A 53856-nucleotide genomic window follows, 5' to 3' on the forward strand; every position below is an offset into this window, starting at 1 on the left:
CCTGCTAATATCGAGCCCCATGAATTGACAAATTAACCCCTTGGGCTCTCAAGAAGAGACACAATGGATTTTCTGTTTATCTTTTCTTTTAAAACAGGAGACCATGGTTTTTGGGACAGCATGAGTGTTGATGGTGCAGGATCAGCGAGGGTAGTTGGTTAACATAAAGGTGGCTTCACAAAGTTACGGAACAACCTTTGCTGGAAAAGTGATGGTGCAGGAGGAGATCCAGTAGTGTTAAGAAATTAAGACCTTATCTGCAGACATCGGCCGATATGAAAGGTCACCAGATATCAATGTCACAGCGTGGTCATGATTTGGACTGAGACTTTGCCTCATTCAGGGTTATTTGTTTTCATCCAAGATAGAGTGCTCAAGGGGTGGGGCGTGGGGTGGAGGGGGATATGAGAGTTACATCCAAAAGTCATTGCAAGCATTTCTCTCTCTATTGTAAACCACCAAGCCTGAACATAATTTGTTTTTGAAATTGATATTGATAAGATAAATTGATATGAGTTGCTGTTCAAGAGCTCGCAAAGGGAAAATTTACCTGAAGTTTAAGGGGATAATTTAATTTCATTTTACAAAAAAGAGTCCGGTATAAATGGTCCCTGCTCAATGCTGTGTGTCAAGGAAGAAAGTTATTTGGGGGGAAATAAAATTGAACGTTGACAAGTCCTGTCAGTCCAATAATACTGCTCTCTGGAATTGGGATAATTTTGAAGTGATAAAATGGACTCATGCAAGATATAACGGGATATTTGGGGAAATTAAAGGTAAAATAAACAAAAATGGCTTGGTAACTTGGACCAAGCTGAGATGGTTTAGTCTATGTTTTAAGGGTTAATGATAATATTGTATTGGACAATAAGGTTCTTCCAGAGCTCATGAATGAGGTGAAATGATAATTAATGGGATGTGCAAAATTGTATGAGAGGAAGTGATTGAGGATGTACAGGATAGAAACAGAAAAAGGAGACCACCAAATGGGGTCGAAGGTCACTGCCCTAGGTGATTATGGGTGAATTTCAGGAACTGAACCAAAGGGGTTAGGGAAAGATGTGTGAGTACATCTACAAGTAACGTAAATCACCTGGGCATGATTCTCTTGGAGATGTTTGTGTCCTTGCCTATTCTGAACAATAAGAAAAACGCATTTGATAGCTTGGCCACTACCTGAGACACCGGGACCATGCAGGGGGAGATAAGGAAAGATAAGCAAAGACATCCAGATACCCTCCCTGATCTTTTGATAAGATAACCTGAAAGCCCAGGAATGGCTTGTATCTGATGTCAAGTGTGGCATGATCTTGGGATCACATGTGTGCAAATAACATGTGGAAATGCATGATGAAGATGCAGTGAAGAACGGGTCTCAGACATGATTTATTACTTGACAACAGCACGACATGAAATGGTTAATGTAGCTCAGGAGAGTGAGAAAACCTTTTAACATAATGCTGACATTAAAAAGGGGACATCTACCCTTGGGAATCATACATGGTGGGGGACGGTTTACAACATAGATCACCACCCATGGGCTAGACTATTATCAATGGGTTTTACCATAGCCCAGATAATTGTCCTCATAATTCTAATGGGTACAATCTGTTGGTTCGGACGATTAATTAAGAGACTGTCACAGAAAACCCAGAACTTGGAATTGGTTGCTATGATTTAAGAATGAGGGGTCAGGAACTAGTTCCTTCGGCATGTAAAACTTACGTTTAGATTAGGTGTTTTTAATATGTAAACTATATAAACCACTCACATTCAGGTTAGGCATCTTAATGCATAAACAGCACACACTTATAAACATAAGCTAGCTACTAATCGTAGCATAGCAGCTAAGGATCATGAAATGGCCAAGTTAAACTTTCCCAGAATATAGGACAGGCTGAGTGAGGTGATGCCGAAAGCTGCTTACATTGCTGGTTTCGAGCATCTTTCAGACAAGATAAAGGGAATGTGTTGAGAATATGTAGACCTTGGGTATGTCAAGATACGAGGAGCTTGTTTACACACAAGCCCTGAGCAGTTCTGATAAGGGGTTAAGTCATGTGAATAACAAATCCAGATAAGGGAGAGCTTGTGTGAGCAGAGGGCTTGAATTCTTTTCAAAAGCAAAATACTGCCATAGAAGGGGATATAGGACAGCTAGGAGAGCATAAATGGTGGGAAATGGTGTGTAACATAGGACAATATCCCTGGGCTAGAATCCTCTCACAGGTTTTAATCCTTACCAGTGGGTTTTTACTGGAATTGCTATTATAATGCTTTGCATAGTATCCTCAATCTATACAAAACTGAAAATGCAAATGGGTGTATTGTACTACTGAGTAATGAGCTAAGGTTAAGGTTGGTTTGGAAATATGAGCCTAACAGAGATACATCCTGTCGACTCAACAGATGGGATATGCAAGAAAAGCATTTTCACCGGCTTTCTATTGAATATTGTTAGCATCAGCTAAAGATTGCCTCAACATTGTTTCGTTAGTGCGCCCTTAATGAATAGAACGTCATGAGACACCCGATCTCCATTAGTATCTCATGTTCATAGGATGGTGGCGTGGGAAGCAATGCTATCAGGTGCTGTCTGTTTTTGTCTTGTTGTGGGATGCACAGGAGTCAGCAGATGACTGCTTGGCTTGGGAGACAGTGAAATTGATTGACATGCGGACTCAAAATCCAGAACTGATGTGTGATTGTGTTTATGTAAGTTAGGACATGAAGCATACTTGTTAGAATGTTCTTAGAGAGAGACTGGCCTGCTCAAGTATTATCACAAGGACCTTCGAGAGTGATTGCCTCAGAACCTTGTTGGTGTTAAGCTCTGCCAGGTTGTATCCCAACGTCTTATTTATTTAATATGTTATAATTGTACTCTTGTATTTTAACATCTTAACTACTTATACTGTAACTTCTTAATAAAACCTTTATACTTTGGACAAAACACCCTCTAGTCTCTGTGCAAGGGACCGAATCTTTAACAGATTACTCACACAGTTATTCCCATTCTTCTGTCCTTTCTTCATCTGAAATAGTTCATGGTGGCAACATTCCAAAGGAATTGCACCTGTAGACAGTGCTGTGAGCATAACGTTACGTGACAGGGATTCCTGAGCTTAAAATCAGGACCTCACTTACCATCCAGGTGGGACCGAAAAAAAATCAAAAAGGTTATTTAAAAAATGAAATGCATCTTAAAAAATGGCAAAATGATTGGCTTCAGAAAGAACTGGAAAAATTTGTCAGACACAATTTGTCTTTTACAAATCCTTGCTGGCTGTCCATAATTAACCCACATCTTATAAGTGAGCATTAATTTTATCTTGTATTATGGCCTCAAGGAGCACAGCCACTCCTGTTGTTAGGCTGACTGGTCAATAGTTACCTCGTTAATCCCTTTCTCCCTTGTTGAACAGAGGGGTGTTTGCACCAATTTGGTGCAATCACTGCGGGAGCAGCTTCAGCACACGGTCACTTCAGAGCACAGAGTGTGGACCCGCCCATACACTGAGAGTGAATACCACCTCCCACGGATGGTCTTTGAAGCCGCGGGTGGATCAGCTTCAGATCGAAGTGTTTCCCAGTCTCGATTCACCATGTTTGAGATCAGCTTCTTTTTGTGTTTGTTTCTGGGCTGCGCATCGACCAGATTTTCACCCCGACTGAAACTGGACCTGAGAGGTGAGCAGCGGGGGGTCGGGTCCCGGGTCCCGGTCTGGGGGGGGTCCCGGGTCCCAGTCCCCAGGCTGAGGGTCTTTAAGATGTAACTGTGTCGCTCAGAGCTTTCAATAAGGAGCAAGCGGGCGATGTTTAAATGGGAGACACGGGATTGCGGCATTTGCTGATTGATTTGTTTATATTTTCTCCTTGTAATTTGCGGGGCGATTGGACACCGAGCTTGTCTCACATTGCTGTTCACAAATTGTGGGTCTGGGTTGGGATTTAATTTATATATAATTCTCCATCATTATTCTCATCAATCTTTTTCTCAACCAATCCCTCTCTCTCAATCTTTCTCTCTCTCTCTCAATCCATCAATATCTCTCTCAATCTATGACTTGTTTGCAAAATTAAAGCCCATGGCATTAAAGGGACATTGACAATGTGGGTACAAAATTGGCTAAGGGACTGAAAGAAGAGAATATTGGTGAACAGTTGTTTTTCAGACTGGAGGGAAGTAAACAGTGGTGTTCCCCAGGGGTCAGTATTAGGATCACTGCTCTTTTTGATATATATTAATGACCTGGACTTGGGTATAGAGGGTAGAATTTCAAAGTTTCCAGATGACATAAAACTCTGATACAGAGTAAACAATGTGAAGGATAGTAACAGACTTCAGGAGGACATAGACAGACTGGTGAAATGGGCAGACACATGGCAGAAGAAATTTAATGCAGAGAAGTGTGAAATGATACATTTTGGTAGGAAAAATGAGGAGAGGCAATATAAACTGAGAGACTTGGGGGTGTATGGACACAAATCTTTGAAGCTGGCAGGACAAGTTGAGACGGCTGTTAAAAAGCATCTGGGATCCTGGGCTTTATTAATAGAGGCACAGAGTACAAAAGCAAGGAAGTTATGCAAAACCTTTATAAAACAATGGTCAGGCCTCAGCTGGAATATTGTGGAATGTCAAGGCGTTAGAGGGATTTATTAGAATGGTGTCAGGGATGAGGGACTTCAGTTATGTGGAGAAACTGGAGAAGCTGGGGTTGTTCTTAGAACAGAGAAGGTTAAGGGGAGATTTGATAGAGGTGTTCAAAATCATGAACAGTTTTGAGAGAGTAAATAAGGAGAAACTGTTTCCAGTGGCAGAAGGGTCGGTAATCAGAGGACACAGATTTAAGGTGATCGGCAAATGAGCCAGAGGCAACATGAGGAGGTGGTGAAAGCAGACTCAATAGTAACTTTCAAAAGGGAATTGGATAAATACTTGAAGAGAAAAAATTCACAGGGCTTTGGGGAAAAACCAGGGGAATAATAATAATTGGATAGCTCTTTCAAAGAGCTGGCACAGGCACGATGGGCCGAATGGCCTCCTTCTGTGCTGTACCTACTATGATACTATGATAAAGATTAAGGTCATACTATCTCTATCTCTCTATCTCCATCTATCTATCTATTGAAATAGTGACATTACATTTAGTATCTGAGTGTGTCAAACAACGGCTACAGTGTTAGCCGTAGATATTTATGGTAAACTTACAACTTGCGCTTTACATAAAATGTACAGCACAGAAACAGGCCATTCGGCCCCACTGGTCCATGCCCACTGGTCCATCCAGAACTGATGTGTGATTGTGTTTATGTAATTTAGGATGTAAAGCATACTTGTTAGAATGTTCTTAGAGCGAGACTGGCCTGCTCAAATATTATCACAAGGACCTTCGAGAGTGATTGCCTCAGAACCTTGTTGGTGTTAAGCTCTGCCAGGTTGTATCCCAACGTCTTATTTATTTAATATGTTATAATTGTACTCTTGTATTTTAACATCTTTACTACTTATACTGTAACTTCTTATGTTCTTATAGACAGTTTCCTAGAAGTAAAGGGAATTAGGGGTTATGGGGAGCGGGCAGGAAATTGGACATGAAGCTGAGTTCGGATCGGTCAATGCCCTGTGGGTGGCGGAGAGGGCCCAGGGGCTATGTGGCCGGGTCCTGCTCCGACTTCTTGTGTTCTTTAGATTTGTGGTTGGGATCAGATCAGCCATGATCTTATTGAATGGCGGAGCAGGCTCGAGGGGCCGATTGGCCTACTCCTGCTCCAATTTCTTATGTTCTTATGTTCTTATGTTCTTAAAACCTTTATTCTTTGGACAAAACACCCTCTAGTCTCTTTGTGCAAGGGACCGAATCTTTAACAGATTGCTCACACAGTTATTCCCATTCCTTTGTCCTTTCTTCATCTGAAATAGTTCATGGTGGCAACATTCCAAAGGAATTGCACCTGTAGACAGTGCTGTGAGCATAACGTTACGTGACAGGGATTCCTGAGCTTAAAATCAGGACCTCACCTACCATCCAGGTGGGACCGAAAAAAAACAAAAAGGTTATTTAAAAAATGAAATGCATCTTAACAAATGGCAAAATGATTGGCTGCAGAAAGAACTGGAAAAATTTGTCAGACACAATTTGTCTTTTACAAATCCATGCTGGCTGTCCATAATTAACCTGCATCTTATAAGTGAGCATTAATTTTATCTTGTATTATGGCCTCAAGGAGCACAGCCACTCCTGTTGTTAGGCTGACTGGTCAATAGTTACCTCGTTAATCCCTTTCTCCCTTGTTAAACAGAGGGGTGAACATTGGAAGCCCACCAGTCCTCTCGCACAGCTTCCATATCAAAGGAAGTTGGAATGACTATAATCATTGTCTCTGTTATTTCTCTGACTTACCTCAGCATTCTAGGATTCAGGCCATCGAAACTTGGTGCCTTTTCCACTTTGAGTTCCACCAAATGTTTCAGTACTACTCCCTTAGCCATAGTCATCCTATCTAACTTCTCCAACTCCTCCCCTTGCATCCTCTCATTCCTACTCTTCTACTATGTGTGTAAACAGGATTTCAAACTTCTGGTGAAGTTATGATGGTGGAGCGGGAGATTCCTGAGGAAATTCCTGGCACACACTGATCTGGGAAGTACTAGACTCATTGTAGATGACTCTCCCCTTCAATGCCACTTACATTACTTTTATCCCAGTCTACCTTTGGATAATTAAATTCCCCTATTACTACAGCCCTGTGGTTTCTGCATTTTTCTCTAATTTGTCTCCATATCTCTTCTGTCACCTCCTTTCCATTGTCCGACACTCTATAATATATTTCCTAACCAAATAGATCGGCTTTTGCACTATGTCCGATATCGATCCCTATCCTCTCATGTTTGATTAACACTCCCACACATCCTTTCTTTTTTCCTAATTGTATTCCTCCTGAATATTTTTTTAACCAGGAATGTTTGACTCCCAGTCCTGCCCTAGTTGAAGCCACATCTCTATTAATTATTATAACATATCCCTCAAAGAAATTTGAGTCTCTGCTTTGCCAATTTTATTCACACCATAGCCTTTGTGTATTTATATACAGCTTAAACCTCTCTCTGTCTGCTTTGCAACTTTACTGCACTCTGCTCCTGATTTGTTTTTCTCATATTTTTCCTACACTCCTTTCTGCTTCTTTGTCTCTTTTTTTCCTTTTCCCTGTTAAACCTTCCCTCACAATATTAGTTACTGTCCCACAAGGATATTGGTTCCAGTCCTGTGCAGATAAAGGCTTTTCATCCTGTACAGGCTATCCTGCCCCAGAACTCCTCCAAGTGTCTCAATCCTTCCCTCCTACTTTCCAGCCATGCATTTAACTCCCTTATCTTACTATTCCTACACTGACATGCATGTGGCACATAAACTTGAGCTCATCCACTCTGCTGCCTGTATCCTAACTTGCACAAAGTCCCGTTCACCTATCACCCCTGTGCTCGCTGACCTGTCTAGCAAGGTCTCGATTTTAAAATTTTCATCCTTGTTTTACAATCCCTCCATGGCCTCGCTCCTCCCTACCTCCGTAACCTTCTCCAGCCCTACAACCCTCCGAGATCTCTGCGCTCCTCCAATTCTGGCCGTTGGTGACCGTGCCTTCAGCTACCTGAGCCCTAAGCTCTGGAATTCCCTCCCTAAACCTCTCTACCTCTCTCTCCTCCTTTAAGTCACTCCTTAAAACCTACTTTAAAAAAAAAATCATTCATGGGACGTGGACGCCAGCGTTTATTGCCCATCCCTAATTGCCTTTGAAAAAGCTTTTGGTCACCTGTCCTAATATCTCCTTTTATGGCTTGGTGTCAAACTTTATTTGATAATCGCTCCTGTGAAGTGCCTGCGGACCTTTTACAATTCTATATCAATATAGTTGTTACTGCAGTGTACGATCTACAGGATGGACTGCAGCAACTTACCGAGGTTATTTTGTCTCCATCTCTCTCCCTCTGGTCTCTCCCATTGAGAAGGAAAAGAGCAGCAATATCATAATTACACCTCCACCTGCAGGGCACCACCATCCTCACTCGGTGATCACTCTCCACTCACTCCTAGTCCCTGAGTCAACAGACTGCAATTTGGTGACATCACTGTGGGAGCAGCTTCTGCATGAGGACACTTCAGAGAACTGGGTATTCTCACCCATTCACCACACGGTCACTTCAGAGCACAGAGTGTGGAGCAGCCCATTCACTGAGAGTGAATATCACGCACTCCCTCCCCCGGATGCTCTTTGAAGCCGCGGGTGGATCAGCTTCAGATCGAAGTGTTTCCCAGTCTCGATTCACCATGTTTGAGATCAGCTTCTTTTTGTGTTTGTTTCTGGGCTGCGCATCGACCAGATTTTCACCCCGACTGAAACTGGACCTGAGAGGTGAGCAGCGGGGGGTCGGGTCCCGGGTCCCGGTCTCGGGGTCCCGGGTCCCAGTCCCCAGGCTGAGGGTCTTTAAGATGTAACTGTGTCGCTCAGAGCTTTCAATAAGGAGCAAGCGGGCGATGTTTAAATGGGAGACACGGGATTGCGGCATTTGCTGATTGATTTGTTTATATTTTGTCCTTGTAATTTGCGGGGCGATTGGACACCGAGCTTGTCTCACATTGCTGTTCACAAATTGTGGGTCTGGGTTGGGATTTAATGTATATATAATTCTCCATCATTATTCTCATCAATCTTTTTCTCAACCAATCCCTCTCTATCAATCTTTCTCTCTCTCTCTCAATCCATCAATATCTCTCTCAATCTATGACTTGTTTGCAAAATTAAAGCCCATGGCATTAAAGGGACATTGACAATGTGGGTACAAAATTGGCTAAGGGACTGAAAGAAGAGAATATTGGTGAACAGTTGTTTTTCAGACTGGAGGGAAGTAAACAGTGGTGTTCCCCAGGGGTCAGTATTAGGATCACTGCTCTTTTTGATATATATTAATGACCTGGACTTGGGTATAGAGGGTAGAATTTCAAAGTTTCCAGATGACATAAAACTCTGATACAGAGTAAACAATGTGGAGGATAGTAACAGACTTCAGGAGGACATAGACAGACTGGTGAAATGGGCAGACACATGGCAGAAGAAATTTAATGCAGAGAAGTGTGAAATGATACATTTTGGTAGGAAAAATGAGGAGAGGCAATATAAACAGAGAGACCTGGGGGTGTATGGACACAAATCTTTGAAGCTGGCAGGACAAGTTGAGACGGCTGTTAAAAAGCATCTGGGATCCTGGGCTTTATTAATAGAGGCACAGAGTACAAAAGCAAGGAAGTTATGCAAAACCTTTATAAAACAATGGTCAGGCAACAGCTGGAATATTGTGGAATGTCAAGGCGTTAGAGGGATTTATTAGAATGGTGTCAGGGATGAGGGACTTCAGTTATGTGGAGAAACTGGAGAAGCTGGGGTAGTTCTTAGAACAGGGAAGGTTAAGGGGAGATTTGATAGACGTGTTCAAAATCATGAACAGTTTTGAGAGAGTAAATAAGGAGAAACTGTTTCCAGTGGCAGAAGGGTCGGTAATCAGAGGACACAGATTTAAGGTGATCGGCAAATGAGCCAGAGGCAACATGAGGAGGTGGTGAAAGCAGACTCAATAGTAACTTTCAAAAGGGAATTGGATAAATACTTGAAGAGAAAAAATTCACAGGGCTTTGGGGAAAGACCAGGGGACTAAGACTAATTGGATAGCTCTTTCAAAGAGCTGGCACAGGCACGATGGGCCGAATGGCCTCCTTCTGTGCTGTACCTACTATGATACCATGATAAAGATTAAGGTCATACTATCTCTATCTCTCTCTCTATCTCCATCTATCTATCTATTGAAATAGCGACATTACATTTAGTATCCGAGTGTGTCAAACAACAGCTACAGTGTTAGCCGTAGATATTTATGGTAAACTTACAACTTGCGCTTTACATAAAATGTACAGCACAGAAACAGGCCATTCGGCCCCACTGGTCCATGCCGGTGTTTATGCTCCACACGAGCCTCCTCCCTCCCTATCTCATCTAACCCTATCACCATATCCTTCTGTTTCTTTCTCCCGCGAGTTTATCTAGCTTCCCCTTAAAGGCATCTACGCTGTTCACCTCAACTACTCTCCCTGTGATGGAGAGTTCCACATTCTCTCTACTCTCTGTAATATAACAGTGTGCAGTTGGAGACAAGTGTAGCAGTGATAACCATCTCATGCTTTGACCCTTTGTAGGACTGGAATTAATGCTCCCGATTGCAATGATAATGGTAAAAAAGAAGACAGATTGTTCTATCTCCAATATAGCACCTTTAATGACCTCAGGATCTCCTAAATCGCTTTACAGCCAATGAAGTATTTTTGAAGTGTTGTAGTGTAGGAATCGCGGCAGCCAATTTGCACACAGCAAGATCCCACAAACAGAAATGTGATAATGACCAGATAATTGGTTTTAGTGACGTTGGTTGAGGAATAAATATTATCCAGGACACTGGGGAGTGCTCCCTGCTCATCTTCGAAATAGTGCCATGGGATCTTTTATGTCCACCTGAGAGGGCAGACAAAGCCTCGGTTTAATGTCTCACCCGAAAGACGGCACCTCCGACAGTGCAGCACCCCCTCAGTGCTGCACTGGAGCGTCAGCCTAGATTATGTGCTCAAGTCTCTGGGGTGGGACTTGAACCCACAACCTTCTGATTCAGAGGTACCCCACTGAGCCAAGTCTGACACCTTAAGTTACGGTATAACTTATAGTGCTACCATTGTTTAATGGCGTTACAAAATGCTATACAATCCTGGCCTGTTTTGGGGAAAAGTCACAGGTATAAAGGGTTGTAAAAATCCTAAATGACTTTCTTCAAATTCTCCTGGCTGATTTCCCCACAGCGGTACTGAACTCAGTCAGTGATAGTTAGTTAGATTTTACTTCATTATGGATAAGCTGCGGTGTCCTGGAAACATAATTAGTGTGTAATGGAGATATAGCAGAATGGAGCATCAGGTGGAGACTCGTTTCAGATATCTAGAAAAATGTGTTGACCCTGTTCTGGTCTCTATTGTTATTCAAATGCCCTTAAGGTAATTGGCAGAAGAACCAGAGGGGAGATGAGGAGAATTGTTTTTACGCAGTGAGTTGTTATGATCTTGAATACACTGCCTGAAAGGGCGGTGGAAGCAGATTCAATAGTAACTTTCAAAAGGGAATTGGATAAATACTTGAAAATAAAAAATCTACAGGGCTATGGGGAAAGAGCAGGGGAGTGGGACTAATTGGATAGCTCTTTCAAAGAGCCGGCACAGGCACGATGGGCTGAATGGCCTCCTCCTGTGCAGTATGATTCTATATTCATTACCAGGTAGGGGAAGGTGTAACAGTTCATATGAATAGTAACTGAAGGAGAAGAAACTTCCATTTTTAAATTGTGAAATTCCTACTCTCTAATTTTGCCAATCATTAAGTATGAGTTAAAAATAGGATTTCACCCAACAGAAGGTGTTTCACCCCCAAAGGTCCAGGTTCGTAGAAATTAATAAAATTCTGAATTAATATTGATTCATGTTGGCACACTGTCCTTTAATGTTACCTGAGATCAGCCAATGCAGCACATGCTGGGGAGAGAACCTGTGACCTGCAGCATTGGCTTTTCAAGTACTGGATAAATTGGCTGATTATCCAGGCAGCCATAGTCTATGTTTAAGTATAAATGAACATTATAACTTCTTTTATTTGTAGGAGTGCGGGTGTCAATTTGAGGATAGTTCAGTGAATGCCGTAATTGTGTGAAATACTCCCACAAATAATTGCTGCTTACCTCTTTGACCAAGCTTTTGGTCACCTGTCCTAATATCTCCTTATGTAGCTCGGTGTTAAATTTTGTTTGATAATCGCTCCTGTGAAGCGCCTTGGGATGTTTTACTACGTTAAAGGCACTGTATAAATGCAAGTTGTTGTTGTGTGCCCCCTTGCCTCGTGGAAGTGTCCCAACCAGGGCTTCTCAAAAGATAGTGAGTTGATCTACAATAGTGTGCTGGCTCCAGTCACAGGCAGTTGCTCGACCATCGCTTGCTATCCCAGTGAAGAAATTATAATAGCTGTAGCTGTACAGGGAATAATCTTATTCTTCTGTGCTTGCACATTCTCTTTACATAATATCAGTCATGAGAAATTGGGCCAGTTCAGTGAATCTTGGTCCTGAATTTCCAATCACCATGATTGTCATTTCTTTCAAATGACATTTTGTTCCTTTCCATGTCTATTGTGTTATCATTAATCAGTAAAGCCCTTTATATCTTTACAGATGAAATTAAAGATCGAGTCATATTTATGTCGAGTGAAGAATACATGACCACCCTTCATGAAGGAAACACCGTTTATGTTGGTGGAAAAGCAATTCTTTATCAGATAAACTTTGAACAAACTCCCCTGACAATAAAGGTACAGTAAAATCAACCTGCTCCTGATACATTAATGGGAAGCAACATCCTGACCAGTACCAGATATTAGTAGAATTACAAATGGACAACAGATGTAATTTTTGGGGATTTTCTGACCATTTTATCGTCGAAAGAACTTTCAAAAAAAGTTACATTTAATGCTAGAGGTTTAAAGCAAACTGTATTCACACAAGTTTAAAAACAAAGGCACTGAGACGAAAGGTGATTAATATTCAAATTTGACCCAAAGCCTGTAAACAATAAACAATTCCTGAGCTAACAATGCATATTTTGTTGGGAGGTCTCTGGTCGTGGGTGTTTGGCAGAAGTTGCCTGGGAAAGCCTTCCTTTCTGGCTGTGAACACAGGGAGGTAAAAGGACAGACAGAAGGTCAGAAGCTGTAGCCCAACTGGGAACACAGAAAAGAGTTGGGGAAACTATAACAGTGGTAAGTCAGAACTGCCTGTCTCTAATCTCTGAGGTTCCTGGTTTAATTTTGAATTACAAATACATAGGGTAAATAAGGAGAAATTGTTTCCAGTGGTAGAAGGGTCAGTAACCAGAGGACACAGATTTAAGGTGATCGGCAAAAGAACTAAAGGCAACATGAGGAAACATTTTTTTACACAGCGAGTTGTTATGATCTGGAATGCACTGCCTGAAAGGGCAGTGGAAGCAGATTTAATAGTAACTTTCAAAAGGGAATTGGATAAATACTTTAAAGGAAAAATTTACAGGGCGATGGGGAAAGAGCAGGGGAGTGGGACTAATTGGATAGAATCATAGAATCATAGAAGTTACAACATGGAAACAGGCCCTTCGGCCCAACATGTCCATGTCGCCCAGTTTATACCACTAAGCTAGTCCCAATTGCCTGCACTTGGCCCATATCCCTCTATACCCATCTTACCCATGTAACTGTCCAAATGCTTTTTAAAAGACAAAATTGTACCCGCCTCCACTACTGCCTCTGGCAGCTCGTTCCAGACACTCACCACCCTTTGAGTGAAAAAATTGCCCCTCTGGACCCTTTTGTATCTCTCCCCTCTCACCTTAAATCTATGCCCCCTCGTTATAGACTCCCCTACTTTTGGGAAAAGATTTTGACTATCTACCTTATCTATGCCCCTCATTATTTTATAGACTTCTATAAGATCACCCCTTAACCTCCTACTCTCCAGGGAAAAAAGTCTCAGTCTATCTAACCTCTCCCTATAAGTCAAACCATCAAGTCCTGGTAGCATCCTAGTAAATCTTTTCTGCACTCTTTCTAGTTTAATAATATCCTTTCTATAATAGGGTGACCAGAACTGTACACAGTACTCCAAGTGTGGCCTTACTAATGTCTTGTACAACTTCAACAAGACATCCCAACTCCTGTATTCAATGTTCTGACCAATGAAACCAAGCATGTCGAATGCCTTCTTCACCACCCTATCCACCTGTGACTCCACTTTCAAGGAGCTATGAACCTGTACTCCTAGATCTCTTTGTTCTATAACTCTCCCCAACGCCCTACCATTAACGGAGTAGGTCCTGGCCCGATTCGATCTACCAAAATGCATCACCTCACATTTATCTAAATTAAACTCCATCTGCCATTCATCGGCCCACTGGCCCAATTTATCAAGATCCCGTTGCAATCCTGGATAACCTTCTTCACTGTCCACAATGCCACCAATCTTGGTGTCATCTGCAAACTTACTAACCATGCCTCCTAAATTCTCATCCAAATCATTAATATAAGTAACAAATAACAGCGGACCCAGCACCGATCCCTGAGGCACACCGCTGGTCACAGGCCTCCAGTTTGAAAAACAACCCTCTACAACCACCCTCTGTCTTCTGTCGTCAATCCAATTTTGTATCCAATTGGCTACCTCACCTTGGATCCCGTGAGATTTAACCTTATGTAACAACCTACCATGCGGTACCTTGTCAAAGGCTTTGCTAAAGTCCATGTAGACCACGTCTACTGCACAGCCCTCATCTATCTTCTTGGTTACCCCTTCAAAAAACTCAATCAAATTCGTGAGACATGATTTTCCTCTCACAAAACCATGCTGACTGTTCCTAATCAGTCCCTGCCTCTCCAAATGCCTGTAGATCCTGTCCCTCAGAATACCCTCCAACAACTTACCCACTACAGATGTCAGGCTCACCGGTCTGTAGTTCCCAGGCTTTTCCCTGCCGCCCTTCTTAAACAAAGGCACAACATTTGCTACCCTCCAATCTTCAGGCACCTCACCTGTAGCTGTCGATGATTCAAATATCTCTGCTAGGGGACCTGCAATTTCCTCCCTAACCTCTCATAACGACCTGGGATACATTTCATCAGGTCCCGGAGATTTATCTACCTTGATGCGCGTTAAGACTTCCAGCACCTCCCTCTCTGTAATATGTACACTCCTCAAGACATCACTATTTATTTCCCCAAGTTCCCTAACATCCATGCCTTTCTCAACCGTAAATACTGATGTGAAATATTCATTCAGGATCTCACCCATCTCTTGTGGTTCCGTACATAGATGACCTTGTTGATCCTTAAGAGGCCCTACTTTCTCCCTAGTTACTCTTTTGCCCTTTATGTATTTGTAGAAGCTCTTTGGATTCTCCTTTGCCTTATCTGCCAAAGCAACCTCATGTCCCCTTTTTGCCCTCCTGATTTCTCTCTTAACTCTACTCCGGCAATCTCTATACTCTTCAAGGGATCCACTTGATCCCAGCTGCCTATGCATGTCATATGCCTCCTTCTTCTTTTTGACTAGGGCCTCAATCTCCCGAGTCATCCAAGGTTCCCTACTTCTACCAGCCTTGCCCTTCACTTTATAAGGAATGTGCTTACCCTGAACCCTGGTTAACACACTTTTGAAAGCCTCCCACTTACCAGACGTCCCTTTGCCTGCCAACAGACTCTCCCAATCAACTTATGAAAGTTCCTGTCTAATACCATCAAAATTGGCCTTTCCCCAATTTAGAATTTTAACTTTTGGGCCAGACCTATCATTCTCCATAGCTATCTTAAAACTAATGGAATTATGATCACTGGTCCCAAAGTGATCCCTCACTAACACTTCTGTCACCTGCCCTTCCTTATTTCCCAAGAGGAGGTCAAGTTTTGTCCCCTCTCTAGTCGGGCCATCCACATACTGAATGAGAAATTCCTCCTGAATACACTCAACAAATTTCTCTCCATCCAAGCCCCTAATGCTATGGCTGTCCCAGTCAATGTTGGGAAAGTTAAAGTCCCCTACTATTACCACCCTATTTTTCTTGCAGCTGTCTGTAATCTCCTTACATATTTGCTCCTCAATTTCCCGTTGACTATTTGGGGGTCTGTAGTACAATCCTATCAAAGTGATCTCTCCCTTCTTATTTTTCAGTTCTACCCATATAGACTCAGTGGGCGAACCCTCGGATATATCCCCTCTCACTACTGCCGTGATGTTCTCCCTAATCAAGAACGCAACTCCCCCTCCTCTCTTACCTCCTGCTCTATCTTTCCTATAGCATCTGTACCCTGGAACATTGAGCTGCCAGTCCTGCCCCTCCCTTAGCCATGTTTCAGTAATAGCTATAACATCCCAGTCCCATGTACCCATCCATACCCTGAGTTCATCTGCCTTGCCCATCAGACTTCTTGCATTGAAATAAATGCAGTTTAATCTAGTCTTCCCTTGGTCTTTGCCCTGCTTTCTCAGACCATCCGTCCGGTCATGTTCTGTACACTCTCCCTTACTGCCTTTTGTTTCTGTCACCACTTTACTTCCCACTGACTTCCTGCATCGGTTCCCATCCCCCTGCCACATTAGTTTAAACCCTCCCCAATAGCACTAGCAAACACTCCCCCTAGGACATTGGTTCCAGTCCTGCCCAGATGCAGACCCGTCCAATTTGTACTGGTCCCACCTCCCCCAGAACCGGTTCCAATGGCCCAGGAATTTGAATCCCTCCCTCTTGCACCATCTCTCAAGCCACGTATTCATCCTAGCTATCCTGTCATTCCTACTCTGACTAGCCCGTGGCACTGGTAGCAATCCTGAGATTACTACCTTTGAGGTCCTACTGTTTAGTTTAACTCCTAACTCCCTAAATTCAGCTTGTAGGACCTCATCCCGTTTTTTACCTATATCGTCAGTGCCTATATGCACCACAACAACTGGCTGTTCACCCTCCCCCTCCAGAATGTCCTGCAGCCGCTCTGAGACATCCCTGAACCTTGCACCAGGGAGGCAACATACCATCCTGGAGTCTCGGTTGCGTCCGCAGAAACGCCTGTCTATTCCCCTTACAATCGAGTCCCCTATCACTATAGCTCTGCCACTCTTTTTCCTGCCCTCCTGTGCAGCAGAGCCAGCCATGGTGCCATGAACCTGGCCACTGCCACCTTCCCCTGGTGAGCCATCTCCCCACATTATCCAAAACGGTATACCTGTTTTGGAGGGAGATGACCGCAGGGGACCCCTGCACTACCTTCCTACTCTTCATCTGTCTGTTGGTCACCCATCCACTATCTCCCTCAGTAATTTTTATCTGCGGTGTGACCAACTCACTGAACGTGCTATCCACGACTTTCTCAGCATCGCGGATGCTCCAAAGTGAGTCCATCCGCAGCTCCAGAGCCGTCAAGCGGTCAAACAGTAGCTGCAGCTGGACACACTTCCTGCAGGTGAAGGAATCAGGGACACAGGAAGGATCCCTGAATTCCCACATCCCACAAGAGGAACATGACACGGCTCTGGGATCTCCTGCCATGACTTAACCCTTAAGTTAGCTTAACAACAACTACAATGTCAAGAGAAAAAAAAAGGAAAGAAAAACTACTTACCACTCCCTTTAAGGAGTTTTACTCCTTTAAATTATTCTTAATTTAGAGAATGTTAACTGCACTAGGGACCTTGATTCACTAAAAAAACGCTACTTGCTATAAGACCTGCAGACCTTACCTTTCTTTTTACTTTAGTTACTGTGGATAAGTAGAAATACTCACCTGAACCTACTCACCAATCAGGTGCCTCCCCTGTGTCGCGTCCCTTTCTGATTCCTGACGTCACTTTGAACTCCGTCGCAGCTCCCTCTGCTCCGATCCGCTCCTCTCAGCTGTTCTCAGCGCTCTGAAATCCCGCCTTTTTATGCGATGCTCCCTCTGCTCCGATCCGCTCCTCTCAAAGAACTGGCACAGGCAAGATGGGCTGAATGGCCTCCTTCTGTCCTGTATCATACTATGAAACTACTATAATTAATACAAATACATCATAGCCAGAGCATTTCCTCAGTAAGATTATCTCCATTGCCATGACCAGAGCTATCAACATCAGGAAATTACATTTCTGGTCGTTACAAGTGACATCATTTGGAAACCTATTTTAATATGAGGGCAGATTTTCTGAGACTTCATCCATGGGTGAGGTACCAGGCAAGCTACGGGTGGCCATCAGAAAATCATGGGCAATAGGAAAGATCCACCCAATGGATCTGTGTTTATCCTTAAACCACATCAAAATGAATCACATAAACCAAAATATGTGGCTGTCAGTACACATCCCCGATTTTAATCGCCCCACCATTGGCGGCCGTGCCTTCAGCTGCCTGGACTCTAAGCTCTGGAATTCCTTCCCTAAACCTCTCCGACTCTTGATCTCTCTCTCTCCTCCTTTAAGACGCTCCTTAATTCCTACCCCTCTGACCAAGTTTTTGGTCACCTGTCCTAATATCTCCTTATGTGGCTCGGTGGCAAATTTTGTTTGCTAACTCTCCTGTGTCGCGCCTTGGGATGTTTTACTCCGTTAAAGGCGCTATATAAATGCAAGTTGTTGTGCACTAGTTGTAGTGTAGACCCCTGCAATTAGCCCTCCCGTCAGAGCATCGATCTGCTGACTGCTCCTTGCATCCTCCACCTACGCACTGAGCCTGATGAACACTGGGTGGATAGAGGCCATTTCTTTCTCATCACCAAACAGCCCAGGTAGAAGCATTCACTGACTTAGTGTACAAAGTAAACCAGCCAGCATTTGAAGAGAAAGATCATCAGTCCCCCATCAGTATGAGGTACCATGGAGTAATGAAAAGCAGATTCGATTGTCTCTTAGTTGACTTAAGTATCAGATTTCGTTGTATTGCTTTGGAAGATGCTGAGTGGAGACCAATTGTTCTTCATCCACCCCCTCAAGATGGGACCATTGGAGAGGGAGAAACACCTCCAGCCACATTAGTGATCAGCAATTTGCCTCGGTGGGATAAAAGCAGCAGATTGCTTGTTCCTCAACCAACAGTGCTGCAGAAATCGTGTAATCCCAGGAGGAGAAAAAGTTGAGAAAATTAGAAGACAAAATACCCGCAAACATTCTCACAAATCACGAGTGAAAAAGAAAGAAAGAACTTGCATTTATATAGTGCCTTTCACATCCTCAGGCTGTCCTAAAGTGCTTCATAGCCAAATGAATTGCTTTGCACTTCGATGCGCATTTTGTAGTCAAACATTTCAATAGGAAGAAAAAGGAGAGCAGACCAGAATAGGACAACTGCAGTACCCCATAACTGGCAGAGAATAAAAATCTATTAGAGAATTAGCATTTTCAATCTCCCAAAATGACAATGTATAAGCATAGATGTGATTTTTAGAAAGAACACCATTGTTGTGGGTGTAAACCAATTTCTCAATAATATTAAGTAGGTCGTACAAGTTTGTTTGGAGAGCCTAGGATCTGGAGGAAGGGAGAATGAGGTTCAGTAGCAGTAGGGAAGACCGGCCAGGGTGCTTTATTGCAACAGAGAAAAAGACCCGGAGAAGCTGCTATCAGTGAGGCAGGCGATGGGCCATTGCTAATGAAGGATGGTGTCAGGTAGGATAATGTCGGAAGGTAATCCATTGCAAGAGTGGGCTGTTATAAAGGAGAAACCTTAAATGGAATTTAAATTAGCAGGAGTGTGAGATGAATGAGACGAAGGAAAGTCAAATACTGTGTCGGAGAATGTGTGTGAATGCTCAAAACCTTCCTTTCACTCACTTTAATTAAATCCAAATTGCCTCAATTTTCCAAACATTGGCTTTTGTTTGACCCAAGAGATTAATTTTTTCAGCATTCCTATATCCATGGGACATCATTCTTTTTAATCACAGAATCATTACAGCACAGAAGGGGGCCATTCAGTCCATCGAGCCCGTGCTAGCTCTTTGTAAGAGCAATCCAGTTAGTCCCATTCCCCTGCTCTTTCCCTGTGGCCCTGCAATTTTTTCCCTTCAAGTATTTATCCAATTCCTTTTTGAAAGCCACGATTGAATCTGCTTCCACCACCCTTTCAGGCAGCGCATTCCAGATCATAACTACTCGCTGCGTAAAAACGTTTTTCCTCATGTCGCCTTTGGTTCTTTTGCCAATCGCCTTAAATCTGTGTCCTCTGGTTCTCAACCCTTCCACCAATGGGAACAGTTTCTCTTTATTTACTTTATCTAAACCCGTCATGATTTTGAACACTTCTATCAAATCTCCTCCTTAACCTTCTCTGCTCTAAGGAGAACAACCCCAGCTTCTCCAGTCTATCCACGTAACTGAAGTCCCTCATCCCTGGAACTATTCGAGTAAATCTTTTCTGTACCCTCTCCAAGGCCTTTACATCCTTCCTAAAGTGTGATGCCCAGAATTGGACACAATACTCCAGTTGTGGCTGTACCAGTGTTTTATAAAGGTTCAACATAACGTATTTTGTACTCAAAACCTCTATTTATAAAGCCCAGGATCCCATTTGCTTTTGTAACCATTTTCTCAACCTGTCCTGCCACCTTCAAAGATTTGTGCACAGGTCTCTCTGTTCCTGCACCCCCTTTAGAATGATACCATTTAATTTATTTTGCCTCTCCTCGTTCTTCCTGCCAAACTGTATCACTTTGCACTTCTCTGTGTTAAATTTCATCTGCTATGTGTCCGCCCATTCCACCAGCCTGTCTATGTCCTCTTGAAGTCTATTACTATCCTCCTCACTGTTCACTACACGTCCAAGTTTTGTGTTATCTGCAAATTTTGAAATTGTGCCCTGTACACCCAAGTCCAAGTCATTAATATATATCAAAAAAAGCAGTGGTCCTGGTACCGACCCCTGGGGAACACCACTGTATACCTTCCTCCAGTCCGAAAAACAACCGTTCACCACTACTCTCTGTTTCCTGTCACTTAGCCAATTTCGTATCCATGCTGCCAGTGACCCTTCTATTCCATTGGCTTCAATTTTGCTGATAATCCTATTATGCGGCACTTTATCAAAAGCCTTTTGAAATTCCATATACACAACATCAACCATATCGCCTTCATCAACCCTCTCTGTTACCTCATCAAAAAATTCAATCAAGTTAGCTAAACACGATTTGCCTTTCACAAATCCGTGCTGGCTTTCCTTTATTAATCCACATTTATCCAAGTGACTATTAATTTTGTCCCGGATTATCATTTCTAAAAGCTTCTCCACCACTGAGATTAAACTGACTGGCCTGTAGTTACCAGGTTTATCCTTACACCCTTTTTTGAACAAGGATGTAACATTTGCAACTCTCCAGTCCTCTGGCACCACCCCCATATCTAAGGAGGTTTGGAAGATTATGGCCAGGACCTCTGCAATTTCCACCCTTACTTCCCTCAGCAACCGAGCATGCATCCCATCCGGACTGGGTGACTTATCTACTTTAAGTATAGCTTTTGTAAACAATTTTACAACACCAAGTTATAGTCCAACGATTTTATTTTTAATCCCACAAGCTTTCGGGGGCTTTCCCCTTCCTCCACCGCCTGAGGAAGGGGAAAGCCCCCAAAAACTGGTGGGATTAAAAATAAAATTGTTGGACTATAACTTGATGTTGTAAAATTGTTTACAATTGTTAACCCCAGTCCATCCCGGCATCTCCACATCATTAAGTAAAGCTAGCCTTTCTAGTACTTCTTCTTGATCAGTTTTTACCCCATCCAGTATCTCAACGACCTCCCCTTTTACTGTGACTTTGGCAGCATCTTCTTCCTTGATAAAGACAGATGCAAAGTATTAATTTAGTACCTCCGCCATGCCCTCTGCCTCCATGCATAGATCTCCTCTTTGGTCCCTAATCAGCTCCATTCCTCCTCTTACCACCAGTTTACTGTTTACAAGCCTATCGAAGCCTTTTGGATTCCCTTTTATGTTGGCTGCCAGTCTATTCTCATACTCTCTCTTTGCCCCTCTTATTTCCTTTTTCTGTACTTTCTATACTCACCATGGTTCTCACTTGTATTATCAACCTGACATCTGTCATACGCCCCCTTTCTCTGCTTCATCTTACTCTCTATCTCTTTCGTCATCCAGGGAGCTCTGGCTTTGGTTGCCCTACCTTTCCCCCTCGTAGGAATGTACCCGAACCATCTCCTCTTTAAAGGCTGCCTATTGTTTGATTACAGTTTTGCCTGCCAATCTTTGATTCCAATTTACCCGGGCCAGATCCGTTCTCCACCCACTGAAATTGGCCCTCCTCCAGTTAAATATTTTTACTCTAGATTACTCCTTGCCCTTATATATATTTAGAGAAAATAATGTGAGCAAGACCTGGGAACAGTGCAGTTCAGGGAAAGGGACTTGACAGAACTGTACAGAATTCTTTGGGCGGTGGGGGGGGTTATTCTTCAGACTTTGATGAGCATTTTGTATTGAAACATTTTAATAGGAAGGAAAGGGAGAGAGGACTAGAATAGGATAACTAGAATACCTCATAACTGGCTGAGAATAAAAATTCATTGGAGACTTGGGTTAATTGTTGAAACTGCAGCCTGCCTGGGAACACAAAATGTTGGGAAAAAGCCCAAACTACAACAGTGGTAACTCAATTTATAGGAAATAGGGACTTTCTGAATCTAAACAGGATAATTAGCTTAATCAGAACTGGTGATCTAAGTTGCTGGCTGGTGCAGTGGGTGCTGACTCTCTGCACGCCTTCAAGAGGGAGTTTGACCGGTTCTTGATTTGGGCAGAGATCGCACCATATAGAATGGTTTTACAGGTAACACATGGTCCGTGTGATCTCCTGAACTGGTTTTGATCGCTTCAGGGTGTTGGAGAGGAATTTTTCAGAATATTATTTCTCTTATTGGCCCTGAGTTTTTCTCTTTTTTTTTGCCTCTCCCAGGAGATTACATGGGGGGTTTGGGAAGTGTCTAGTCACGATGGTCCAGTCAACATGAGTGTGGGGCAGGTTTGATGGACCAGCTGGTCTTGACCTGCCAGTCATTTTTGTATGTTCGTATCTCTTAGGCTTCTGGTTTACTTTTAGTTTACTCTGTTTGTGCTCTAAGGCTTTAATGTCCTTTCCATAATGGGGTGTCCAAAACTGCACACAGTACTCCAATTGTGGTCTAGCCGTTGCCCTGTATTGATTTATCATTACCGTTTAGCTCTTGTTCCTTATTTATAAAACCCGAAATGCTGTTGGTGGCTTTTCATTGATACCCGCATTCCTTGGCTTGTTCTTTCAGTCTTTTATAGAATTCTACAAAATATAAAGCTTGTAAACTCTCAGTGTACATGGAACCATCTGGTATTGTGACTTGTACAATCAGAGGGAAATTCCATAATTGTCAATTGTTTTGGGGTTTCATCGGGTACTGGGATTGGGTGACATTCCGAGATTAGTTGGCAGTTTGAGACCATATCTGTGGATATTTTGAAGGATAACTCAGTCAACAGGGTGAATCTAGTCAATGGATTGAACGACATTGGTGCCTGCCTATAAATAGAATCAAAGCAACAAAGGCAAAACCTGTTGGGAACAGCTTCCCAGAACATATAATAGCTCTTTATGTCACTCATCATTCATTGTATAAAATACAAAGACGTTCTAGTCACTTACAATGTGTTTCGGTGAATGTAATGGAAAGTCTTTCCGTGTTCATTCAGCCATCTCTTTTCACCTTTATATTTGTAACATTTAGAAGCTTTCTGCTTTGTTCATCTTGTCGTCATTTTGCTTCATACTAATTACATGAGTGTAAGTTACTGACCAATTAGGCCAAATGGTGCATTGCAGTTTTTTTCCAGGAAATATTTTCAGCTGCGTAGACATTGCTTTTCTGCTAATTGCTCAAAATTCACCACTGATACCAGCCTGGTGCCAACCTTGTGCTTTGTAGTTCTAGGTCAAGTGACTACAGTAAATGACATAACCTTTGTGCTTGATCATTGACTGGTGTTCAGCTGCAAAACTCATGATCAACAGCAAGTTCTGCAAATTTGGAATTGGGTTATACATTGTAAAACAAATTAGGGATTGTTCTCCTTAGAGCAGAGAAGGTTAAGGGGAGATTTAATAGAGGTGTTCAAAATTATGAGGGGTTTTGATAGAGTAGATGGGGAGAAACTGTTTCCACTGGCAGGAGGATCGGTGACCAGAGGACACAGATAATTGGCAAAAAAGCCAGGAGAGAGGTAAGGAGAAATTTTTTTACTGAGCGAGTTGTTATGATCTGGAATGCACTGACTGAAAGGGTGGTGGAAGCAGATTCAATAGTAACTTTCAAAAGGGAATTGGATAAATACTTAAAAAGGAAAAATGCAAGGGCCGGCACAGGCACGACAGGCCGAATGGCCTCCTTATGTGCTGTATGATTCTATAACAGCAGCACAAGAACTTGCATTTATATAGCATCTTTCATGTAGAAAAAATGTCTCTAGTTGCTTCACGGAGGCATGAGGAAAACAGATGTTGAGCCAAAGAAGGAGGGGTGACTGAAAGCTTGATCAACGAGGTGTGTTTTAAGGAGAGTTAAAAGAGGAGAAGAAGGTAGAGAGGCTGGGGGGGTTTAGGGAGGGAATTCCAGAGAATGGGACTTAGGTGGTTGAAGGCATGGTCACCATTGATGTGGTGAAGGGAGGGGGTGATGCACAATAGGTCAGGGACAGACGAATGGGGAGTTTGTGGGAGGTTGCAGATCTGAAAGAGATTACATAGATAAGGAGGGGTGAGAGCGTGGAGAGCTTAAACACAGGGATCAGAATTTTAAATATAAGACATTGGAGCACCAATGTGGGTCAGCAAGGACAAGTCTGATGGGTGAGCAGGAGTTGGTGTGGGATAGGATACGGGCAGCAGATCTGAAGGTTATGGTGGGTGGAGGATGGCAGGCCAACCAGGAGAAGATTGGCGTTTCCGAGCCTGAAGGTGATGAAGTCACCTGTGAGGGTTTCAGCAGCAGATGGGCTGAGGATAGGAGTGGAGGAGGGCACTGTTCGAGGTAGAAGTCACTGCTCTCTGTGAGGGTGAGGGTTGGAAACTCAGTGCAGAGTCTAAAACAGGAACCTGAAAGTGCAGACAGTGAAAACATTGGGAGTAGTGGCTGCTGTCCAGTGTCTCAGCTATGGAGAGAATACCAGTGGCATATGTCCAATAATGGCTTCATCTAACTAACGATCGGTGATGTTGAAATAGAAAAAAATATTTTTTTTCCAGAAAGTTAGCAGTGGCAAAAATCAAGTATTTTTCTAAATCTGATGAATTTATCAGGAACAACCAATGAGTTTAATTTATAGCCGTTTCTTTAACATCACGTCCATCCCCACCCTGACACCGTGAGACGATGCTGGTGGCCTTTGGTAAAGTCGGTGATCTGGTACACTGGGGTCCAGCAGAGTGCAGTACTGCTGTAGTTTACTTGTGCCCGGACTTCCCTCAGGTGGATGTAAAAGATCCCACGGCACTATTTGAAGAGGAGGGGAATTCTCCCCGATGTCCTGGCTAATATTTATCCCTCAATCAATACCTAAAAACAGATTATCCGGTCACTTACACATTGCTGTTTGTGGGACCTTGCTGTGCACAAATTGGCTGCCGTCTTTCCTACATTACAACAGTGACTATACTTCAAAAGTTCTTCATTGCCTGTAAAGCACTTTGCGTTGTCCTGAGGTTGTGAAAGGCACTGTATAAATACAAGGCTTTTTTCTTTACAACCCATTGTAAGATGCTACAACGGTAATTAAATACTGAACTGGTATTGGAATTGAGCACAGCCTCACAATGGTGCAATAAAGGATTAAAATCAGCTGTGTTATATTTTCTATTAAAGAGGATTGCTCAAAATCACTCACTGCCTTTATCTCTTCATCTTCCAGATCCGAGTGCCTGATGATAATGAAGCAATCGAACAATGCAAAAAGAGCAAGTCGGTGAGTTCTGCTCTGGAAAATCTTTCAGTTCATTTCACTTCCTTGAAACTCTACGATTAAAAGGAACACCCCAGGAGAAGACTCTATAATTGGTCTTATAATCGAGTATTTATACAATCCTCTCCCCAGCTGCTTTTCTCAAATATTTATTTGTTATTCTTAAGTAAAAACAATCTCCTTTATGGCTAACTAGCTTCCCGACGAGAGCCACAGGGCGGGCCGGTTTTCGGGTGGTTCTGTCGTGAAGTGAGTTTGGAACTGACCCACTGCTCCATAAATGAGGCCGGTGCTATTTTAACTCCTGGGCCACACTTAAATCCCTCTGGCAGACTCCCCACCCATTGCGTACATCGCCACAGAAGATCATATGTTTCGCAGCTAGAGAATCAAAGTATTCACAACAAGCAAAATGATGGTGTCGTGAGTGGGATTGCAGAAAGCAGAACATGTTGGAGTATTTATCTTAACATGCTATTTTTTTTACAAAAGCAGGATTTTTTTTAAAAGGCAAAAGATTGGAATTGATATCCTGCGGGGAGTGCCAACGAAAAATGGGGCCACACCTATAAAGATCAATGCAACCCATTGTGAAACCATCCTTTCATTAAAATTTAATATGAGCTTTTTTTTATAGCTGTTCTGTACTTTTGACACAATCTTGTATCCATCATTACTTTTAGAAGCAACGATGTTCACGATGACTAATGCCGTTAAAAGGCTTTTGTTTTCCGCAGAAAATCTCTGGACGTTCTGGTTCCTGTGAAGTAATGCGTGAGATAAAAGCAAAATGGATGTTTAATTAGAATCATAGAAATTTACAACATGGAAACAGGCCCTTCGGCCCAACATGTTCATGTCGCCCAGTTTATACCACTAAGCTAGTCCCAATTATAAAACAGAGTCTCTGGTGTTTAATCTCTTACTGCTTGTTGATAAATGGATAACTGGGAATTTCCACTCTTTGGGGTATCAATGGTCCGGCCATTTTGCTGGTAAATGATGGCCGTGTGTTTAATATAAAACCAGTTGATCCCCAGTGGTGTTACTCATGGGGAGTCAAGACCCAGTGTCATCTTCAGGTGAAGTGGGGTTAGAGGGCGGGATATAATAGGACCAGGGTGTGCAGTTATAACTCCGTCCTTATTTTAAAGCCGTACATTCTACCCTTATTTTTACCTAATTTTATATGACATTTACTTCATTAGAGACACGTGGGGGGAAGGGAGTTGGGGGAGGGGAGGGGATTCCTCTGCAGTGCAGCCTGGGAGGGGAGACAAACACCAGAGGTGCTGCAGTGCCATCAGTGGTGGGATGGTTTAATTACAACGTTTAAAAAATGCATTCTTGGTATGTGGGCATCGCTGGCAAGGCTGGCATTTATTGCCCATCCCTAGTTGCCCTGAGAAGGTGGCAGCGGTGGGCGGCCTTCTTGAACCGCTGCAGTCCGTGCGGTATTCCTTGTAGCAGTTTGGTCCAACTAGGTGGATTGCTCGGCCCCTTCAGAGGGCAGTTAATAGTGGGCGGTTTTCTTTATAAATGCGGGCATGGGAATTAATAATGGGAAAAGGTCAGGCATTCCACAAGCTGTGATCCAGCATTGACCCCTTCGGAGTATGTGGGGTTGGTGGAGGGCACCTCATTTGCATGGGGTTAGTGGGCACCTGTGTTATTAAGCATACATCTTGGGTGCCCGCTTATCCAAGGAAGGTGCAAAGTGCAGCATTTAGCCTGTTGACTTGGGAAGGATCTTGTGTCCTCCCCTGAAAAGCTAGACTATATCCCCAGCAAAGCTCTCGCCTCTTTTTTTAAAAGAAAAAGCTTTATAAAATAACTCCCGTAGCTCCTCAGGCCTGGACTCCCAATTCTGCCATCTCTTTCTTCTCAGTATATCAGCCTCCAAAGATTTGCCAGACCTCCCGGAGGCTGGGGGTGCAGGGACTCCCAGGGCTGGGAGTTCCCACCCCAACCTTGTCAGCGGCCTTGTTTGGAGAGAGGCCCAGGCTCCACCCCAAACAAAGCCTCATCCAGGTCCCGGCCTATTTCCAGGCCACACTTCCGTTGGAGGTAGTGCGCTGGGAGGGCTGTGGCGTTTAGGCCCCGAGATTTTTCATATATTACAGATATCAGGAGAAACCCATTCTGAACAATATGTCTCTTTCAATGGGTATCTGCGGTATTGTGTCTCGTTTTTTGGCAATGTTTAAACATTTCTGACCTTTATTTAATTCCAGGATTACTGTGAGAATTTTATCATGGTCTTGCAAAAATTCAACACAAGTCACATTCTTCTGTGTGGAACCAATGCTCGGACACCACGATGTTGGTTACTTGTAAGTAATTCAGGATAAATTCTTAAATTTATTCATTCTAAAATCCCCTTCCTGCGACTTTCACCTTAAAGTTTCAACCAAAGTTGGGTAGAGAGACAGCACGGAGGGAGCCCGAACACACTGGGGGCAATTTTGACTTTGTGCGGTGGTGTATAACAGGCGATATCGGATCACCCGCCCGTTAGACATCTCTCCCGATCGGGCGGGGTGTGTAACGGGCGGCTGACCCGATATCGCCTGTTATACACCATCGCCCAAAGTCAAAATTACCCCCACTGTGTCACAGGGTGGTGGGATTCAGGCCTGAGCCCATGATTGGCCAATTTGACGATTTCCTAGTCTATGTCATACCATCAGAGGACAGGTGTTTCTAAACAAATAAGGGCAAGAGAATGAACAGGAGAGCCTTCCCCTGAAGCACTTTAGCATTCCTCCTATCAGCCAGTGACAGGGCAACATGGATCGAGATCTCGGAGCAGGTTCACTGGACTCTCCTTTTGGTAAGAGTAGGTCGTGCTCTTTGGGGAGATCTGGAGACCAGTAAGGAAGAAAATATTTCAATAACTTGCTTGGCCACCATTTTATTAGTTTATTTACAAACCTGCAATGGAATAGCCTAAATCCCATTGAAAGCTGCCACTTTGATGTGACATCAGTGCGATTAAAATGATCTTCCTCCTTAAACAAGACAAATTTACCAAACCCATTTTCATGGGCGTTCCTCTAAAATGACTGACATCATTTCAAAGGATGGAGTCAAATTCTAATAAACAGTCATGTTTCTCACCTACTTTGGTACTTGGACTGTTTCTGAGTGCTCTTATTTCTGATAAAATACTTTCTGAGATTCCAGTGAATCGAGGGACAAGAATATGGGAATTGCTGGGCGATAAAAGACCAAGGTCCATCTAGTTCACCTCTACCATCCTGGTAGTCGCTTGATACAATGATGATGGAGTTATTTCCATACATGTTGTTTTCTTTCCATTTCAGTAATAATCCCTTCCTTGACTACTGCTCGTCTGTTAAATGAGATTAATCCATTGATTTCAACAATAAAGACACTAACCAACATTTTCTCTTACAGTTTAGAAATGAATTGAGTCCATTTCTTGACGAAAATAGAGGCCCCTTAGGAGACGGTGTCTGTCCTTTCACTCCGAAACAGAGCGTCACTTCATTGGTTGTGGGTAGGTCCCCTCTCAATTGAAATTCAGAATCCTTTGTAGACCAAGTACCAACTCACTCAGTTGTGTGTGTTTTTACTTCGAATTACAGGAGAAAGACTCTATTCAACAGCACCTTTATATTCAAATGGGTTCGGTGTGGATCTTCGAGGGTTTAGAAGTGAAGGTGAAAATTCATGGTTACATTCTTTGGACGAGTGGATGAAGGGTAAGTGTGAACACTGTAGCTTTTCGCACTCTTTTTACATGTTTTGATCTGCGTATATCTCTTTCCCTAGTTCACTGCTGCAGGGTTGTCATATCTTTTCCATCTCCAATTTTCTCCCTTGAATTTTCTCTCGTAAAAGCAGTACCTCACGGCGGGATCGGTTCCGTGAGTGTCACCTGACAAGTGTCACGCACCACAGCAGTTACAAGCCCGGGGATAGGACACCGACCTGAATTTTCCCTTCTGGGGACACTGAGGCCTGTCGATCTCCACCCGCACCCCCCATCACATTGGTTGAGATCAAGTATCTCAGCACGGACTGGGGATTGAACCGTGTTTGGCTCGATGGATATGGGGATCGGGCGGGAAAGTGGAGTTGAGGCAGAAGATCAGCCTTGAACTTATTGAATGACGGAGCAGCTCGAGGGGCCACGTGGCCTATTCCTGCTCCTATTTCTTATGTTCTTATGTTCAGTGTCACACCAAACACTGCATTTACTCACTGAGTTATAGAGAAGACCGTCATGGTGATATGGTCTGGGTTCATTTTCATTTCAAACTTCTGCTTATATTTTTAACAACGAGGAAGTAATGGCTCCAACCCTTGGGTATTCATTTACTGCCTGTTTTTTCACTGGTAATAATGGGCTGAGGGCAGCACTCCACAATCATGGGGATAGAACTTGGACCTCGTTATGCCCATTTTACAGACATAAAATGGACGCAACGCGGCCCAATTTTGGGGACTGACGTCCTGCGCCCTAAGGATGCCTGAAAAACGTCCGACCTGAAATTGGGCTGCATAAACCAGATTCTGTGATCTATGATTCTATGAAAAATGTTCCTGTGGAGCCAAGAGGAACAGGAGTGTTTCCCCGACTGAAAAGTCATCATGATCACGACTCCCCCATTGCCCGTTCCAACCTCCCCCTCCCAGGACTCTGTGCTCCTCAGATGCGTGAGCTGGTCACCTTCGAGTATCTCATCAAAATAGCCTCTGCTCAAAGGAAACCTTGACCGTGAACGCTGAGAAACTATTTAAGTTTTGAGGGGTGGGGGGGAAGGGGGAAGGGATTGACATAGACTCCGATCCTTTCCTCACCCAATATCCCCAAATGCGCACTTGGAGCAGGAGACATTGGATAATGATTGGGACTGGGAACCCTGGCCGAAATTCTCCCTTGGCCTATGGGCAATGAGACCAGTTGTCGCCCCGTCAATAATCCCGTCTGAGATCAGTGAACTCAGCACAGACCAGATCAGGCAACTTGGCATTTCCTTGGTCTGTATGGCTCAGTGAGTCATTGGCCAAATTCACTGAAACATCAGGGGGCCAGACGGGATTATTCAACTTGTGACATTGAGGGATCCTGGGGCAGTTTAGCAGAACATACTTCCCCTTTAGACAGGAGTGGGCACCCCCAGAAGAACTGGTCCTTTACAGTTTATCAATATTAACAAACGGCTGGAACCAATGACAGGGATCCTGGGTTTCATTTCGTAAATATCCGGCTGCTATTTTGTGCTTTGTGTTTCCTCTCTCTGCAGTGACAGAGACAGACTGGTTCCCCAGTAAAACAAAATCCAAGTGATATATCAATGTAGCAGAAATAAAGACTGAAGCAATACTGTACTGGTGACTGATTTATCGACAAGGAACAGCTGAGTCTCAGTTCCTCTTAACATGAGGAAGCTGAAGTTTCTTGTCACGTTGTCCAGTAAATAGTTTCTATTTTGTTTGTCGGGTTGCTGTGTTTCAAAGTTGGTTAGCAGGACTCCACTGTTCAAAACTTCACTCGATTTGACGCCTGCATCAGTGGTTTCAATGGAACCTGTGGACTAGTGAGACACGTACAAGACAGGGTCACACAGGGAGATCACACATTCTGTAATCTCAGTAGAACTCCTCCTCTTTTGACGTGACATAAAAGACAGATGGAAAACCCAACACTTGCACCATCAGTGACGGCATGAATGAACACAGCCTCGCCCGGGCAGACTTTCCCAAAAAATGGGGAGGTGTGTGACCACAGGATATCGAAAAATCTGGAGCTTCAAATGTTTAAACTGTATGGAATGTCACCCGGACCCTTAAATTACATTATGTGGGGATCAAGCCCCACTCCGGACTTGAGCACAAAATCTAGGCTGATACTCCAGTGCAATACTGAGGGAGTGCTGCTCTGTCGGAGGTGCCTCCTTTTGGATGAGACATTAAGCCGAGGCCCCGTCTGCCCTTTCAGGTGGATGTAAAAGATCCCATGGCACTATTTCGAAGAAGAGCAGGGGAGTTCTCCCCAGTGTCCTGGCCAATATTTATCTCTTGACCAACATTAAAACAGATGATCTGGTCATTTATCACATTGCTCTTTGTGGGATCTTGCTGTGTGCAAATTGGCTGTCACGTTTCCTACATAACAACAGTGACTACACTTCAAAAGTACTTCATTGGCTCTAAAGCGCTTTGGGGCATCCTGTGGTCGTGAAAGGCGCTATATAAATGAAAGTTCTCTGTTTCTTTACATGTTGGCGCAGACTCCCAGCCATCTTTTATTTTCTGTGTCTCTAGTCTCCAATTTAAGATGTGCTGCCCCTGATCTGTCCTCCCCTAGTCTTCATATTCTATTATTGGTCTATAATCCTGCTTTCTTTTGTTTAGATCCGAAGTTTGTAGGAATGTCACCAATGGACGACCTGGTTTACATCTTCTTCAGAGAAAAGAATTTGCCAGAAAATCCCGACATTGACCCCTGGATATCACGGATTGCCCGTGTGTGTAAGGTGGGTGAGTCCAACGTAGAATGGCGTGACTTGCTGCCATTTTCAGCTGGATCTTTATTACATCATCGTGAATCTTCACTAGGACCTGTTGTCACCTTTTTCTGAGGGATGTGGTCTAACTGGGGAGACAGAAGGTGTGGGGAGGGGGAGTACAGTGCTGTTGCTGTCTGTTCTCAGTGTTCTATGGGACACCTTTGTTGAAAATTGACATCCCAACACTGAGGTAGATTTTCAACGCACTGCCCTGGTGTCGAACTGATTTTGCGGATTGGCCCGTTATAGAAACCGCCCGCTTTTCGTTTCCTTTGAAAGCGAGTGGTCGAGCCACTTTATTTATAAAACTGGTGAATGTATTTATATCTATCCCTGCACCTTTCCCTCTGACACTGACCTGTCCTGGTCTCCCTCCTGTTTGGGCAGTGAACCCATTGCAGACAAATTCCAGGAGCAGCTTCGGCTTTGAAAGGCAGAATCTGGAATTACAAAAAGATGATAAAGTTGAGTTCGATCCTGTCCTCACCTCAGGTTGCCAACCCGCCAGGATTGTCCTGGAGTCTCCAGGAATTAAAGCTTCATCTCCAGGACATTGCTGCGAACAACCCAGGGGAGAATAATCGCAAGGGCATTCAAAAAACATGTTTTCATTTTTTTGGGAACAATTTCATTTATTAGTTATAAAAAATATTGGAGATTGGTGGGGGGGGTGGGAGCTGTTTGCCTGGGGTGGGGGGGGCTTGATCGAGGCAGGAGGTTCATGTGATGAAACCTCCAGGAATAAGTCCAACCAGAGTTGGCAACCCTATCCTCTCCCGACCTCCTCCCTTTCAGTCCAAGTCACTGACTGATTGGGAACGGGATCCCTGGCCGATATTCCCCTCTTTAACCTACAGGCAACGAGGCCACTTGTAACACTCCCACCATTCCAGCCGAGATCAATTAACTCAGCACAGACCAGAGATTCCGCCTGAGATTTCCTGGGCTTGTGCGACTCAGCTGCTCATTGGCGAAACTCGCTGAGCCATTGGGTGACCTGATAGCTCTCTCCACATGCGACATCGAGGGATTCCTTATCTCTGTGATCTCCTCCAGTCCTACGACCACCGAGATCTGAGCGTTCCTCCAAATCCGGCCTTTTGTGGATCCCCGAGTTCCTTCGCCCCACCATTGGCCGTGCCTTCAGCTGTCTAGGCTCTGGAATTCCCTCTCTACCTCTCTCTCCTCCTTTAAGATGCTCCTTAAAACCGACATCTTTGACCTAGCTTTTGGTCACCTGTCCTAATATCTCCTTATGTGGCTCAGTGTCAAATTTTGTCTGATAACGTTCTGGTGAAGCGCCTTGGGACATTTTACTATGTTAAAGGCGCTATATAAATGCAAGTTGTTGTTGTTGATTCTTGGGGCAATTAATTAGAAAATGGTGTTGAATCAAACGATCACTTTCTACCAAACTTAACAAATATCTGAAACTGGTGCTATTCGTACAGAAAGGCAGACTGCAGTCTGTATTCACACATTACTGTGTAACTCCATATCTCATTGTAAAATCATTACCCTGTCGTCACACAATCACGATCGATGCCGCCCATTTGTTTATATCACAGTGCTTGCAAGAGGTGCTCACCGATGCCACAGTGTAAGGGTTTAAGGTGGCTCTCAGTGCTGTCAGTCATTGGGACCATACTTTCTGGTCACCTTGTGGTAGACAGGTCTCCACTCCAGCTCTCCTAAGTGGTTTACTGTATACGTGATGGAATATTACAGGATCTGATCTCTTTTCTCTGAAGGACGACAGAGGTGGTTCGAGATCTTTCTTGCTCCATAAATGGACGACCTTTCTGAAAGCCCGACTGTTGTGTAATGTGCCCTCGGACAATGTGCATTTCAACAGGATTGAAGACGTCTTTATTGATCGATCGACCACTGAGAGTGAAGTCAGAGTTTATGGAATATTCAGCAGTAATTGGTGAGTCCACAAGAACTGCAGAATAGGTCGAAAATATAAACATAACACAAAAAGAAACAGCTGGTCCATCAAAGCCTGACCCATCCCGACATGGTACAACCTGCTCGCATCATCAACCCCTTAAAGGAACAAGCCAAGTTTAGGAGCAAAATAATACATTGTGTGTTACATGGGATAATGCTCCTGTTATTATTAAGTATTGTATCAGCTGACTGGCCGTGAGCAATGCCACGGGAGATCTGCTAATCTGATCAATAAGAAAGTGTTCCATTTCTAGCCATTTTTATTGGGCTATCAGCAGTAAGGATGTGACAAATAGTTTAGAATTTTCCGTCTTTATTCATTTAAGTGTCAAATACCGGGGAAAGGTTTAATTTTTAGCCACCTCTGGGCTAGTGTGGGCATGGAGAGAGGGCAGGATTGGGTTTGGTTGCGATGCCCAGTGTGTGGGCTCATACACTGAGAAAGGGTGCCTGAGGGAAGTGCCAGAGGGGTCCCAGTGCCCGTGGATCTGCACTCTGATATAAACCAGACTCAGATCTCCTGCACTCAGGAGAGTAGAAAATGAAGCAACAGTTTTAAAAATCGACCAGTTTGTCCCATTCAGGCGGAGGACATTTTATCTAAACTCAGCCAGGAAAACCCTGGTTTGGGCCTTTGATTTTATTACCTTGCAAGAGAAGCAATACAATTCTTCTTATTTCTATTTCTTAACCTGAACATTCCATCAAACAACTTGCCTTTTTTCCAGGAATGCGACAGCAATTTGTGTTTACTCCATGAAGGACATTAGTGATGTGTTCAGAACGTCCCCTTTTAAAGGTCTCACGGATGGTACTCCTGAACCGAGACCAGGCACGGTAAGAAACTGTAGACTGTTCATCGATTGCATGGATTGAGCTTTCGTTATCCAGAATACATGACTGATGTACTTAGGGTTAAGAGATTGATTATTCAGCGAGGATTGATAAACTGGGTTATCTATATTTTTATTGCACTAGTCACTCTCTCATGGTGTTGCACATGGGGAGTGAAGACTAAGTGCAGTCTTCAGGTGAAGCAGGCTTAGAGAGTGGGTGGTAATTGGACCAAGGTTTGTGGATGTAATTCAGTCACACTTTAAAGTCATACGTTCTAGACTGGACTATTCCAATACTCTCCTGGCCGGCCTCTCACCCAGCACCCTCCGTAAACTTGAGCTCATCCAAAACCCTGGTGCCCGTATCCTAGCTTGCACCAAGAGTTCAATTGCCAGGAGCCACCTTTCTTTAGCAAAGGAACTTCCAGGAGACACCTGGCCTGAAGCCGTGCACTTGTTGCTGTTCACGGAGTTTCTTGGATCGATGTCTGGGAGTCTGTCTGACGTCTCGTCTTGGGTAGAGAACCATATGGTGCAGAGAGACTCGAAAATGCATCTAATCACTAAATAACTGACAAGCTCTCATTGTTCCCACATTATTGCAGTGCGTCAATGACACTCAACTTCTGCCAGACAAAGTACTGAAAGTTTTGCGCGATTATCCTGAAATGGAGAGGCAGATCCATCCCATCGGAGAAGTCCCACTCATGATCAAGAACGAGCTTCACTTCAAGAAAATAGTGGTGGATTACGTTCATGGCTTTCGTGGAACTGTGTCCCGTGTCCTTTTCCTGGCAATGGGTAGGTCCTGCCAGCTATTGGTTTGTTTAGAAGGAACCTGATTTTGCCATTGTAGATTAGTAGCTGCCCAACATATTGATTGTCAACTGTACAGTGGTAAAGTATAATGGATGAGTGGCATATGATGGATGTTTGTGATTGTGGGATAATATTTCAGGTCTTTCTCTAAGTGAAGCTGCGGGGAGGTAAGGAATCATAATTGTAGCTCTTTTCCTGAAGGCAGGTTTGGTTAAAATAGTATTTGTTTGTGGTGTCATCGTCCTCATGTTTTTCCCTCTACCCTTTGCTCCATGAAATTTATATGGATAAACTTCATGCTGGAAAGTTTTGGATAGCTCTTTGTCGAAAAAGAAAAGACAAAACCTAAGTCACTCAAGGCGAGAGTTAACATATAGAAGAGGCTGATTGTATCGAATGAGACCCTGATATCAGTGCTGAGGATTTATTCGGCTCTCTCTGTGGGGGTCTCGTCTATCTCGCGTATCGATCTAACTAATGCAGGTAGGACGGCTGATTTTCCAGGAGTAGAGTCCGCCATTCTGCAAGGTGTAGCAAGTAAAGGAAGATGAATATTGGACCTTTCAGGGCTTCAGGACGTCCCAAAGTGCTTCAGACAATGAATTACTTTTGAAGTGTAGTCACTGTTGTTAATCAGGCAAATGTGGTCGCCAATTTGTACACAGCAAGGTCCCACAATCAGCAATGAGATGAATGATCAGACAATCTGATTCAGCGATTTTGGTTGAGGGATAAATGTTGGCCAGGACACCTGCTGAACTCCCCTGCTCTTCTTCAAATAGTGCCATAGCATTTTTTTACATCCACTTGAACCCACAAACGGGAACTTGGTTTAACGTCTCATTCAAAAGACGGCACTTCCAACAGTGCAGCACTCCCTCAGTACTGCACTGGAGTGTCAGCCTGGATTATGTGCTCAAGTCTCTGGAGTGGGACTTGAACCTACAACCTTCTGACGTCAGAGGTTAGAGAGTGTTACCACTGAGCCAAGGCTGACACTTAAAACACTCTGCTCTAAGGAGAAAAACCCCAGTGTCTCGCCACATAACTGAAGTCCCTCATCACTGGTACCATTCTGGCAAATCTTCTCTTCACCCTCTCCAAGGAGTTTCGTAATGATTTAAAAAAGATCTTTTAAGATTGACTCCAAGTATCTCCCCCCCCCCCGAACCCCCACAATCCTGATCCCCCCCAGTGCATCATGTGCTGTACATTGGAAGAAATCTGATTCTATGCAAATGAGCTGACTTTGCATTATATTGTGAGTCCAGCTCTTTCCACTACAGGTTTCTCCCATTATTTAAAGAATGCGAGAGCTAAATTGTTGTACTTACACCATGAGGAGATTAAAGGGTTAATTGTAACTGTCAGGGCTGGTGGAGAACTGGCAACAGCCGATTGGCTGCCCAATAGAAATTCTACTCTGTTTTCCTTTCCTTTGATTTCAGTCAGGCGGAGTATATAATGGAGGACCAATCTGCTACCACCCGTTTACCATCGCCTCTAAAATAAACTTGGATTCTTCTCACTCCTAGAAATAATTCTTTACAACTCACAGGAACACCATCACCTCCAAGTTCCCCTCCAAGTCACACACCATCCCTTCTTGGTCATATCAATGAAGACCGCTCCTTCATCGTCACTGGGTCAAAATCCTGGAACTCCCCACTTAACAGCACTGTGGGAGAACCTTCACCACATGGACTGCAGTGGTTCAAGAAGGCGGCTCACCACCACCTTCTCAAGGGGCAACTAGGGATGGGCAATAAATGTTGGCCTCGCCAGCGACGCCCACATCCCCAGAATGAATGCAAAATAAAGAATGCCAATGGTTACCTGGAATTCTCATTGCTATGGTGTCGTGAGCAAGTGATACGGTGATAGTTTTGTGACACGATGGCGTCACAGTGATGGAGAAAGCACGGAGGAAAGTTCCAACATAAGCCCAGTTTAATACCCCCAAAAAAGATTAACGATTTGAAGCTTATGACAGGAGTGTATCGAGATTTGGTTGTAATTTGCCTTCTGGCTTTACATAAATTAGAATTTGATTATAAAATTAAGAGGAAAGAAATTCTATTCTGATGCAGATCAGCCATGATCTAACTGAATGGCGGAACAGGCTTGATGGACAGAATGGCCTCCTCCTGTTCCTATTTTTGCCAGTAAAAAGGAAAACGGATTTGACTTTGAAGGTACAGCTTTAATGAGTGCCTATCCAACCACACAGACAAAGAAAATCTTCTCAGATTGCTGCTCTGTCTTTTCAAATTTTAATTTTTTGTTAATTTTACATAATTTGTTGGGTGTGGGACAAACGTCAAAAGTGCCGGAGGGCCTGGTGGTGGGTGACCTTTCACCGCTGACCTCGGCGAAGTCTCTGGGGTCAGAGGGAGGTCAGCTGTTTTACATCTTGCCGGAGCGTTCCCCTGCACCATTATGGGCACATCGCGGGCTCCTGCCAGAACCGTGGGGCAGGGAGAGTGGTGCTGACCACCTGCTGCGGAAACCAACAACCCAAAAGAGTATTGTTTCCAGGCTCCATTGGCCTCTTTAGAAGGAGGGAAGGCCGAACTCGGACAGGCCTGGACTCTCCGCCTCCCTCCCTCCACCCCATCCACTGAACTGAATGCTGGGACACCTGGTTCTTCCTGTCATACCGGGTACTCATTGGAAAACAATTCTAAGGATGAGGAAATTCTGGGAATGGGAAATCCCTCACCCCACCCCTCGCACCCTCTTTGACATCCCCACCCAAACTGATCCCCTCTCCCCGAAACTGGCAGATGAGGCTGGGACCATGTGAATCCAGGATCCTGACAGATTTCCTGCCCCCTTCGCTCCCGATGAAATTCAAAGACTTTCTTTACAAACAGGTTTCTGATCTTTCTACACCGAGTGCAATCTTTACCTTATGCACTGTTGGAGGTGCCGTCTTCCGGATGAGACGTTAAACCAAGGCCTTGTCTGCCCTCTCAGGTGGACGTTAAAGATCCCATGGCACTATTTGGAAGAAGAGCAGAGGAGTTCTCCTGTCCTGGCCAACATTTACCCCTCAACCAAGTTAATGATTACCATTATATAAAATCAGATAATACGATTAATTTATTGCCATTAAATACCTTGGATATTTTAAGAACATTGAGGGCTCGAGGTTGTCATGTTGGGATTCTTGGCCCTTCTACATCTGCCGTGAGGGATGTGATTTCATATTGTTTTTATATTTTTGAAACCTTGGGCCTCTTTTTGTTTCCCCCACAGGAGACGGTAAAATCCAGAAGGTTCTTGATACCAGTCAGTCAGCCTTCACCATATCAGAACTTGAGGTTTTAAAGGAACCAGGACCGATCTTATCGATGTCTCTCGACTCTAAAACCGTAAGTGCAAAGGTCAACGGTCATTGTCCTGACCTGGAAATGATAGCCAGCAGTAACATCGAAAAGAAAGATTTTTCTCAATACTGAAGCAAAAAAAAATATTGAAAATAATTCTTTTCTTCCTTTCTAGAAACATCTGTACGTTTCCTCTGCCAAAGAAATAGTTCGTTTCCCACTGGCTCAGTGTGACAAATATAATAAAAGCTGTGAAACCTGTGTTATGGCCCGAGATCCTTACTGTGCATGGAATCCTGTAAAACGGAAATGTGTCCCCAGCACACCTGATTTTGGGTACGTCTTAAGAACAGCTTTCTATATTTTCAATCTCTTTATGCTAATTTGTTTTCAAACCCACTTCATCTTCCTCTCAAAGGCACATAATCCAGGCTGACACTCCTGTGCAGTACTGAGGGAGTGCTGCACTGTCAGAGGTGCCGTCTTTCAGATGAGACGTTAAACCAAGGCCCTGTCTGTCCTCTCGGGTGGATGTAAAAGATCCCATGGCACTATTTCGAAGAAGAGCAGGGGAGTTCTCCCCACTGTCCTGGCCAATATTTATCCCTCAACCAACGTCACCATATTAAAAAACCAAAAACAGTTTATCTGGACATTACCTCATTGCTGTTTGTGGGATCTTGCTGTGCGCATATTGGCTTCCAGTTTCCTACATTACAACAGTGACTACACTTCAAAAGTAATTCATTGGCTGTAATGCGCTTTGGGACGTCCTGAGGCCGTGAAAGGTGCTATATAAATGCAAGTCTTTCCTCCTTTCCTTCTTTCCCACCTGTTCCTCACTGAAGTGACCGTTCCTCATTGACGACAATGGGTATTGAGGGGATATCTTCAAGCCAGAGGGCTTGTTCCTGCCAGTACATTTCATCTGTGCAAATTCCTGCTGCCCGTGATTTTCCATTTTGATTATTACTCACTTAGATTGCTGACCCATATCTTGTGCAAGAGCCCAATTTAAATATTTAATAGGTTCATAATTGATGTAAAGGTCAGCAAATCCATTTTCCCTTTGATTACGATGGGATCGCACTGTGCACCGACCTGCCGATCTATCGTGAACGTAGAGAGGCTCCGTGTGTAAAGGAGCTTAGAGAGGGACAGAGGCAGTTTTAAGGCATAACGTATTGTTTTTTCAGTGGCTCTTTTCTGCTTTTTAAGAAATACTTTGCGTTCTTTTTCTGCCTTTTTTGTTCATTTTTAGCTTTTTTTTAATCCTTTGCTGCGATTTTTTTTTTCCCGGTCGGAAAATGGTCACAGTTTTTCGATGGAAACTGAAACGTTTTGTTTGCAAAATTCGTTGAAAGGCCGTTGTGATTAAAATCATCACAAGAATTCAGCAAAACAGGAAAGTGGTAAAAAAGGAATGTTGAGTGAAGGGGTCAAAACCAGATTCACCCCAGCTCAGGGAGTGATGAGGCAGAAAGTGAGAGCAGTTACTTTGAAAACATGATTTCATGATTAAAATGGTGCAAGATGTAAGAAAGCATTCCAGGGAGCTCAGTAGGCACCAGAGCAAAACTACTGTTTCATTTATTTATATATATCTTGCTGGAGATGTTGAAGTCAGTTGTACTGCCCACCAGCGTTGGCCGGCGCAGTGCCCACCAGCGTTGGCCGGCGCAGTGCCCACCAGCGTTGGCCGGCGCAGTGCCCACCAGCGTTGGCCGGCGCAGTGCCCACCAGCGTTGGCCGGCGCAGTGCCCACCAGCATTGCCTAGCACAGATCAGGGATTGAACTTGGAATCTTGCTGTTCTGTACAGCTCAGTGCTTCACCATGTGGATCATTCACTGACGCAGTCGTCTGATTTTGCGTCTTATGGGATCATGAGTGAAGGAAGAAAAAATGTAACCCAGTTGCAACCAGTATTTATCTATGTGTGTGTGTATGTATTCAGACATTCAGACACAAGTTGAGATATTAGGACAGGTGACCAAAAGCTTGATCAAAGAAGGAGGTTTTAAGGAGGAGAGAGAGGCGGAGAGGTTTAGGGAGGGAATTCCAGAGCTGAGGGCCGAGGCAGCTGAAGGCAAAGCCGCCAATGGTGGAGGCAAGAATTGGAGGAGCGCAGAGATCTCGGAGCGTTGTAGGTCTGGAGGAGATTGCAGAGATAGGGAGGGGAGAGGCCGTGGAGGGGTTTGAACATGAGGATGAGAATTTTAAAATTTACGTGTTGTCGGACCGGGAGCCGATGTAGGTCATCGAGCACAGGGGTGATGGGACTTGGTGTGAGTCAGGATACGGATAAAGTTTTCCTCATACCAAAATATTTTGTGAAAAAAGTGGCCTATTAAAGCAAGAGGTGAAAAAGCAGAGAATCTGGAAAATGCTAATTAAAAGAAAAATTATTTTTAATTGGAAGTCTTACACCCTGTAGAAATCTTCCTTGTGACCCCGTAATAAAATTATTCAATCAGTGCTGTTTAGGGCTGTGAAAGCAGTATTGTACAAGCAACTAACCAAGGATCAGAAACTGTGCTAACTCACCAAACCCAACACACAGACTCTAAACTTTATATTGTACTTCCTTTTGCAGGAATCTTATCCAAGATCTTGAAAATGGTGAAATCGATAAATGTTCTGAAGGAAAAGGTGAGATTTCTTTGCGAAACGGCCCAGTAATGTGCACTGTCATTGCTCTGCTCAGAGTCAGGTCTAAATCCACTTTAAATCTATAACTCACGGGCACTCAGCTTACCGAGGTTACTTGATTTTGTAAGTAGATGATTTATAGGGGAGCAGATCAAACACAATATGGTGCAATAAAATCAGAAACATTTCCAGCTGAAATGCGTATACTTTTATCGAGATATTGTATTAATGTAAGTTAATCACTTTTTAAAAATTCCTAAGCTTCCACTCAATTTTTTAAAATATGAAATGAAGCCCGATTTCATACCTTTTCAGAAACTTATTTCTGTCGGGCCAGGGAGGAGCAGGAGTGCTCCCTCCAGCCCCTCAAAGAAGCCTTCAGCCTCCACCCTGTTGATCGCAGACCTCCCCTCCCCCCACCCCCACCTCCCAGTCATGATGTCCTCTCCATGTCACGATCGCGGCTGACCTCTTTTCCCCTCCTCCCGCAAGCATCAATCTCCGGCATTCCTCCCACTCCCACAATGGCCCCTCTATTCCCCCTCCCAAGCTCCTGATTGCTGGGGACTGTCCCCGAGAGTCCCCAACTGCAGCTCGCTGCTGCTGGCTTTCCCGCCGAGCAGCTGACCAACCTATCAATCTGACAGGCTGCCGTTAAATTGGGCAGGACCTCTGCATCTCAGGCCTCGACACGTTTCCCCGCTGTTTTCACCCTCCCCCGCCTCCCCGTAAATATCGGGGCCCAAATTTTTGAATCAAGAAACAGAAACATTCATTTGCAATGCAGAAAGTGCAGCAACTAACAGATATCTTAGTTGAGACAGGAGCTAAGAGAAATGGGAAACTAGGGTTAAAAGGAGAGACTTGAGATATTGGAACTATTTACACTGGAGCAGAGAAAGTTAAGAGGAAATTTATCAGAGGATTTTACAATTATGAAGAGTTTTGATGGTGTGAATAGGAAAAGACTCTTTCTTCTGGTTTGGGAATCAGTAACAATAGGTCACCAATTTAAAATTGGCACTAGGAGAGGGAGGAGAAAGGTTCGGAGAATATTTCTGAATGCAGAGGGTTATTGGAGCATGGAATGTGTTGTAAATGGTTGTGGTTGAGGCAAGGATCATTGCAGAACAGTTTGAAGCAGAGGAAAACACAGAGCTGTGGGGAGAGCACAGAGCGGTGGGATTAGATTGGAACACTGGAGTAAAGAGCTCACACGGATACAATGGATCGAGTGGCCTCCATCTGTGCTGTTTCTGGTTCTCTGAGGTGGAATGTCTGAACTGAAATAATTGATAAAAGGAGTTTAACACTAAAATATATAGAATCTTAACCGTACAGAAGGCTCAGTTTGTTGAAGACAGCTTTGATAAGACAGCAAACTAATAATTTCTGTTTTCTTCCTCCTAGTTGCACATTTGCGTTCTTCACAGAGAGACAGAGACCATAAAGTCCTCACTCTCCACCTCCATGGGAAAGGTGTACCCATGTATCTCTCGTGTCCAAAGCAATCCTACCATGCAAATTACTCATGGACCTTCAATCACCACGAGGTGCTGGAATGCTCCTCGAATGAAGATGACTGCCTGCTCTTAATAAACAACCTTTCTAAAGACCATGCTGGCTTTTACGAATGTCATTCAGTTGAAGGAGGACATGAACAGCTTCTTACTTCTTATTTAATTCAGGACAACAGTGGATCTTCAGTATATTTATCCAGATACAGTGTCGCTTTTTGTTCTGTTTTGATGACAGTTGCAGCTCTCTTCTTGCACTGAATTTGAGCAACGATTCACCTTCTTGTCCCTTGGCAAGAGAGACGGAAAACAAATTGTCCGTATTTCTTGTTTTAATTCCAGCTGGAAAGTACTGTGGACGAAGACAGGACTAAGCTCTGATCTGATTTCCTCCCTTCCCCGACCCCCTCTGGTCAAATGACCAATGTCCAGGTTTTCAAATGAAGACTGTTTGTATCTGTGGAACACAAGTCTCCAATTCTAATACAGGAGGGCAGAAAGGTGGAGGAGAAACACACCATGTTGTTATCTGTTTGGGATTGTGATTCAGCCCTTGAAACCGCCACTCACCAAAACATTAGCAAAGAAATAATTGTATTTTAATTCTCTGATGTTCAGGTGAATGCCGTTTTCAAAGATCAAATCTGCAATCGTTCACAAATTTAAATCCCAGCTCTTGGTTCCCATGGAGAAGGCAAAGTAGCTTCCAAATCTTCACTTTTGCTTGTATTTTGGCTCCTTCAGTAGAAACCAGGCTGGTGATTTTCGTGGCTACTTCTAATTGGCTCAAGTTGTGAAAGAGGTGGACACTTGGACCCACCGACACTTATCCAGCGCGTCCCACCTCCATGTCACTCATAGACGCACACTTCCTGACTACCTGCTTGCCAATCAGCGCAGACCGTGGACACCATGGAAGAGCCTCTTTGAACTTTCTGATGTGTGATGGTGTTTCCAAGAAGCAAAAGTGGAATGTTCCCTTCAGTACCAGCCGGCCATGAGTGAAGTATTTTACCAGGGACCAAACGTATCTCCATTCATAGAATTTACGATTGGTATAACCCATGTAATTCAGGAACATGAAGTTCAAGATGGCGTCTTGTACATGTAGGCCTAGAATCCTGAGCTGGGTCCAATCATTAAAAGTACTACAAGTAACGGGGAATTTTTTCACCTGGCGACGCACTTACATCATCATCTCTCTTTGTTGGGTAAAATATTCCTCTCACCAATGGCCTCCCCTCTTCTGAAGGTGTTGGCTCTTTGTTGAAAGACAGTTTATGAGCACCGACCGGCTGCCTTCTGGTGCCTCACCCTGGTGACCATTATTGGTGTGCGAGTCTGGCCAGGCTATTTGATCCTGTCCCTACCGAGTGTCCATCTGTGCACGCATCCAGCAAGTGTTGCTGTCTAATGATGAGAAGCCTCCGGTGTTACTGGTCTGAATGGCTCAGCTCCTCAATGGATCATTTCTCTCGGCCATCGAAGGACCAACTATCTAATCTTTAACACGAGAAAGGCTAGAAATTACTGTTGCTGTTAACAGGCGATTAATGCTTTCCTATGACATTACTCCGACTGCTGTTTTAACAGAGGTGTTAACCCAAGATGTAGGAACAGGAGTCGGCCATTCAACCCCTCGAGCCTGTTCCTCCATTCAATTAGATCGTAGCTAATCTGTATCTTAACTCCATTTACCTGCCTTGGCTCTGCAATCCTTAATACCCTTACCGAACAAAAATCATCAATTTGTTTTGAAATTTGACCCCCAGCCTCAACAGCTTTTTGGGGGAGAGAGTTCCAGATTTCCACTCCCCTTTGTGTGAAGAAGTGCTTCCTGACATCACCCCTGAACGGCCGAGCTCTAATTATAAGGTTATGCCCCCTTGTTCTGGACTCTCCCACCGCAGGAAATTGTTTCTCTCTATCTACCCTATCAAATCCTTGAATCATCTTAAACACATCAATTAAATCGGCCCTTAATCTTCTAGACTCAGGGAATACAAGCCCAGTCTATACAACCTGTCCTTATAATGTAATCCTTTTATCCCCAGTTTCATTCTGAGGTGCTCGACATTCTGAGGGGGTTTTGATCAGGAAACACGATTCCCATTGTTTGGGGAGTGGGTAACCAGAGGGCATGAATTTAAGATGCAGAACTTTCATGTACTTGCCAGGGTAAAATTGGACAGTTTCAGGCTGCCTCATGTGTGAACCTGTCAGCAATTAATCTCATTTTCTTGATGACGAATCCACCAGCAAAAAATATGGAAATTGCAAAGTTGAAAATAACTCCGAACATTTGTTAACAGGAACCGGTGAAATATGTAAATATACGTATAGTAATATTTTATATAATTCTATTCTGAGACAGAAGGATGTTTGTATGAGGAACAATGAAATGGGTTAACTTGAGGCAGGGGAGAACTCTTTCTTTGTGTTTCATATGCTCAGATATTCTTTACTCAGAGAGTGGGCAGAATGTGGAACTTGCTACCTCATGGAGCAGTTGAGGCAAACGGCATAGAGGCATTTAAGGGGAAGAAAGACTTGCATTTATAGAGCGCTTTTTACAACCTCAGGATGTCCCAAAACGCTTTACAGACAATTAATTTATTTTTGAAGTGTAATCACTGTTGTAATGTAGGAGACGTGGCAGCCAATTTGCGCACAGCAAGATCCCACAAACAGTGGTGAAATAAATGTGCAGATAATCTGCTTTAGTGATGTTGGTTGAGGGATAACTATTGGCCAGGACACCAGGAGGAACTCCCCAGGTTTCTTCCAATTGTGCCGTGGGATCTTTTACGTCCCCCTGAGAGGGCAGACGCGACCTTGGTTTAACTCCTCCTCCGAAAGACGGCACCTCTTTTTGAGCTAGATAAGTACATGAGGGAGAAAGGAATAGAAGGATATGCTGATAGGATGAGAGGAGGCTCATCCGGAGAATAAACACTGGCATAGACCTGATGGGCCGAATGGCCTGTTCTGTGCTGTAAAATTCTGTGTAACAAAGTGATCTGCTCTAAGGTTGCAGCCCTGGATGTCTTACACCAGCTGTGGGTGTTAAACAGGCTGATGTTGGCCCCACTGATGGTCCAGTGAGTGTATTTGCCTCAAACTGTGGTTCTGAGCTGCACAGAGTGGAGGGCCCCAGGTTTCATCCATGGTCTGTACCGAGTTACTTTATCTCCGCTAAGGTGGGGATCTAGATTACTGACATTGGCCTCAGCACTTCTGGGCCAGTTCCTGGACAATCAGTCAGGATTTCCACTCTCGATTGCAATCCAGTGACTCTTGCTGGGCAGTGTGGACGATGTGTGAGGACAGGATCAGGCTCGGCTGTGATGTCCCCACAGCTGAATAGTCGCTGTGTGGACTCACGGCTGAAGAACGATCACAAGGGCCAGGCACTGGAGAGCTATCTGCCCCTGTTGAACTCGGACACCAGGTGTTTTTAGAAGAGAGAAAATTGGGAAAACTAAGCAAATAAGTGCGTTACAACTGAAACTACATAACAAGACTAACGTGTGACTCGATGGGATCCTCTGTGGTAGAGCCATGCGACCCGCCTTGGTAACCTATCCCTACCGAGTGCTAGACCATACCGAGTTGTTTGTGAAGTGAATCGCTCTCTTGGAGTCCTGAAAGAGCCCAATTCAAAGAGCCAATTTGCCGCAGTGTAAATTGTGACTGAGCTCCACCAATGAAATCATTTAAGAAACGACTAGATGCGACAATGGTGTGGGTGAGGGGGGGATAGGGATGTTCTAAGATGGGCCGAATGGCCTTCCTTATCCGTAAGCATCTTGTGAGAGTAAAGATTCTCAGTAATAGGGGCATGCTTTGGACATCCTGATATCCACGTGAGAAATGGTGCCATGGTGTGAATGTTGTGGATGGTGGGAGAACTCGAGGACTGGAACAGAAAATACAAGTAACACTGATATCTGATTAGACTCGCACAGTGTCAGCTGCTCATGGCTTTGTGGCTGGTTTTTTGTGACATTTGAACAGCGCACAAACCTGTGGGGCAGTCTGACGCGGTGCATTTCCTGCATCAACCACGGCATCGAGTGCTTAAGTGTTTTCGAGGCGGATTGTGGCCTTTGAAGAGGCGAGGGGGACATTCTCGATCAGAGCAGCGAGAGCCGGCCGCTCGTTTCCAACGACCAAATTCCGATGCGTGCCCCTTTTACTGAGAATCTTTGCTCTCACAAGATGCTTTCGGATAAGGAAGGCCATTCGGCCCATCTTAGAACATCCCGATCCCCCCTCACCCCCACCATTGCCGCATCTAGTTGTTTCTTAAATGATTTCATTGGCGGAGCTCAGTCACCATTTACACTGCGGGAAAGAACAGGTGAAGCTGCTGAATTGCCGTGATAGGGCAAATGGCATCATCCTCTTAAATAGCAGCTTCACCTTAAAGCTCGTAACCGGGTGAATATTTAGCACAGAGATCGTTTGACGAGTCACTGCAGATATCGCTCAGATGAGAACAGCTCTGCTTTTTGTGTAGAACGCTCTGGTGGCATACTGTCTAGAGAGAGAGAGCTTACCTGGGCTGCCAGTCCAATATGAAGGGTGTAACAGCTACAGACCTCAAGCATAGAATCATAGAAATTTACAGCACAGAAGGAGGCCATTCGACCCATTGTGTCTGTGCTAGCTGATAAAGAGCTATCCAGCCTAATCCCACTTTCCAGCACTTGGTCTGTAGCCTTGTAGGTTACAGCACTTCAAGTGCACATCCAAGTACCTTTTAAGTATTTATTTTAAATATCATGTACAGATGAGCAGAGTCCTCTGCTGTAACTGAGTTGGTTGCCTTTCACCATCAGGGCAACCTGTATCGAGCTGAATTCACTGAACCCACACCAGTGCTGAGCTGAACTCCTCAGTGCTGAAGTCTGGAGTCTTGTTTCACTGTGAGCAGAGCAAACGCGACTCTGAACTGAGCAAAGTTTGTCTCAGGGCCGATTTCATTATACAGGACAAGTTCATACAGGGCTCTCATCCACAAATTGGCTCCACACCTCTCAAAGTAACTTTGTGTTTCCCTGTGCTTTTTATCTCTCATTTTTGTTTAATAAATTGTTAAATTAAATAATAACATGTATTAACATGATAATCCATGTTAAGATAAAATACAGATAGATAGGCTTAAAGTGCATCCTATGAATGATAGCTACTGACGTCTTTATAGTTTGTGATATTTCCATATTTATTTTGCGATTAACTGTGGAAGTGTTTTTTTACTTTGTATTGTATTTCCTTGGAAAGAATACTGTACTTTGATGAACTGAAGTATATTTTTGTACCCGCTCAGGGCTCTGCTTCTTGCGGTCCAGATGTTGGGGACACTTTCGATGTTTGTGACGAACTGATGGAGACAGTTGTCGACATTAAACAGGCTGAAAAGTTCTCACATGGGAACTTGAGAAACTTTGTTGTAAAGTTTGCTGCTTCTCTGCTGTAGTAATATCGTACCTGGTGCAGAGCCTTGAGTGGGAGGGGGGAGAGGGGTGGGGTGAAACCTCATACCCCTGGACAGAATTCCCCCTGATTGACTTCACTCTGACCGTTACCCTCCAGTTTCTGCGCAGGTGAAGTTGAAACCATTTTTGCTTCAGCGCAAACTGTACAGTGTGACAGGCCGTTACAGTAAGAGCTGGAATCAAGCTCCAGACTAGAGATTGTGACTCCTAATAGATATTGAGAAGTTTTATTTTGGTCAGGTTTGCTAACTTTATGCAAAGCTGCGTGCGGTTAAAGTTCATTGTTTGCTAACTGATTTTTAAGCGAGATATGTGATTTGCACTTTGAACTTGCCAATAAGTCTAGCATTTGCCCTGGAACTCAATATGCTGCAGATTGTACACACGTCCCAAACATTGTCAGAGAAACTGTGCTCAGCACATAGACAAAACTCACAGATAACTATAGAACTTCAACCACCAAGGCCTCTAGCATATGGTATTATTTAAACTGCAACACACGCCAGAATGGGTGTTATCTTTCATACACCCTCCCACCCAATGTGTTTCCATGTATCGAACATCTTGCATTTAATACTCCAGCATTATCCTGTATGTAACCCATTCCAGCCTCGGTTATACTAACATACTCCAACATGCATGTCTTTAATGCAGCATACTCCAGCTTGTCTGTTATCCTGCTTTACTCTTCACCTGATTCTTTCAATGATTCAACTACACAATATTTTACTTTCATGACGGCTTTACATTTGAAGAAAAACCCAAATTGAAAATTAATCTTTAACAAAATTAACTGTGGTGAACTGTTTTGTTGTAGCAATATATTTTATAATGAGAAAGATTTTTGTACAGCAGGTAAACTTGGGGGGGGAGGGGGGTTTGCTGGAACTGTTTCCTTAATCACTATATTGCCTGTGAGACAAGGAAGGGGGCAATACTACATCTGGTTCTGGCTAAAAGAACTCGAGGACAAGTGACCTGAAGGCAGGAGAACACTTGGAGAGATAGTGACCGTAAGTTCACACTGAAAATGGACGGGTCACTCTCCTACAACAGATCAGTGTTCGACTGAAGTGTAGCCTGTGGCTTTTGTCATCTACCCACTAGTGTGGCCTGGACGTATGGGAGAGAAAAACTTCATGGGCTAAGGTATTCTCAAGAAAAACATTCTTCCATTCAATGTGGTGAATGATCACATACAATTAGTCTTACTGTGTGTAGCTCTGTAAATTCTGTGCAGGTAGCTCCCTTTCATATGACATTTGTCTGAGTCACACGGTATCGAATCTTACAGCTCAGAAGGAGGCCATTTGGCCCATCGTGCCTGTGCCGGCTCTTTGAAAGTGCTATCCAATTAGTCCCACTCCCCTTCTCTTTCCCTCTTCCCCTGCAATTTTTCCCCTTCAAGTGTTTATCTAATTCCCTTTTGAAAGTTACTATTGAATCTGCTTCCATCACCCTTTCAGGCAGTGCATTCCAGATCATAATAACTCGCTGTGTAAAATTATTTCTCCTCATCTCCCCTCTGGTTCTATTTTCAATTACCTTAAATCTGTGTCCTCTGATTACTGACCCTTCTGCCACTGGAAACGGTTTCTCCTTATTTACTCTCCCAAAATCCTTCATGATTTTGAACACCTCCATTAAATCTCCCCTTAACCTTCTCTGCTCCGAAGGAGAACAAGCCCAGCTTCTCCAATCTCTCCATGTAACCGGAGTCCCTCATCCCTGGTACCATTCTAGCAAATCTCTTCTGCACCCTCTCCAAGGCTCACCTTAATTTGCATGGTATACTTGTGAGATATTTCACCTGTGCAAATCATACATTCCCATTAACATGCAGCCTGGTTCAGTTTTGCAGGTGTTTCTCCAGCTCACAAATGTTTTTATTTAGCGTGTTAAGGGAACTAACTGACACAGAAGGGTGTATGTGTGTGTGTACTCAGGATAGTGGTGTTTGTGTTGGAGCACCAGCAGATTTTAGGATTGGGTTGATGTTTAAAAGATACTTAAACCTCACTTTGTGTGGTCCGATATTTTATGAGCCTTCTTGTTACTTTCTTGTGAGGCATGATAAGATATTCTCCTTTACGTGTGTGTATTCTGTAGCTATTTGCTTTGACTAAAACATCGTCATACATGTCATATTATAACCTGATAATAAATGTTTTATGATGATCTGGGTTAACCTCTGGATTGCTCTTTTTAAAAAAAAAATTGAGCCTTTTATCAGGTTTGATGTTGGGTGACGTGATGTTGCACATGGGTGACAGTTGTAGAAGTACAACAACAACTTGCATTTATATAGCGTCTTTTATGTAGTAAAACATCCCAAGGCGCTCCACAGGAGCGTTATCAAACAAAATTTGACACCGAGCACATAAGGAGATATTAGGACAGGCTTGGTCACAGAGGTAGGTTTTAAGGAGCGTCTTAAAGGAGGAGAGAGAGGTAGAGAGGCGGAGAGGTTTAGGGAGGGAAATCCAGAGCTTAGGGTCCAGGCAACTGAAGGCACGGCCGCCAATGGTGGAGCGATGAAAATCGGGGATGCGCAAGAGGCCAGAATTGGAGGAGCGCAGAGATCTTGGAGGAGGTTACTGAGACAGGGAGAGGTGAGGCCATGGAGGGATTGGAAAACAAGGATGAGAATTTTAAAATCGAGACATTGCTGGACCGGGAGCCGATGTAGGTCAGCGAGCACAGGGGTGATGGGTATAATAAGAATTGCTGTAAATACAACAACAACTTGCATTTATATAGCGCCTTTAATGTAGCAAAATGTCCCATGGGGCTTACACAGCAGGTCACAAGGTCTAATATTAAGGCTAGTTCCCTTATTTTATCATTTCCAATGCTAACTGACCTGTTTTGTTCTTCCAGTATTTCTTATTTTTAATTTCACATTTCTCAGAATCTGCACTTCTTTTCCCCTTTTTATTTTAAATACAGGAACCTGCCTGTATTTCTGAGTTCAGGCTATTTTATGGACCAAGGGCAATAGTATTTTTTCCCTTATTGGCCCTGGGTTTTTTCTCTCATTTTGCCTCTCCCAGGAGATTACATGATGGCGGAGAGGGGGGAGGGAGCGAGGGAGGGAAGAAGCCTCTAGTCATGATGCTCCATCCATCATGGGTGTGGGGCAGGCTTGATGGACCTTTTCTTGCCCATCAATTATGTATGTTCATAAGTGGCTAGTGTGATTAATGCTGCTCGATTGAATTGCCTGCGGCAGTTTAAAAGGCTGATGCTGCAGTTTCGACCAAAGGGAGAGAAAGTAAGATTGTGAGACGGCAGTCAGGCTGACCAGCACTCCTGAGTGTTCTGCTTTTTCAAATTGTGCTGCAAAAGCAAGTGTACCAGGGGAGGGAGACCTGGATGTCTGGCCATAGGAATGGCTGAGGGTGTGGGGCAGGAAGTGATGGTCAATGTTTTTTTTTATTCATTCACGGGATGTGGGCGTCGCTGGCGAGGCCGGCATTTATTGCCCATCCCTAATTGCCCTTGAGAAGGTGGTGGTGAGCCGCCTTCTTGAACCGCTGCTGTCCGTGTGGTGACGGTTCTCCCACAGTGCTGTTAGGAAGGGAGTTCCAGGATTTTGACCCAGCGACAATGAAGGAACGGCCGATATATTTCCAAGTCGGGAAGGTGTGTGACTTGGAGGGGAACGTGCAGGTGGTGTTGTTCCCATGTACCTGCTGCTCTTGTCCTTCTAGGTGGTAGAGGTCATGGGTTTGGGAGGTGCTGTCGAAGAAGCCTTGGCGAGTTGCTGCAGTGCATCCTGTAGATGGTACACACTGCAGCCACAGTGCGACGGTGGTGAAGGGAGTGAATGTTTAGGATGGTGGATGGGGTGCCAATCAAGCGGGCTGCTTTATCTTGGATGGTGTCGAGCTTCTTGAGTGTTGTTGGAGCTGCACTCATCCAGGCAAGTGGAGAGTATTCCATCACACTCCTGACTTGTGCCTTGTAGATGGTGGAAAGGCTTTGGGGAGTCAGGAGGTGAGTCACTCACTGCAGAATACCCAGCCTCTGACCTGCTCTAGTAGCCACAGTATTTATATAGCTGGTCCAGTTAAGTTTCTGGTCAATGGTGACCCCCAGGATGTTGATGGTGGGGGATTCGGCGATGGTATTACCGTTGAATATCAAGGGGAGGTGGTTGGACTCTCTCTTGTTGGAGATGGTCATTGCCTGGCACTTATCTGGCGCGAATGTTACTTGCCACTTATGAGCCCAAGCCTGGATGTTGTCCAGGTCTTACTGCATGCGGGCTAGGACTGCTTCATTATTTGAGGGGTTGTGAATGGAACTGAACACTGTGCAATCATCAGCGAACATCCCCATTTCTGACCTTATGATGGAGGGAAGGTCATTGATGAAGCAGCTGAAGATGGTTGGGCCTAGGACACTGCCCTGAGGAACTCCTGCAGCAATGTCCTGGGGCTGAGATGATTGGCCTCCAACAACCACTACCATCTTCCTTTGTGCTAGGTATGACTCCAGCCACTGGAGAGATTTCCCCCTGATTCCCATTGACTTCAATTTTACTAGGGCTCCTTGGTGCCACACTCGGTCAAATGCTGCCTTGATGTCAAGGGCAGTCACTCTCACCTCACAAACAGTGCTGTGATTCTGGCTGCAGTGCTGCAAGAAGTTTGATGACCCCAGCACATCTGCTAAGGCAGTAGCCCCCGTACATTAATGCCATGCATGGCATCAAAGGTTCCCACACAGCCTACTTTGTTAGCTTTGCATGATAGCCCATTACGCACCATGGTACACTGCCTTAAGTGAAACAGTACACATCGTAAATCAGTGAACCGTTCCACATCCCTGCAATCTTCAAAACATAAAATAATAATGACGCCACTCACTTCCTATCTAAACATTGGGGGTGGGGGAAGGGGATGAATTTTCACTTTTACCGGGCGGTAGTGAATTGACTGACCGATTTACACCATGACTGATTTTCGTTGACTTGAGTTAAAAGGACAATCGGGCGGGGTGTGAAATGAACGGTCGATCGGCTACCGCCTGTTTTTTGTCCCGGAGGTAAAAGTGAAAATTCACCCCAGAGTGTGAAACTTGACTT

At 44.1% G+C, this 53856-nt stretch overlaps 1 protein-coding gene across 1 annotated transcript; it reads left to right on the top strand.

The window, feature by feature from the left end:
- The first annotated feature begins 8170 nt into the window (after positions 1-8170).
- LOC137304717 (semaphorin-7A-like) lies at positions 8171-45678 on the top strand. The gene is made up of 14 exons (XM_067973396.1): positions 8171-8415; positions 12311-12447; positions 25563-25616; positions 27848-27946; positions 29034-29136; positions 29225-29341; positions 32001-32122; positions 33907-34085; positions 34837-34945; positions 35550-35745; positions 39025-39140; positions 39271-39431; positions 41691-41746; positions 43157-45678. The coding sequence occupies exons 1-14, from the start codon at positions 8268-8270 to the stop codon at positions 43522-43524; spliced, it is 1965 nt and encodes a 654-aa protein (XP_067829497.1). The 5' UTR covers positions 8171-8267; the 3' UTR covers positions 43525-45678.
- The last annotated feature ends 8178 nt before the right edge of the window (positions 45679-53856 follow it).

The sequence above is a fragment of the Heptranchias perlo genome, chromosome 38 (genome assembly GCF_035084215.1).
Source record: "Heptranchias perlo isolate sHepPer1 chromosome 38, sHepPer1.hap1, whole genome shotgun sequence".
Classification (NCBI taxonomy): domain Eukaryota; kingdom Metazoa; phylum Chordata; class Chondrichthyes; order Hexanchiformes; family Hexanchidae; genus Heptranchias; species Heptranchias perlo.

Bases quoted from the DNA above. Each gene is read 5' to 3' on its own strand.
- LOC137304717 (XM_067973396.1), top strand. From the start codon at position 8,268: ATGCTCTTTGAAGCCGCGGGTGGATCAGCTTCAGATCGAAGTGTTTCC. The intron at 8,416-12,310 runs GTGAGCAGCGGG...ATATCTTTACAG, and splicing joins ACTGAAACTGGACCTGAGAG to ATGAAATTAAAGATCGAGTC. The intron at 32,123-33,906 runs GTGGGTGAGTCC...TTTTCTCTGAAG, and splicing joins GGATTGCCCGTGTGTGTAAG to GACGACAGAGGTGGTTCGAG.